The sequence below is a fragment of the Gymnoscopelus braueri genome, assembly GCF_963280865.1.
Source record: "Gymnoscopelus braueri genome assembly, chromosome: 8".
Taxonomy (NCBI): Eukaryota; Metazoa; Chordata; class Actinopteri; order Myctophiformes; family Myctophidae; genus Gymnoscopelus; species Gymnoscopelus braueri.
The window spans coordinates 17611006-17667771 of NC_137609.1; the positions used below are offsets into that span (position 1 = coordinate 17611006).

Genomic DNA, 56766 nt, shown 5'->3' on the forward strand with positions numbered 1-56766 from the left:
AAAGAAAAAAAAAAGCAGGCTGAATGAAGGCCTCGTGCGCACACATCTGGCTTTGATTAGACCGAGGGAGACGGTGATGTTGAGAGAAGCAGGCTGAGAGGGGAGACAGAGGAGCTTTTATTTTTGGCACTTGGGGGATATACAGTGATTGCCCTATTTTTTCCCCTCCGTCTTCTCTGATATTTTTTTTTATTGGGACTCAGTTTCCCCTCACATTCCTCTTTGGATGCACCTATGTTCCCCTTACATTTTCTGGCTGCTCTTTCTCTTTGTTCTCACAGTTTCCCAGTCAACCACTGTCCACTTCTCATAGTCTATTGGAGTACGTATGGCATAGAGAGCACAGGACATAAAGTACACTTCTGATGCTGTCTGTGTCCATACATCAGTCAATGTGTCCACATAGCACAAACTTTCAAAATATTATCGTTTGCATATTTCCAGGACTGTCTGCTTAAAGATTGCTCTAAAAAAAGCGATTCTCCAGCTGAATAGTGTAATTTGATGACTTTATCAACCAATCCTTGAATAATATGAAATATTCAGAAAGGATAGATATAAATATCCAGTTAACACTAAGGTAATTTCCTAGCTCATTCATTTCTAAGAAACATTAGCAACGAATTATTCAGAAGAGTTCAACAAGCGTTCATGGTTATATTCCAGACAAGACAGCACAATATTATTTACGAGGATAGCTGTCGTCATCTTCTCATCTTGATTGATAGCTTGGGAATATTATGGCCTGTTGCAATTACATTTCTTCTCAGTAGTTGCTCATACTGACTAGCATTATCTTGCTAATGTAACAGCCAAATCAATAAACTAATAATACCACCACGTACATCTATTAACTGCTTTGCGAGTTTGATTATGATCTTAAGTATTTGTAGTAAGTAAAAATGAAAGATGACTCATTTCAAGTTGAAAACATTTCTCAAAGCGTATTATTAAAGCGGTTACTTTAAATCAATAGTAACAATATTTGCAAAAAAGGAAGGAGACCAAGGCACTCTTGTAGAAAAATAATAATAATCATAGTTTTAAATACCTTGCTTTAGTGGCATAAACAATATTTCCACCTTTAAACCTTAACTCAAGAACAGGCACAAAACTGTCAGCAACATAGGTCTATCCATTCATCATGAAAAACAGAACAAATTATTGTGAAAAATATGATTAATGGAAACCTGTGGAGGAACAATGAAAAAGGCTTCTATGAGTCTGATGTCTGAATAGTGGAACAGATGCCAGTGTCATGCAGTAATGCTGAAAGACAGACAAACAGACATCAGAGGACACAGAGGGAGAGCCTGGGAGGCTCACCATGGTTCGCCAGTCCCTGGGAAACATCACCCGCTCCCTGACAGCTGCCCACGTTGAGGGCCTTTACAGAATCATGAAATTAAAGGAGTAGTTCACCCACAAAATGACTTATTTTCTATCAATTACAGACCCCATGAAACCTTAAATTCGTGGAGTTTTTTGTTTGTTTTTGTCGCATTCCTAATTTGATGACCGGCAGAGACTCGAGTCTAGTAGGATCCTAGTAGGAGTCTAGTCTAGACCGATGACCCGGTCATCAAATTATTGGCTCAGGAATGTGACAAAAAAACAAAAATAAATCTCTATGAATTCAAGGCTTCATGGGGTGTGTAATTGATGGAAAATAAGTAATGTTTATGGGTGAACTACTCCTTTGAGCTGCACTTACTATGTTGTAGGCATCATTCAAATTAATTAACTAATCTATAACTAATTCATTGATCAACAACCAGAAAGCTTAAAGAATGCCAAAAAAAAGGCCAAATAAAGTGTGCCATGCCATGCCATATGAAGCCAAACTCCTTCCACAGGAGTTGAGTGGTGCTGTGTTTGATCATTGTGCTCCCTGGAGGACGTGGACTGTAATTACAAGTAACCTGATATGCCATGTCTGTGTTAGTTTATAGCTACATCGTTTAAGGCCTCAGTGGAATTAATAGCCATGGACTTGTTAGACATGTCAAGCCATCAATCACCACAAACAAGAGAAGTGAGCCAAGTCAATAGTCCGAAAAGTGTTCCAGTTTCATGGACGATTACAGTGTTGAATATCACAAGGCTTCTCTGTCACCAATTAATGCCTACACTGGTAATTTTTTAAAGCTTATTTTGCAAGTGAATACATATTATTTGCATTCATGTTGAAGCGGTACTAGAGCACCCCAGACAGCCAATATTATGCTTGAAGTTCCTGCTCAAAATATGCCTTCTGTTGCTTTTGTCTTGTTTGCACGTGGCCTGAATCCTATAGTATTATGTGCAAGGCAGGAATTTCAGGGAGGCCACGAAGGTCATGGCCATCGTTGCCCCTCAGTTTGGCCTTATGTGCCCCTCAAAAAAATGGCATGCCCTGAGGCCACAGTGGCTTTAATGGCCCAGCTGACTGTACCACTTTCTCCTCTGTCTCTTTCTTGTTAATATGTAGACACCAGTGTCTCTTTCTTGTCAATATGTAGACACCAGTGTCTCTTTCTTGTAATGTAGACACCAGTGTCTTTTGTTGAGATTCTGAATTCTTAACTCCCCCGAGTCCCCATCTTTAAACCAATCCAGTGACTTTGATTGGTGCAGGTCTGAGCATGGATCAGATTGTAAATACCATAATTTATTTATTTCACTGCAGATAGTCTACATATTACATTTCTGTAATCATCCGTAACCCTTAAATTCAATCAATTATTTCAATGAACTAAAATCTTGTTTTATTTGATGGCCTTCCTGCCCTGGCATTCGGCCTTTGTGCCCTAAAAAAATGGTGAACACCAAAGGCCAAGTGGCCTTGGCCCTAAAATGACAAAATTCCATGCCTGGTGCAGAGAGTCTATTTGTCTTTGTCAGGTGTGTATGAAAATGATACCACCTATATATTTGCTATATATTTGCTAAGATATAAGTCAGCTAGTGGAAACGTCTAGCGGCAAGACCTAATCCATCTGTGTATTTCATATCTCGCTGTCATAATAATGACTCATGATGTTGTTTAATGAAAGGAAGACATCTGTGTATGAGCTACTCAGGAAGTGAGGCAGTCAAAAAACAAGGGATAAGCAAGGAGATGAAGCAGAGTGCAGTGGAAATAATTATAGCTTTATTCTATAAGAAGAGCATAACTCATCCAATCTGACTGAATTTCACCATTGAAATAATAATTTTAGATTTTAAACAAGGTATCAAGTTTTGCCAGAACACGAGGCTGATAACTTTAATTTACATTTGACATAGATTGGTCTAGCTCTTATTATTCTACATATCAAAATGCTGATGCTTTTAAGTATGCTTGAAATTATTGCTGTCACATAAAAAATTATAAATATAATCTGTGGAGAAATAATTGTTCATTGAATTTATGCTTTTTGAGAGGACCACAAATGTTCTTTTCCCCGCCAAAGGCATGCATATCATCCTATTTTTAGTGCTTCAAACAACTGTGCTCCCACAGACAGTTTTAAAATGGCTGCAGGCACCAATCAACATTGATGTTCACTGTAAACAGTCCCATGGCATACAATATCACATCATATATACAAAGTGTCCTCCTAACTAATTATTCATTGCCTTTGTCTTATAGCAAACCACAACTATAACGTCTCTCTCTGTGGTAATGGAGAGGCTCTAGTCTCAGTAAAGCCCGGTAACATTGTGACCTTCTTGTTCCATGACACAGATGGGACTAGCATTTTGCTAATAGCCATAACAGATATTTTGGGCCCGGGCCAGACTGAGATGCTCCTGTTTAGTAAACGGGGCCTGATTCTCGTTCATCAATGTTCATTTGCTAAGGGGCAACAAGTGCGTCATAAAGGAAAGAATTCACGGTGGGAAGTCTTGTGCATCTCTTGCTAGTTTCCATGTTAGCCGTACATCTGTACTTTGAGAACTATGGGTCGTATCGCCACATTGTATTTCCTTTTTTACAAACAGCCCCATAAAGATAAGACAGCTCTTTTCTTTAAAGAAAAGAAAATAACGATTTGTTAGACTTTCTGAAGGGACATTTGATCATTATTTTCCTATGCAAACCTCAGGTTTCTTTACGCTCTCTGCCATGTCTTTGGCATAGTCAGATGTGAAAGGATTAAGCCTGATTTACACTTAGTTGCACGCTGGTGTTGCATGCCGTAAATAGCAGATATACAAGGGCGTGGCACGTTGTGAGCTTGTAGATCTGCTATTTGCTGAGCACGACACCGGCACGCAGCTAAGTATAACTCAGGCTTTTACAGAGATACTGTCCCATGCTGTGTTTCTCCCGGCTCAGCTCTTCCAGGGTGGGAAAGCTTCCACAGACGTTGGAGAAGCGGGCGGTGTCAGCCGTACGAATGCCAGCTGTTTCTGTGCTGGTCCCAGAGAACCCTTCCTGACACTGGAGCTGGAGAAAAGACATGGGGAGCCTGTTGGGATGCCAGCGCCACATACAGTACACACTGCATACAGTACATACTCAGCCAGTATGGACAACGTAACGCTCCAACGTAACTGTCGAGCATAGCTCTCTGAATAATGTATGTTCATATTGAAGTATTAGGCCTACTCACTATAGCAGCGTACATCACCTGACTCAAACAGTACCGGTTTGCTATGGCATGTTACTTTAAAATGTATTTGTTGAGTATTGCAAATGCAGACTGTAGCTTTTTTTTTTATAATGAATGAATGAATGTCTTTTTCATGGACCCATGGTCTATAGAAACACATACAATTGCAAACCAACGTTGACCAAACCAAAAGCCGTTCCCCTCGGGATAAAAATGTTAAAGGAGTTGTTCACTCAAAATATTACTCATTTTCTATCAATTACACACCCCATGAAGCCTTGAATTCATGGAGATGTTTTAGTCTTTGCCGCATTCCTAAGCCAACAATTTGATAACCGGTGGAGACTCAAAGAGTCTCCTACTGACCGATGACCCAGTAATGATTGGCTTAGTAATGCGACAAAAACTAAAAAAGCTCAAGGCTTCGTGGGGTGTGTAATTGATAGAAAATAAGTAATTTTTTGGGTGAACTACTCCTTTAATGTTATCTGAGCCCCTAAAATAATAGTATGCATTCAAATTGTAAACATGCACTCTAAATTGGACGAAGAAGCCATTTACTGCCCCGTCAGGGCCTATCAATGTAAAGAATATGCCTTGGCTGCAAAGTTAAACCCAACCGTTCCCTTGGTTATTATCTGCTGTTTGCCCGATAGCTCACTCAGGACGTGGATATGAGCCTTGTGTCATTTGAATCATCACATTTGAATTTGACATTTAGAGGAGCGGGACAGCCAGCTCTATGAAACATTGGTTCTTTAAGTGGGGTCCAGGGACCATCTGGGTTCTTTGAGGGGTTTCCAAATGGACCCTTACAGGTCTGTAACTCTGAGAGCGCACAAATTGTTCCATTTGTGCGCTCTCAGAGCTATGGTTGGTCCTTGAAATTAAAAAAGATTCAGAACCACTGCCCTAAAAGCGAACAGTTGCTGTTTGCCAAATCTTAGGTTCATGGGTCTACATTATATCAAAATCCGACTCTGTGGCCCTTGCATACATGAACACTCATGATTTTGCAATGAGGTTCTTACCTTTGATCCCCTCCCGCCTCGCCCTGCTGTTCCCTCCCCAAAGAGTCTTGTGTCTGGTCCGAGGACCTCTCAGCCCCATCGTCATGTCCCATGTGGCACTGGGGCCACCGCGGGTCCTCGCCCTCTTTCTGTTCGGTCGGCTCCAGCACAATAGAGGGCAGCCGGTCCCTGTGGTACAGTATCTCGTCACTGAAGGGGCTACCAGAGTCCTTCTCCGTTGGGGTTTCGGGGAAGAGCTGGATCGGTGAGGGGGAAGGAGAGAGAGAGGTGATTAATGGATGATGATGTGATGTGAAATGACAGTGAGCGCAGAAGTAGCATTGTTGCACTGACAGGGGGATGCATCCACAGACCAAACGTCAGACGGAGTTAAGCCACAATGTGCGTGTGAGCCCATCACGCATGCATCTCAGTGGGACAGAGTGTTGTGATGTGCAATGTTTGTGCAAAATGGACGTGTTCGTTAATAATGCACCTGGAGGACTCTGCTCCCTCTTCTTGGATTCTCTTCCATGGCTGAGTCGGCTGGGTTCAGAGCTGTGATCACACTGCAAGGACAAATGAAATGTGTCACGTGTCACATGTTCCTCGATGACAATGCTGTAACCGATTACAAGCACATGCTGTAATGTGCTTACAGATGGTACAACCTTGCCAGCTTCACAGATGTAAGAGAAAGGCTTGTAAACAACGTGCCTAGAGATCAGAGAGAGACCTCTCAGAGGGATTACGAACTCAAACCAAACCTATAAAGAAATGCAGCAAAAGTGTGCCTTAAGTCAGGCCAAGACTATGGAAAGTAGCGGTGTCGGTGTATGCATTTATGTGTGTGAAAATTACCACCTAGAGTATAGTAGGCTCTGAACTGGATATGAGTACTGAACAGTGAATAAAAACCAGGCTTTCCGCAGATACTGCGGAAGGCCATCTGCGGAAGGCCGTGAGATTAAGCCAAGACGTGTTCAAGCACATGTTGTCGCAAAAGGTGTTCAACTTAGGGAAGGGAGCAGGCCAGGGCAACAGGTTCAACAATGCACTAATCTGCAAGTAAGAACTTAATGAGATAACAGACTTGAGGAACTAGTGACTCTTCAACTTGGAGACGGACAGGAATGGAGGAGGGAGGGAGGAGAAAGAGGGTATACGATGATGAGGCAGAATATCGTGCATAAAAATAAACAATTTTCCAACATTGGCTTAATTTTTTTATTTCACATTTGCTTACATTTTCTCTAAAAACATTAGAATTTTGTTTGGATATAAATATTTTCTCCACAGACTTTTTACCTGTACTTCTCAAATTAATCCCCGTTTTAAAATGCACAAACATACTATGATAACATAACTTGGTCAAAGAATAACTGCACAATGATATTTTGCGAGTTGGATTACCTATCTCGATGAAGTTTCATGATAACATAACTTGGTCAAAGAATAACTGCACAAGAGTTGGATTACCTATCTTGATTAAGTTTCAAGTCTCAAGGCTATCTGAGTTTCATACCATACATGAAATGAATGGAATCTAATGGCTTCCTTCAAAATCAAACAAACCATGGAAAATTGGTAAATGTTGGGCTGTAATATCAAGTATACCATGAGTCATAGTCAATGGGCCAGGCCACTGGTATGCGGAGAACATGGATGGACCTGTCATGGGTCTTCAGAAAGGCTTTAAGGCCACTGGGTTTTGCATTCATAACCCAGTCACTGTGTAAATTAAACTTGGAGTATATACCAAAGTTCTCATATTGGGGCTAGTACTGACAACAATATGTATCCCTTCAATGTAGGAGAAGGTCTCAATGTGTAAAGTTATTTCCATTTTGAGGCTTAAATTATGTTCACTTTCATGTATGGAAACATCTTGAAACCTTAAGACATAGTGGATCTTCGTTATAATACAGAAGAATTCATAATCCTCAGTAGGCTATCCTCATAATAGCATTCACCGTTATCATCCATCATTATGCATTATAGTAGAACAGAGTAACATCCATCCGTTTTCATCCGCAGGGGTAACATTCCCAGCAAAGAAGCCCAGACTTCCCTTTCCCGGGCCACATTAGCTACCTCATACAGTCAGTGTAACATATGGTATACAGTTTTAACATATGGTATACATTTCACTTAGAGGCCTTACCTGTGTGATGCAGTACAACTCATCTTCACTGGGCCTAATAACAAAGACCCACTTGACTGAAATAGGGAGACAGCGGTCCACTCCTGTATGTAAGAAATGACTTTCCTTCAAAAACCAATGCAAGGTGCTCTATCAGGTCTCATTCTTCCTTTCTTCCTCTCTTTCTGTGGTCCTTTCTCCTCCCTCTGTTCCAGCAATGTCTCATTTGGTGACGCACATGAGTGCACGTACTGTACTGATGGACACGCAAGCCAGCTTTACCAACCAACAGGCTTAGTGTCAGATCCAATTATTAACCAAGTGGTGGATTCACTGAGTGTACAACAACGCAGGGCACACAGATTATGTTAAACTCTCAGAGGGATGGACTGATGTTATATTTTACAGATTATTTTACATCGTAACCAAGCCACAGGCTCTTGGTAAGTTTCCTATCAACACTCAAATTCCTCCAGTTTCCAGTTTAACAATGAGAAAGACGGAGGTTATTTGGTCCACCAACCTGGGACCTTTATCATCAGATCTGCACACTCTGCATATTTTATTTGGACCTACATTTTGACAAACAAATCAACCCCTTTGTGGGTGGTAGCCACTTAGAACCATTGCAGAATTAAAATATTTCCTTTCATCTAAGGATTTGGAGACAATTCCTCCTATATTGATTAATGTCCTTCACATGGAAGTCAGTCAATCATCTCTGGGCTGCAGTTATAGGCCAGAATGCAGCTGCTAGGCTCCTGAGTCCTGACTGGCACTAGGAAGAGGGACCACATCTCTCCTATACTGGCCTCTCTTCACTGGCTGCCTGTCAAAATACAGAATCCAGTTTAAGGTTTATTATTTGTTTTTGGCACAAAAATACACACATCCAGCCAGGCCTGCTAGATCCTCCACTCCTATCTGTTCCTCTGTCCCATTTTCCCGTGCCTTATGCTGCCCCGAAGCTTTGAAATAGTTTACCAGTTTTTTTGTTTGTGTGCATGCGTGTGTGTATTGTCATACCTTAATCTTTTGGTTAGTTACTTAGTCATTACTTACTTAATTATTTACTTAGTAATTATCATTGCGATAAGTGATTAATAATTTTACAGCACTTTAGTCAACTTTTGTTGTTTTTAAATGTTCTTTACTTGATTTGAACACGTGATGTGAGTTGTGGTGAGTGATGCCAAGGCACTTTGACCCATCACAATCTATCTACTCTAGATGCAGTCATAACCTTTTCATTGCCTTCCTACACTGAAAGTGAATAGAATTGTTCTGCTAATGCTGGGAGTGCTTGTTAGGGAGCAGTAAGGTGTGACAAGTAATTTTCTGTCCCAACCACAAGGAGGCACTAACACATTTGGGGCACTATTGGATTTTAGAACTATGATATTCTGCAATGGATAGGACACATATTAATTATTAACACGATGACTGATGTGTGTATAACTCACAAATCACAACCGTGACATTGTTTGGAAGCTTAAATCCTCTTTGATTAACACAAAACTAATTATAATAGATGTTAGATAGTTTGTGTGTTGTGTGTTGTGTGTTGTGTGTGTGTGTGTGTGTGTGTGTGTGTGTGTGTTTCATCCCTATCGATTGATCAATAAATCATGTTTCCTTGAAAGCAATGTCCATTTCCATTTAACCAAACCTGCAGTTATTTGTTTGAAAAGAGAAACACCTACATATAGTGAACTCGTGAGGTGCTGCTCCCTAACTTTTTTTTTTTTTTTTACAGTAAGTAAGTAAGCCTTGCCAAGCCATGAGGCCCATAGGGCATGCACGAGCCTATCTCCTGTTTCTGTAGCGTGAGGCAGCTTGATGTACTGTACAAGTACACCCCCTGGACATGATGTAGAAGTACACCCCCTGGACATGATGTAGAAGTAGCTGGACATGATGTACAAGTACACCCCCTGGACATGATGTACAAGTACACCCCCTGGACATGATGTAGAAGTACACCCCCTGGACATGATGTACAAGTACACCCCCTGGACATGACGCTAGTACTGTGTGTCGCAGGGATTTACCCCCAATCCAACCCTTGATGCTGAGTGCCAAGCAGGGAGGCACTGGGTCCCCTTTTTGAGTCTTGGGTTCGAACCCAGACCTCCCAGGTTCAGGGTGGACACTCTAACCACAAGGCCACTGAGCTGGGATCCGAAACAAGTACACAAGAACTGCAGAAGAACTAAGTCAAGTATCTTCCAAGACTGAGATTCAAATGGCGTACATGCAAATCATTCACACTTCCATTTGAATAGGATCCGGTATAATTTCACTTATAAAATGTCCTTTTCATTACACAGGTTATTAAGTCGTCTAACATTTTAATAACATAACTGCCCTTTCAACTGGTTGTGAATAGATTACAATAATATTGTTCTGGTAATATGATACTACTCCCCATGGCAAAATAAAACAAACGACATAATTCAAGCTCAAATGCAGACACAAAACACACGTGATGCTTATGTTTCCATGTGAGTGTACCCTCCCCTCTTCCACAGGCTTGGCAAAACACAATAATACAAGCACATATACATAAGTGCCTTGTAACACAAGTTCAGCCAAAGGGAAAAGGCACAATGCATTCAACAACAAAGCAAAAAACCTAATTAACCATTTAAACCCTAGCATCCCTATTGTGGGGAAAGCTTTTCGATTAAAATAGCCGATCGACAAGCTCACTTGTCGATTAGTTAGTGAGCTTGTCGATCGGCTATTTTCAGCGAAAAGCTTTCCCAAAATAACAGAAAACAGAAAAGACACTATAGAGCCGTGAGGGACTCCGCTCCGCTCAACAATATGGGTTTAAAGTGGTTAATTAATTAATTTACAGCAATGAAAACGGAATAGCTGACAAAAGCAATATTGGAGCTGAGTCTGCACTGTGACCGTTGTGGCATATCTGAACAGAGAGGAGGAGAGGAAGGAGGCAGGTCGTCCAAAAAAGTCAAAACAGAAAAGTTGGGAGGAGGGAGAGAGAGAGAGAGAGAGAGGGTGGGAGGGAGAGGGACAGAGTGAGCAAGAGAGACAGTTTAGAACTTTAGACAGACACACACTGAACCACCACAGGGGAAGAGGAGAGGGACAGCCACAATGAACGGATGAAGGGACACTGAAGTGGAGGATTTTCAAAACCAGTGAACTGGGGGGAGAGAGAGAACACTGCTGCATCAAAAGAGTGAGTGTGTGAGGGAGAGAGAGAGAGAGAGAGGGGGGGGAAAGAAATACAGAGAGAGATGTACGCTGCAGTGGAGGAAGGCCGAGGTTGACACACACACACACACACAAGTGAGAGAAAAGAAGAGAAAGGGGTGAGATGCTGCCGGGGCCACACAAAAATTGAGACACCAACAAAGAGTTTGGATAGTTGACAAAATAAGAGCGTTGCACTCCTCCAAACACACAGAGGGTAAAAGAGCTCCCAGTGATCCAGGTCAGTGGTTCCCGTTTTCTCTGCAAAAGGGGGAAGCTAGTCAATGAAGAACAACAAGACAAGGTAATGACGGCAAATCATTAACGAGTGAGCGACTGTGAGGAACTTCATAGATCACTTTAACGCGGTTGCACACGTTTGTTTGTTTGTCTGTCGGTTTATTGAGGTGCAAAGTTTTGGAGCACTTTGAATCGAGGGAGTGGGGGAACAGAGAGACAGAGAGAGTGAGAGAGAGAGAGTGAGAGAGAGAGAGAGAGAGAGAGAGAGTGTACACACCAAAAAAGGGCTGGAGCCAGGGCTGGAAAAAATTGCAGGCTTGACAGATGCTGCACAGCCATGGCGAGAGAAAAATAAGGAGGAGAGAGAGAGAGAGACAAAGGAGAGAGACATATAAAGACAAATAGGACAAGAGAACTAAAAAAGAAGAGAACAAAAGCAGCAAAGGGAACAAAGTGGTAGAAACAAGGGGAACACAAAATGTTGAAAGAGGATGTGTGTGTATAGGACACACACTTCCATAGAGAACACAGAGCGGCATAGATAGAAAGAACAGAGAGGTCAGGGGGATTGCCCAGAGAGAGAGAGAGAGAGAAGAAGTCCAAAAGGATAGTGACAGGGGGAGCTATTACTGTAAGTGTGAAGGGGCGAGAGAGAGAGAGAGAGAAGGACAGTGTGTGACTGATATCAAGCGCTGCAACTAGTGAGTCAAAGGTGCAGCATTAGCGCCAGTAGGCGTTGCAGAGACGTTCCACCCAGCTCCACACACACACACACACACCCAGGACTAATGGACGCCAGGGATTCCCAGCAGCACTAGAACCCACAGGCGGATCGAGGCCCTCACCCTTAGCTGGGCGTCATGTCGACAGGCCCCGGACGCGGGGCGCCAGGCCTCGTAGCGGAGGGCATGCAGCTGTCCACCGGACCGGTGGGGCTGCAGACCCTGCTGGACCTGCTGGTCGGGGTGTACCAGGAGTTCTGCTCCTCGCCCCTCTCCAGGGAGAAGTATGTGTCAGGCTTCCTGCAGTGGGGTGAGTGCTCCTGACTTCTAAAAAGCCACGATGTGTATGCTTTGGTCGTACGACGGTGTCGGGCGCCGGAAATAGCAGATGTACTAGAGGCGACGTATCGCTGAGCTTGTAAATTTTGCTATTTTTGGCACGTGACAACGGCGTACAGCAGAGTATGATAAAAAAAAAAAAGCATAACTTGATGCGAGTTTCTGTGTGTTTGTGTGTGTGTGTGTGTGTTAGAGGGAGAGAGCTACTGTTTTAAACTATTGACCCAAGTTTATATGAAAAAAAACTAAACAAGAAATGAAGGGCATTTAACACCGCAGAGACTTTTGTTATCCTTCAACTCTTTCAGTTCAAACGCACCTTTAACAAAGGTTAACGCATGAAATGTTGATATATAAATACCCTGCTTTTAGATGTCTTCATTTGTTTATCTCCTGACTAGTTGCAGTCTCTGGTGGGTCTGTAAGTGGTCAGTGTAGCCTAGGCGACAGTACATTTGTTGACATCTCCAACAGTGTGGCACATGTGGGTCATCAGTGAGTACTACTGTTCTGATGATCTGCCATATTCCATGCACTTAATTAGAATATGTTACATTATTCCCCTTTTTTATATTATATAATGATAACAATATATTGTTATATTATTACTGTAAACAGCTCATATTAATCTAAATTGTTTTAAGAATCCCAGGTGAACTTAACAGATGAGGTCAACATTGTACTGTACAGTCTTAGCTGTAAACAAATTGTTTACTAATGGGTACATAATGTTGACCCAGACGTTGGACAAGGCATAGATTATGTATTATACATCTAATGAAGGCAGCTCTCCTACCGGATAATACCGTCAGGAGAAGGCGTGCTCTACTCAAGGGGAGGTCTTGAGGAGTAGTCTCTTGGGATTAACTGGGTGCAGATTCTTGAGAATACATATACTGTAATAAAGGAACATCCGCACTCTCTTCAGTTATGTTCTTGGTTTATTCTTTAAAGATGAACAGCCGCAGCAGACATGTATATCTAGAGAAACGGACGCGTTTCGGCACGTCGGCCTTCCTCTGCGTTTCAAACTAGCTAGTTCATTAGATAACACTGGGAAAAAAACTGCACGATAAAACCAGTGGTGGAAAAGTTACTATTAACTTAAAGTATCAATAATGCAATGTAGAAATATTCTGTTACAAGTAGAAGTCCAGAAATGTACTTGAGTAAAAGTACGAAAGTATTGGTATCAAAATGTACTTACAGTAAAAGTAAAAATATGCAGAATGTCCCATTTCACAACTTTTAAAATGCATAGCAAAAATTTGAAAATAGCAGATCTACAAGCTCACAACGCAAAGCGACGTGTTGTGTAGATCGGCAATTTTCAAATAGCCAAAGTAAAGGGCAAAAATTTGAAAATAGCAGATCTACAAGCTCACAACGCAAAGCGACGTGTTGTGTAGATCGGCAATTTTCAAATAGCCAAAGTAAAGGGCTGAAGTGGTTAATGTATGTGTACTCTGGACGAAAACCCCTTACATACTGTATATATGGAGTCACATACAGCACAGTATACAAATAACATAACCAAACACAGTGTCCAAAGGGACATCCTGACAAACACATCATTTCTCACAAACATGCACATACAGTACACACACACACACACACACACACACACACACACACACACACACACACACACACACACACACACACACACACACACACACACACACACACACACACACACACACACACACACACACACACACACACACACACACACACACACACACACACACACACACACACACACACACACACACGTCCATGGCAGGCTTATACAGTATACTGGCTGGCTGCCATCACTCTGTTCCTCCGCTGTCACCTGTCACATCTCAACTGCCCCTATCCACCTCTGTGCTCTTAATCTCTCTCTATCCCTCTCTGTTTGTCTCCTCTCTCTCCTTCTCTCTTTGCTTGTCTCTCCCACCCTCTCTCTCTCTCTCACTCTTGCTCTCTCCAGCCTCACAATAGTTCTTCGTACATGTGACTGTGCATCTGCGTCCTCATGAATTGTCCAGTGACCAGGGGGGGGATCATATGTCCGTTGTGATGGGACTTTCCATTTTTAACTGCAGCATGTGTCTGGAGATGAGGCTCTGGTGTCACAGTTGGCTGGCTGACCCATGATGAGGCAGGTTGCTGTGGCTTCAGCCAGACACGAGGCCTGCAATCGCGAGTGAATTAGCTGCAAGAGCTCCCTTTCAGTCTGTCGGTATCTCCCCGTGTCTACGAGTCTGAGTTTATAGGGTCTGGTCACTGTCTGTTGGTATCTCCCTCCCATTATGAGTCTGCGACTGTTTCCCTCTATGAGTCGGTGCAGTGCTCATGCTACCTTTCAGTCTTTCGGTGTCTCCCTCCATCTATGAGTCTGGGTGTATACTGTACGGTACCTTTGAGTTAGTTGGTACCTCCTTCCATCTATGAGTCTGGGGTGTACAAGGTACCTTTCCATCAGTCGGTATCTCCCTGCCTCCAAGAGTCTGTGTGTGCACGGTCTGGTCACTCCCTACATGGCTTTCCAAACAGGACAAGCAGTCGATGGGGACAAGGCCAGAGTCAACATTCACAGGAACAAGCCGTGACTCTGGCTGTTTTTCCACTCTGCTGTGTTTTGACCACAAAGAAATGGTTAGTAAAAGCAAAGTGCTAATAGTGTTGACAGTTTATACGGGTGGTGTGTTCAGCGTGCTGGTAACATAATCTAATTTCGGCCTATAACTCAGAAGCGTATTTGGGGTGTGTGCATTAGACAGGCTTATTTGGAGTAGACCTGTGGTCTCTGGTATATTGTAGTAGCACTTTTATTACGTTGCCACAAAGATAAATGCAATTGATTTAGTCATTGAGGAAAAATTATGTCCAGAGGACCTCTTGTGCCTAAAGTGAATGGTCCCGGTAGCCAAGTTTGGACTAATAGAGTATTATATATCATATATATGTTTGATTTAACCTGATAGTGAGGTGTATTATCACTGGGTAAATGGGAATCGTCGATATTTATTGGTTGAACAGAGTGATGTGACCAGAACTGGTATTAACCCATTAAAACCGGGAAAGCAACAGTGTCATTTTAGATTTGAGCTATATACAGCAACATAGGTTTTTCAGAAACTCTTTCAGAAACCACTGTTCTTTATTTAGAACAGTGGTTTAGAACAGTAGTTCTCAAATATAGCAGATCTACAAGCTCACAGCGCGTCACTTCGAGCCGCGCTGCGAGCTTGTACACCTGCTATTTTTGATTTTCTTTGGAAAATCATGAAAGTGTTTGAATTATTTTTAATAATTTTGATTTTTTTTACACAAATCTTCTCGTCTGGGGGTCCTTGGCACAAAAAAGTTTGAGAACTACTGATTTAGAAGGCATTTGTAGAATCGGCCTCAGGTCTTATGCGTTAAACATGACGAAGGCACAATTTCATTGCTGTTGCGTCCTGCTCACATTAAGTCATCTCCCCGTTTGGGGAGCTGAGTGAGTGACAGCAGTTATCAAGAATGCAAGATTATTGCATATGTCATCAAAATCCTGCCAAAGTAAATATATGTGATGTGACATGGGTTTCCAAAATATCCCCGTCATTAAAAGACTTCTTTACTGCAGGGTAAAGCATCAGTGACACAGGGCGTATGGTACAGTAGTACAGTATATCCCATTCAATGCAGCAGTATAAATTAACTGAAAGAACTGTCAGAAAGTGTAAAAGGTATATGTGCAGACTTCCAAAAATCAACTCTTGTGCTTTCGTGTCAGAATTGAGATGTTATGTGATACCGCCATCCATTCGACATCATGTGAGCATCACTTTGGGCAGTATTCCCACAAACAACAACATGCACAATCAAAGCCAGCACTCTGAAGAGGCAGCAGAGACCAGCCTGAAAATCAATGTGAAGACAGAAGCTATTCGACTAAACAATAGGAACTCCCGATCCACCTACAGGGAGACAACATCAAAGAGTCGTAAAAGATGGGTCGGATCAGATGATGACGTCAAGATTAAGAACAGGATCAGCAAGAATCCACGGGGGAAGAGAAACGTGGGGATGCCAAAACAGATCAGGAGAAGAGGCAAAGAAGTCTGGCAGGTTGTGATTGTCAGCCCTATTCCTACAGGAATAGGTCAAGTCAATTAAGTCAAGCAACACTTTACAAATACAGGGACACTTACGTATTAGGGCTTTCACCAACTAGTCGACTAGTCGACTAGTATAACCACTAGTCGACCTTGTTGGTACTAGTCGAATAGTTGGGGGAAAAATAATAATAATAATTAATGCCATAGCAATGTCCCATCTTACTATTTTTATTATCCTCCTGACTTTATTCTTTATCAAAAGGGGGTCAAAGGTAGGCCCAATAAAAGCCTATTATTGGGCAATGGGGATCCTTGGAGACGCTGCTGTGGTGCTGTGCTGCTGTGCCAGAAGCGCTTCCCTTAAAACGCCATAAAAATAAGGGCAGGAGGATAATAATAATAGTAATATAGTAGTAGGATGGCATTAAAACAATGCCCCCCCCTAAAAAAAAAAAAAAAAAAAAAAAGAATGAATGTAAATTTCGACTAGTTGACTAGTCGACTAGTAAAAATCATTAGTTGTGAATGCCCTATTACGTATATCATCATTATAGTTTTGATTTTATATTTAACAGTGTAAAGGCTTCCAGAGAGAGCACTACAAATACAGCTGTTTTTGCTAGACATTTGCATAACGTTTAAAGTACAGTCAATAGCAACTTAATGCACTTGTGATGTCATTACTATGCAGTTTGAACTGTACGGTTACATTTTCCGATCTTCATCATTTCCATATCATTATGTCAAAAAAGCAAGATATTCTTGTATATATTCTGAAGAAGTCCCTTAACTGTTGCCCTGCCTTTAAAGCTATACAGTATGTGGTGGTGTATAGAGGCATTCTAGAATGCATGACCTGAGTGGTATTTTCGGCACACAACTTCAGAGACATGTTTTGGGGACCTCAGAGACCTAGATTAACTTGTTGAAAGGAGCATAAGTGACCTTGTAGCTGAGGGTACACGGCCTGCTCAGCATGGTCACTTTATATGCACTTATAACAAAGCCCCTGAAGACCTAGAAAGTGAAAGTATTGTTGCACTTTGGTTCCCAGATCTAGGTCATCCATTTCCATTTCCATTTCAGACAGAAGGAGCCAGTGACCATGAGCACACACGCACTTCTATCAGTACTTGTGGATGGATAAATGATGCAAGACTTATAACAGGGTTTCTCTATAACAATGAGAATGCCTGGCTTACAAGGTATTCTGTAGGTCTAAGAATAGCATGCCATCATTCATGAATTAAGGCAAGGCATGTTTATTTTCCTTCCTCCACCTCCTCTTGCCCAATGGAATGCGAGTGAGACAGAGGCGTATTGTAAACTGTTTTTAGAGGAGGAGACGGAGCAACTCCCAGCCTCATTTTGTCACCCAGACCTTAAAAGCTTCCCAAAGTGTAATACTGTGACTATAATCCTTTATAGCCTCTTATTATGGAGTCCCGTGGTGGGGCACCAGACCGTGACGGGTGCCGTCGTGTGGTCTTGTGTTTGTCTTAGATGTCTTTGACCATTAATGTTTCACAAAGCAAAACAGACATGATGGAGCTCCTTTTTGAGGCATTTTGAGGACAACCAAACCACAAGCATGTCAGCAATTGCAGCAATATCGGACTTTGTTCCAGTTATGTAACTTTCATTGTTTCCGCTGGATAAAACCTACCCATCTAAAACCTACCCATCTAAAACCCATTATCTTTGTTATATAAGAAGAAAGGGAAAAAAAACTCTCCCTGACACTAAAGATGTCCCTGTCAGCACACGTCTGAAGATTATTGATCCAGTTGTAACTGTGCGATCAATGCCTAATCGATCCCCCTTTTCAGTGCAAAGGATACGTTTGCATTGACTTGTTACTGTAGGTTTCAACTTGTGGAGGTATACCACGTGACATTTACCCCTCTTGTAGGTTGACCCCTTGATGGGCCACATGCAGGACAAACACTGAATGACGAGTGAAAAGTAGAGAGAGTGGGTAGGAAGGGGAGGAGGACAGGAAGAGATCCTGTCCCATGTCCTTCCTGCAGCTGTATCCTCCCAGCAAGCAAGGCCTTGGCCTGTGTGCATGTATACAGTATGTGCTGTGTTAGGTATATATAGAGGCTATCCTGCTCCTTGGCCTGTGTGCATGTACTGTATGTACTGTGTTTAGGTAGAGGCTATCCTGCTCTAATGCCTGTGTTTACTCAAGACCTTCACCGCTGGCAAACTGCCAACCTGCCCGTCAGCCTGCTAGCTTTAGGAATGGAAATGTCCCCCCCCCCCCCCACCACCAAGCAAAGAGATGACAGATACAGTGTGGTGTTTTAACCCGGTGATTATTAAGTGATTTACTAGTTTGTGTAGAAGAAGGAGGCCGACATTGTCTGCACATTTGAGGTATTCATGTTGTTTAACGAAGGTCCACAACATGAAAATGAGCTGATGCTCCCCATGCTCACTCCGGAACTCGTTGCCTCTACACAGCTGTCATCTGCCCCATCCCCATGTCATATTGTTGTGTTTTTTCGTAAACTAACGACCTACTTGATCTTACCACAGCGTAAAAAAAATGCATCAAAAGTAGCAGAACCACAAGCTTGTAACGCGGTGCGAAGCGACGCGTTTCGAGCCTGTAGATCTGCTATTTTTGCTATTTTTTTATTTGAATCCTGAAAAGTAACTGTTTTGGACATAATGTGGTTTCCACCCGACAAAGACAATATAAAATAACCCAACATTGCCTCTATACGGTTCTCAGAGATACTGAAAAGGGGCCAGGATTATTTAAATTATTTCCCACTTGATGTAGCAGGGGGAGAGGCAGTCTGAATCTGAATGGCTTGTTGACATGTTTTATTACCTAGGCTAGGCAGTCCATTAGAAACTGACTGGTTTGTCTTATTTCCAGGCAAATCAGCGACCCAAATGTATGTGCCTAAGTACTGAAAGAGTTTTTAATAATATGGGGCCTTTGGACTTATTATTATGCCCAATCATCTGCCTAATAAAGGATAGACCGAGGTATTTGGGGGAAAAAAAATCTTTTCTGTCAGTCACAGTCTCTCTCATCTCCCCTCCGATCACAGCGGAGCCCCTGGTGAGGCAGGTGAAGAAGACTCGCATCAAACGGGATGACTTTCATATCTTGAAGGTGATTGGCCGAGGAACTTTCAGTGAGGTGAGAAAAGTTTGGGAATAGATGAATGAAACTCTTCACTCTGTTTTAAGAAAAAGAAAATACAATTCCATCCCCTGAACTAGTTGCCATTTTCAAACAGTGTCTCACGCACTGTGCTGCATAATGTGTGTGCCTATGCCAAACATGTTACATTTATCTCTAGTTATTCATGGCGAGCGAGCGACAAAGTATAAATTTGGCTATATTCTTCTGGTCAAATCATGAAAGGGGTATTTCACTTTCAAACATGTTTGGTGTCATTTTAACATCTACTCTGGCTTTTGTGAACGCCCCAGACAGTTTTTGAGTTGCTTGATTCATGCCCCCCTTATTCCTATACAAACCCATTGTAACTTCACACTCCATTTTAACCATGTTAGATTCATTGAAAACACCTGTCCTTGGTTCTGGTGATTGATATTGTCCTTCTAAGCGTGAGGAGACCGTGTTTTTTTTCAATTACGGTACTTTAAAAAAAAAGTTTTTTCCCCACAAAATTACAAAAACATGAATGAAAAAAGTTAAAAAAAATACGGTCTCCTCACGGTTTAGAAGGCTAACACCAGTCACCAGAACCAAGGACAGGTGTTTTCAATGAATCTAACATGGAGTTTGAAGTTACAGTGGGTTTGTATAGGAAAGGGCGTGTCTGTTCAAATGAATATCAAATATCTAAATACTGAATCAAGCAACTGTCTGGGGTGTTCACAAAAGCCAGATTAGACATTAAAATGACCCCCAACATGTTTCAAAGTGAAATATCCCTTTAATTACTAGACACATTTGTAGATTTTATGTTGTCACCATGGGTCGGATCATTCTGTTGCCTCTCTTGCAGGTTGTTGTGGCAAGGATGCGCAGTACCCAACAAGTATATGCCCTCAAGATTATGAATAAGTGGGATATGCTGAGGAGAGGAGAGGTAAAGACCCACAGTGGAGTGACACACATTCACAGCAATTCCTTTATGTCCTCATTCAATTCATTCAATTCAAAAGGCTTCATGGGGTGTGTAATTGATAGAAAATTAAAGTATTTTGGGTGAACTACTCCTTTAAGTAGTGACATGGTTATGTTATCTGTGCATGTTTATCTGTGCAACCGGTGTCTGTTTTGTCTTGTGGTTGTTTTGGTTCAATGCGTTGGTTGGTGTCATGTGCAGACCGCCTGCTATCAGGAGGAGAGGGAGGTTTTGCTGAGGGGCGATCGCCGTTGGATCACAGAGTTGCACTACGCCTTCCAGGACGACAACTACCTGGTAATATACATCAACAACATGCAGTGTCACTAGGCCTGTCACAATTATGACATAATCATCTAATCGCAATTACATAGCATAATCTGCATTATTGTTTGCATAATTGTATGAAACATTTTCCTATATTTCCAAAAAATAGTAGAAATAGCAGATCTACAAGTTTCACGACTTGCAGATCGGCTATTTACACTATTTTAAATACATTTTGAAAGAATAAAATTTGACTATTAAATATAGCCTATTTTGGCCATAGTACATTATTTATTTAGATTTTTGGTACCGGTCATTGTCAGTAATTTCTTTGTACGTATATTGAAGTTATTTTTCTTATCTGGAATAGAGTCCAGAGGGAAGCACGCACAATCCCAACAAAAACGTTTTCAGGTGCTGAACAACAATACGTACTTAGGAGGAAGGGAAGGGAAGTCGCACACTGTAGCTCCCAGTAGAACAGTTTAATTAGTGTAACGTTTCGACCACTGTGGGTCTTCATCAGGTCTGATACATTACATGAAGAGGGCGTGTTACATACACAACAAGAGAGGAACGTCACAATCTAGGCAGTTGTAGTGGTGATTAACCACCGTCACACCCACCAGATCTACAAGCTCAGGCCGAGTAGTGTAGTGCCATGCTGAGCTTATAGATCTGGGAAAGAAAAAGGGGCGATAAAGCCAACTGTCAAAAAGAGAGAACAATTATCAAATTAAAGAGAAATTACAGGGTGGGTGGCCAACAGTATAGTTCATATGCAATACATTACCATTTACAGCTAAATGGACACATGAAAATAAATAAAACATATTTTAAAACGCCCAAATATGAAACGACCATTACAAAGAATATACATGCAGCAGATGCAATGCAGAAGAAAATAATAATAAAGAGGACAAAAAAGACAAAATCAAATGCAAAAAGACAGATATACACAGATTAAAAATAGAATCACAGAAATGGCTTTAACATCAAACTCTTTGTTGACCCCACAAGTATTGAGTGTATAAATATAAAAAGCTTCACGTTGGAGGAGTAAACGGTTATGGTCACCACCACGGGTCTGTCTACCTTTTCTATCCCCCAATAGCGCAATGAAGTGATGCTGTGTCCAAACTTTTTAAAATGTTCTGCAACAGGGTTGCGCTCATCACCGCATCCGATATTACTCCGGTGTTCACTGATTCGAGTGCGGAGGGCTCTGCACTAGTCTTACCTATGTAAGCTAGTCCAGTTCTTATCTGCCCGTACAATTTTAGTTTAAAAGGCCTAAAAGGCAAATGCAAACGTAATTTTTGTTTATAGGTTCCAATGTCCAACGAGAAAAACACAATTAAATCATTAATCGCAATTATTTGTACTAGACCATACCCGGTGAAGGGCGCAGGCGAAAGTAGTTGCAAACGTGGGGTTATTGTTTTCATAGACCTTGCTGCTTGTTTCTCGTGCGAAACCTGGCAACGTTAGCTCCCATTGTTTGACACATAAACGCTAATAATACGCTGAGATTTGATGAAATTGAGAAACGGGCTTCGCAGTTAAGTTCAGATGGTAATGGTCAATGGCTCTGTGCAAATTCAGAGCAATTGCTCCAGTCACTGAGGAGAACCGGGCAGCTTTCCATGACACCACGCACTACAGACAGACAGAGGTTTGTAGAATTATAGGCAGGGGCGGCCTTTCCTATGTTTCACCCGTTTCAATTGAAACGGGCCCGAACCTCAGGGGGCCCCCGAATTTTCTTGAAAAAAAAAAAAAAAAAAAAAGTTTAGATTTTTTTTTTAATTTTGGGGGGTGGGGGGGGGTGCATAGGGGGCCACATATTAGCTCTTGAAACAGGCCCCCAGATCACTAAGGCCGCCCCTGATTATAGGAGGATGACAATTAATCGGCAAGTAAAATGTCATGATCGTGTCACATGACTGCCGATTGTTCATCTGTTCATTCACAGAACATCTGCTGTCTGCATAATCAAAAACAACATGTCCATCTACGGCCCCTGCAGCCGCTCTTCCGTAAACCTCACGGCAAATGCCTTCTTTTCCAGTACTTGGTGATGGACTACTATGTGGGCGGTGACCTGCTGACGTTGCTCAGCAAGTTCGGAGACCGGATCCCTGAGGACATGGCTCAGTTCTACTTGGCGGAGATGGTCATGGCCATTGACTCGGTCCACAAGCTGGGTTACGTGCACAGGTAACAGCAATCCAATCCAATCCACTTTATTTATAGAGCACATTTAAAACAACAACGTTGAAACAAAGTGCTGTACACTCAGTAAACAACTATAAAATACTAAGAGTAAAACAATAAACAGAGGAAAAAACACATAGACACATTGCCTAACGGAAACAGCAACTCTCAGTCTGAATCATTGAAAGCCAAGGAGTACAAGTGAGTTTTCAAACGTGATTTAAACACAGGCCAGGTTTGAGACGCTAACATGGAGGTGGAAGATCGTTCCACAGTTTGGGCGCCATACAGCGGAAAATGATCCGTCTCCCCTGGTCTTCAGCCTCATTTGTGGGACCAGAGAAAAAAAAAGAAGGGAGAAGAAATGAATGGTCAGTAGACCTCAAGACCCTTGCAGGGTTATTGGGAGGTAGAAGCACAGGTGATGCGTCGCATCATACTTTTTCAGTTGAAAATCGGTTTTCTTCAACGAGCGTCATACGACGAAGTATGAAGCAGCCAGTAGAGTAGACCATCAGGCCAACATCAGAAAACAAGTCTAAGAATCTCCTAGCGGCTGTGCTGCACCTTACACCCACACCGGATCATTGGTTTTCAAACGATGACATTGGCATCCTTAGGGCAAGGGTTCCCAAACTTTTCAGGCAGTGAACTGGGGACCCCCCCACCCTGACGAGCACTTGGAATTGTATGCATTACATTTAGCTTGACTCGGTTTCTCAGATAAATAGTGAAAATAGCCGAAAATAGCCTACTTTCACAATGTTTGCCTCTTTCTTACGTAATATTTGACAACTTGGCCAATCTTATATTTAAAAAGGTCTTAAAAGTCATTAAATAAATTGTAACTTCAGAAATGTGTAGATAACCTGTATACACCTATACTGTATGTTTGTTTGTTTACTGTTGAGTGAGAAAACTATGTTGCACATTAAGTTAATCACCTGGGGACCCCCAAAATGGGGGGGGGGGTTACTCAGAAAGGCCATGGAGTCACCAAAATCAGTAGGGTTCATCCTGCAATCTGCCAATTAAACTGAGATATGCAAAGTTGACATTTTGGCCTGAAGGTGGCAACAGCATGTCATGGGGTCCCTCAGGTAAGTGCTGCTCATCCAGCATGCTTGGCAAATGCACTCAGCAGGTTTCACACCAGTCTTTCAATTCTGAGATACCTTGTGTGCATTGTGAGCTAGCGAAAAGGCCAAGGCCATGCATGGGGCCAGCTTAATCAATAGGGGTTACTCTTCAGGGAGCATGGAAATGCATGGCAAATTCCATGGCAATCCAAGCCAGTCGTTTTTCACATTACTGTATGTTGTTTGGGACCAAAATAATGGACCGACCCAACAGACCGAAATAACTATCCTTAGAGCCCCTCCGTTAGCTTGGCTAAAAATAGTGTCGACTACGCATTCTTGCAATTATAGGGCTTGTATCGTGATAGCAAAAGCGTATGCACCCGTGCTGCTATGAAGTGAGCTAGATAAAAATCGCCCTCCATCAATTCTTATCAACCAAGTGAAATCTATATACTATATGCTCCTAATTCAAATTGACCTGAGATTAATGTCCCCCACAGAGACATTAAACCTGACAACATCCTGCTGACAGCAGATGGACACATCAGACTGGGGGACTTTGGCTCCTGTCTCAGGCTTCTTGAGGATGGAATGGTAAGCGGACACTTAGGAATCTCACTACATGTGGCTACTGACAACAAATATATATCCAGCAACCAGGGGCGCCATAAGGGGGGTAAAGCACTGAATGATTCAGGGCCGAGACCCAGACATGGACCCTGGAACACCCAGACACACTAGGCTAAAAATGCATGGCTGATAACCCCTTGTTTTTTCTTTTTTCCTCTTCTTGTTCTTTTTAGAGTATTTGATGGTACTGTTTGATGCCATTTTGTTGCTTGTTGCCAGTAAATTCAAAGAGCTGTGTTTACAAGTGACAATAGTCCCATAACCCGAAGGGACAGCTGCATGTTTCTAAGCAACATTGATCCCATAACTATTTAGGAGGGATGGGGCAGCTGTTTACATACCATAACCTAGAGTTACGGGTGCATTGACTTTTGGTCATTAAACAACCGCATACGTAATTATAGCCCGGCATGGCCGGACTAATATCACTGCGTAGATATTAGTCTGGAATCTCTGTGTGGAACCTGCATTTCCGAGGGGCAAATTAAAAAAATGCCTCTGGTGATAAACCTGCTCCATATTTGCATACTGGGCAAAATCCCCCCAAAACTACTGAGAAATCCAATCTCTATTGAGAGGGGCCAGATTTTTTAAAATGGCAGATTCGTCTGGAACCAGGCTAATGTTATTATTGAGCCCGGGAGCCCAGGATGTGTATCCACACCCCTGCCTAATGCCAACTATCACTTCCACAAAGGGCTACATTTATTGTCCACTGTAAGTGGTGGGTATACCAATCAGTATCTATAGGCTGTCACGATTACAATATTTAAGTTGACGATTGTCATACAAATAATTGCGATTAATGATTGAATTGTGTTTTTGGCATTTAACATTGGAACATATGAATACAAATGTAATTTCTGTTTGCATTTTAGGCTTCGTAATCAAAAATTGCACAGGCCAAATATATTACTATTAAATTACTGACAGTTATCCTTTCCAAAAAATGCGGAAATAGCTGATCTACAAGCTGATCTTATGAGTTGTGACGCATTGTAAAGCTTACAACGTGTCCCGAAGTCACGCGTTGTAAGCTTGTAGATCTGCTATTTCTTTAAATTTGGAAAAAATAATTGCGATTATCTCAAATAATTGCAAGTAGGCGATTATGTGATAATTGTGACAGGCCTAAATAAAGACACCAAATGCATGATCTGTGTGTGTGTGTGTGTGTGTGTGTGTGTGTGTGTGTGTGTGTGTGTGTGTGTGTGTGTGTGTGTGTGTGTGTGTGTGTGTGTGTGTGTGTGTGTGTGTGTTTTTGCAGGTGCACTCGTGCCTGGCAGTGGGAACTCCTGACTATCTGTCTCCAGAGATTCTGAGGGCGGTAGAGGGAGCGGGAGGGTATGGCTCTGAATGTGACTGGTGGGCCCTGGGTATCTGTGCCTACGAGATGCTGCTGGGGACCACACCCTTCTACGCAGAGTCCATCTCTCAAACATATGCCAAGATTATACACTTTCAGGTTCGTTGGCCACTTGGCTACAGATGTATGGGTTCAGTTCCACTGTTATATGTGAAGACACTTTCAAACATGTTTGGGGTTATTTTAACGTCTACTCAGGCTTTTGGGAGCACCCCAGACAGTTTTAAGTTGCTTGATTCAGTATTTAGATATTTGATATTCATTTTATCAGACACGCCCCCTTCCTATACAAACCCATTGTAACTTCAAACTCCATTTTAACCATGATAGATTCATTGAAAACACCCGTCCTTGGTTCTGGTGACTCATACTGCCCTCCTAATACGCGAGGGGCCATGTTTTTTCAATTAATTTTTTCATTATCGTTTCTTTTTTGTATAATTGTATACTTTTTCATTTCAATTTGTTTTTAATAAAAAATAAACAAAAAATGTAATTGAAAAAACAGACCCCTCATGCATTAGAAGGACAAAATCAGTCACCAGAACCAAGGACGGGAGTTTGAAGTTACAGTGGGTTTGTATAGGAAGGGGCCGTGTCTGATACAATGAATATCAAATATCTAAATACTGAATCAAGCAACAACAAAAAACTGTCTGGGGTGCTTAAAGCCTAAGTAGATGTTAAAATGACCCCAAACATGTTTGAAAGTGAAATATCCCTTTAAGTATTCTTGCATGATTTTAATTGCAATTAATGGGGTTAATTGCGTATGGCGAGGGAAGAATTACCATTATTTCCTACACTAGGAAGTCCATGCGAGTACAATTTGAACCACATTATCCACATTACGCTCATTTGTTTATCCTGTAACATGATTCCATTCAGATGTATCCAAGGGGCCTAATACATATCAGCTTGGATGACAAACCCTTTAAAATTAGTTTAGACCTATTTTAAGTGAGTATTATTCTAAGAAACACACTATTTTTAACATGGAGATTGAGTAACATAACAAATGTTGAATGGATATTTGCCAGTGACACTCACAGGCAAGTTAATGTTAGCCAGCAAAAAATAGGGGGAAAAGTATTTACTTAAGGGCGAAGTCATGTCATCATTTGTAGGAAGAGACTCGAGAGGGAAACCATTAAAGCACCATTCATTCCACTCTCACTTACTGTAACTAACCCAGCTGACCTCTGATGCAAGTTGCTAAAAGAGACTTTGGTGAAGTTGGTTCTCCACTATCTGCATGTTTACAATTTAATGTCTTTTTTGTTTGTTTTACTGTTTGGAAAGAGGATGTGTGTTTCACCTATTCCAGTAACAGTCAGGGATGAGGGATGACACCACCACGGGAATCACTGCTGTACAACATCATGTATGATAATAATGAAAATTTGGATGAACATTACCCATGATGTTCATCCAAATGTTCATCTTCGCCACCATGACGTTCAATGGGCTACTTTTGGATTTGAATGCGATTTATTCTTGTGTACTATGGCCTTGATGTTCTCTCTCTCTCAGGATTAGAATTGTGACATGTTCGTCCCTCTTTGGGTTAGCAGGGCTATCCCTGCTTTGCTAGGAATGCACATCATACATGATGTTGTACAGCAGTGATTCACGTGGTGGTGTCATCCCTCATCCCTGACTGTTACTGGAATAGGTGAAACGCACATCCTCTTTCCAACTCCCAGAAACTGACCTTCTCTCCTAGGCTGATAGCGGAACAATATGTGAAAAACTGGAAGAAATGGACCACTTACTGTATATTGGAAAACATGATTCATTGCTTGAATGTTTGGGGGGGGGGGGAAGAGAAAAAAATCAGTAATATGTTAATCCTTGTCATTTAAAGGAGAATTCCGGACAAATTAAGTGTTATCTTTCATGTCTCGTTACTCACCTAGCGACGTAAAAAGTGGCGTTCTTTTTTTCCATATATTCCCCTGTCGTCATTTTTTAAACACCCTCCGTTGTTAACACGAGTTGCCAGGTTCTGGAAAGAAACAAGCATCCAGTGTTAAATCGTTCGCCATTAACGGCAGGCTCGCAGGAATTTTCAGCGCATGTTTGACTATCATGAGACTCTACAATGAATCGTAGTAGAGAAAAAAATAACATTGCGTCGGTTATAATAGACGAACTTCACATAACCCACGCGCTCCCATTATAACAACGGAGGGTGTTTAAAAAATGACGACAGGGGAATATATGGAAAAAAAGAACGCCACTTTTTACGTCGCTAGGTGAGTAACGAGACATGAAAGATAACACTTAATTTGTCCGGAATTCTCCTTTAACGCCCACCCCAACACAATTTTTATGTTCTTTTTGTTTGTCTTTGCTTTACTTTTTCTTTTTCCTTTCTGTGTATGTGTCAATCTTGTGTTTGTTCTTTTGTTTAATGAATTTTCTACCTGGAAATGTATTTAAAAAAATAAGTAAAACAAAACTCCCAGATATTTCCCTGAAATAAAATTCCCTTCTCATTGCACAGGACTGCTTTGAGATTCCACCATCTGGCCCAGAGATTTCGGAGGAGGCTCGATCGTTCATCACGGGGCTGATCTGTGAGAGGGATGTGCGTCTGGGAAGCACGGGTTTCAGCGACTTCAGGAGCCACGCCTTCTTCCAAGGTCTAGACTGGGGCTCCCTGCATAAACTACCTGCACCTTTCCGGCCTGAAGTGTCCAATTCAACCGACACCTCCAACTTTGACGTCCTGGACGACTGTCTGAGTGACATGGTATCGTTTCCACACGATATAATCCTACATGCCATACAGTCAGAGCCTGTGCTCGCAATAGTGGCAACAAAGTAACAGGTCATTTTCAATGGAAGCCATGTGACCAGTGGTGGAAAAAGTACTCACATTTCTTACTTAAATAAAAGTATCAATACTGCAATGTAGAAATACTACAGGAACCCATGTCCTTCCTGCAGCTGTATCCTCCCAGCGAGCAAGGCCTTGGCCTGTGTGCAGCAGTGGTGGAAAATGTATATATTTTTTACTTAAGTAAAAGTATCAACACTGCAATGTAGAAATACTCTGTTACAAGTCAAAGTCCGGAATTCAAAATGTAAAAGTACAAAAGTATTTGCATCAAAATGTACTTGTGTACCAAAAGTAGAATGTAGTCATTATGCAGAATGTTAATCGGCTAATGTATATAGCTTTTGTTGCCACTAGTGTGAACACATTAAACCTCTTTTTTGTATTGAATTCTTATTAACACATTTGAAAACAGTATGGAGGTACAGTAACAAAAGAATGACACAAAAAGCCCCATTGTGGCGTCCCTATTTTGGTATGTCATCATCATAGGTGAAAAATGATTTCACATTTTGAATTCTTAAATTTGAAATGCAGTTTGTCGCCTACAGGAGACGCTGTCGGATGTTATGGACAGGGCTCCGATTGGGGTACACTTGGCTTTTGTGGGCTACTCCTACACGGCCACCAGGTGCTCTTAAATTTATAAACATTGACATGTATCACACACCAATGAGGTAGACATGTTTCGTCTTTATGCTGCATGGCGTTCCTGTGGGTTTCGGGGTCACAGCTGAACTGGGCTTTCCTTCTTTTAGCTTGACAGGTGCTGTCGACCGCAGTCGAGACATCATGATGCAGATTGACCACAGGAGGCTTAGGGAGTGTGAGAGCACGTACTCCCCAGAGAAGCAGGTGAGAAGGCCGCTGTCAGAATGACGTGGGTGTACGCTACAGTAATTCCTTTTGTTGAAAAAAAAAGGTCACACCAGCTGACCTCAGTCGAAATGTGGCGATCAGCTGTTTCGAAGCAGCAAGCTACTTCCTGAACAGATGCTGTCTTGAATTTGACAGGTGTAGCCTACAGTAGGCCTATGTCTGGCAGACTGGTATGCTGGTATGATTACGGCTCAATTTCCCTTGTCTTGTTGTGCCTTTGATTGAACAGTTTGCAAATTGTACAAAATAGGTACGGTTCACGATGTTTGTTAAAAAGATAACATAAAAAGCCCTAGGGGCTTGTTTCCATTGTGGTCCTGACACACTGTGTGTGTGTGTGTGTGTGTGTGTGTGTGTGTGTGTGTGTGTGTGTGTGTGTGTGTGTGTGTGTGTGTGTGTGTGTGTGTGTGTGTGTGTGTGTGTGTGTGTGTGTGTGTGTGTGTTGTGAGCTTCAGAATCAAATCTGGCAGCTTAGAGAAAATGTGCGGTTAAATCTGCCTGCCCTGCTGGAGCTCCCCCTAACACTGGAGCAAGGTACTGCACCCTCTGCTCACTCTCCCGCAGCGGAGGAGGAGGAAGAGGAGGAAGAGGAGACTGAACAAATATCAGGACTTGATGAAGACTTGCACAGGTGATACTACATTATGCAAACAGACACCATGATATTACTAATGAAGGCAATTCCCAAAGCAATTTGCATGCATGATACATTAGGAAGCAAGACAGGTGTAAGTTTCAAAATTTTGTCTTTCTAAATTTTGGCCCTTTAGTTTAGCCTAGTTGGGTCTATTGTAATTGTTTTGTTGCCTATGCTGTTTTTATGCCTTGATTTTAATTGTCGCACTCTGAGATTCGTGAGAATGTAAAGTGCGTTATAAATAAAATGTATTATTATTATTATAAGTCCCCGTAACACATAAACAGTGGTGGTAAAAGTACTAAAATGTTTTACTTAAATAAGTATCAATACTGCAATGTAGAAATACTCTGTTACAAGTAAAACTCCAGAATGCATGCATTAGGCCACTGACCCCCAATAACTCTGAGAGTGTAAAAACAACAAATGGAAACAAAAACGTTATACTCTTGAGTTACATACAGCAATGGGTCCATTTGGTTCCCCCACTATCAATCATTGGGGACCCCAGACCCCACTTTGAGAACCACCGCTCTAGGTTACCTTGACACGAAAAAATCACCCTTTTGAGGGCCCCTTCCAATCTGAAAGCCCCCCATACCCCCCACACTCTGCATACCCCTAATACCCCCCCCCCCCCCACCACCACCACCATATTCCCATCCCCTTCCTATTTGAAAGCATTACCCATCTGTCCTTAATTCCCCAGACGGTTACAAGAGGCAGAGAGGAGATACTGTGAGCTGGAGAAGGAGATGGAGAGCCTGAAGGGAGCCATGCAGGACCGGAGGACCCCCAAGGAGACAGGCAAGGAACTAACATCCATCCACGCTTCCTCATGGCATCATCCTCACACCTACTGTGGTCTGTCTGTCTGTATCCATAACCATCATTTTCTATCACCCTATCACGACACTGACAGAATCATTGACAATGTAGTGCTGTGATCAAATCAACCATTATTACAACATAGCAGAGAAGGGTATCAGAAGTTCACACCACAGAAAATAATAATTAAGAAATGATTAAAAACTATTAAACCACTAAAACCCTATACTTAATTGACCGAGGTCCTCCAGGGGTCTATACTTGGCCCCCTCATTTTCTCCCTCTACACCAAATCTCCTCACCAAAAATAGATTTACAAGCTCACAATGTGTTGTGTTGTAGATCAGCTGTTTATGGCAAATGTTCGACTATTTTCACTGAATGTTCGCCTATGACATGCCTAGAATAGAGACGCTCGGGTCCATGTGGTTAATCCACAATGTTAACAGCACTGATCACTTTTCCACATGTATTCGTGGAAAATCTGTGAAACTGCAAACATTTTAAGCCGAGGCCATTTATAGGTAATGTTTGTATCTGTACAACTCATTCAAACACTTCTGAGAGACTCTTGGTCTATTTTCAGAATCCCAGGTATTTGTGTGATATTACCTAATCACACAGATATCCATACAACTTGAGGACTACTTTACAGCCCCCACAGTACCTAAGAACAACATAACTGTGAGATGGAAGGAGTTCCATACAATATGAGCCACTCTGAGTAAACAGAGAGCACGCAGTGCCCCGGCAGCATCTGCTTATGTTGGAGACCTCAGCTAGAACAGGGGGGGATAAATATCTCCTCTAAGAATAGCCTTGGTATGCAGGACCTTGTGTGCCCAATTCCATAAATCAATACAGTGTCATGAGCTTTTTAAAGATGCAATGTTTAAACGTCTCGTCTGAAGCCCAGGCCCATTAACCGACGGATGGCATTTATTATGCGTTCTTGCCACAACTCCGATCGATAACAGCATGCGGAGAAAGCATAATAAGCCCCTATAGCTCCACGTTTTATTCGAGAACATGTGTGAGGCGATGGCCTCCCCCCACCCCCCCCCATCACCCTTTCCCTGTGTCTGACAGTCTGTCCTCCCCACCTTTCACACACCCGCTCACTCACTGCAAATCGATTGCAAACCTTTCATCACCGCAAACCGCGTTGTTGTGGTTCTGTCTCTCTCTTTGTTGTGTGTGTTTACGAATTTTTGGCTGGCCAGATGCGCGCCCAAGGCAGAATGCCTGTGACAGCGCCGCCACACGTCACTGGCTCTGATGCACCTCTCTCTCCTCCACCTCACACAGAGCTGAGTATCTGCCCAGCATCTCTTGCTCTGCCTGCCCACTGTGTGGACTCCTCAGGGGATGTAAGCCTCTTTCACTACCACTTTTCGTCATCTTCTTCTGTGAAATGTTTTTTTTAAAAGAAGGCATGTAAACCTGTTTGGCTGTCTAATTCGTTGTCAAGACACCTCTGTTGTTGTTGTGCTTATAAGATCTGCTGCCGGGTTCGCTAAGCGGCGAACACGGAGGTCATATTTATCATGGAAATAGACAGGAAAATAGAGGTGCATTAATGAAGGGCAAGACCCTTTGTCTTGAGTGATGTGCCTCTATTTATATTCTCGCAGAAAGGCTGTTGTCCGTTCACCTGCCTGACTTAACTGTGTTGCAGAAGCAGAGAGTGCCCCCTGCCTGCCATTACCCACTGGTGACTGCTCTCCACCGCCACCTGCTCCTGTTCAACAGGGTATGGATGGACATGATGTGTAATAGCTATCTGATGTTGGGGCCAAGAGGGATAATCCTCCTGACTGCCTCGTTCCTTCACTAAGCAATTTTTTGTTGTTTTGTTTGTTTGAGAATATAGCCCCGCGAGCATCCATTTCTACACGTTTGAACTCAAGTTAACCCATCAAGACCTGAGGCTGATTCTACCAATGCCTTCTAAATCAGTAGATCTCAAACATTTGCGTGCCAAAATGATGTGTATTTGAACCCCCCCCCCCCACCTTTCTGAAAATGTTTTGTGCCACGGACCCCCGCCGCCCCAAAGAGAAGATTTGTGTAAAATTAATCAAACATTTTTTTTCAAAAATGTTCAAACATAACAGATGTACAAGCTCGCAGCGCTGCACAAAGTGACACACTGTGATCTTGTATATCTGCTATTTTTTATAGCTAACATATAAAATATGGACTTTGAGAACCACTGTTTTAAATCCTAATCCAGTTTTCAAAAAAACTTATGTTGCTATATAGCTAAAAATCCAAGGACTTTTACCATGTACCTCTCAGCTATCTTCTTAACGTCTCACTGCCCTTGCAGGTGCACCTGCCACAGGTGAGGAGTGAGTCGTACCTGCTGGTGTGTGCAGTGGGTGGAGAGCTCCAAGCCTGGGAGAGACACCGTTACACTGAGCTCTCCTGAGAGCCCCCCCCCCCCCGCCCTCCAGGGCCTCTCCATCAACACCCTCTCCAATTAGAACAATACTATTGCACTCACTGTCCCTGGAACCCAAAGGCCTCCAAAGCTCTCAAGACTAGAAGGCCGCAAAGTGGGGAGAAGGATGGGGAGACCATGAGAAGAAAAGAAGGCTTCAGGGACATCGAAAGCGACTGTGTATATCAAATATTACAGTTGTGAATGTTACGGATATGAAAGTTCAAATGAGAACTGACCGTCATATTATTCACAATTCAGCCCTTGAATGTGGCGATGTGTCGTGAACGCTATAATAGGGAAATGGGATTGAACAGCCAGGAGCTGTGGAATGAATGGTAAGGCTGACATGGATAAACAGGGAAGAAGAAATCACAAAGGAAAGCTCTCATAGTGACACCTGCTGGTCGCATGGGAGAGCAACGCCTCAAAGGTTCAGTTGGCATACCTGGCAACAATAAACATGCAGGGTATGATGAGAGACGTACAGTTGAGATGGGCCTGTGAGGTCATCAGCTGTGCATCTATCACCGGCCAAGTTTTGATTTTACTGGTGCATTTAGTTGTTACAGAGAATATGATTTCTCTTTTGTATCCTCCTGTATCTGCACCTGGGGGTTGGTTTGTACTGTATGTACTTGGTGTGTTGCACTACTATAGGCATGTTTTTGTTGTGCCTGTTTTGAGTATTCCAAGAGATTATTAGTAGCTCTTGGTATTTTAACAGTATCTGCATATCAATTAAAGCCGTATGTTCATGGCTTTCAGGGTTAAAGGTGTGCACCGTGATTAAAAGAACACTGGTTTCAAAATCTCAAATAGAGCATGGCTAGATAATTCATTTTCATAAAAAAAAAAAGGTTGATGTCATGATCCTTTCTGCATGCACTATTCACAGGGCTCATTGTTACCACCTAAGATCAGGCAAAAAACTATAGGATGAAACAAATATTTAGAATATGTATTTACAGTATCAATGGAGGTAATAGATATACCCCTACACATACTGGAAAGATTTTGTATATAGTGCACTAAAGGAAACCTATCACTCACAATGGAGGATAAATTAATTATACTTATGTATTAAGTACATATTATTATAAACATTTTGAGTATTTGGCAGGATTCTTGGTCATAAGTGGTAACAAAAGCTGTTTTAACTAATAGCCTCCATCATTTCTTGAGACACATGATATATTGCATAACATTTTAGGCTATTAATTAGAAGCCCTAAAATGTAATTGAACATTGTCTATGTTCCTATTAAACAGGGAGAGCAAAGTGTACTGTAAGAATCGATCAAGCTTTGGCAAAGGGTTAAAGCAGTTTGTTTTTTAATTATTAAATTGTAGAACCACCCGTATTCAATGCCTTTGTTTTTCAGAGAAATATCTTGAAGCAGTGACTGAAATTATTTTGAAGTAGAGTGACTGGGAAATATCATCCCGATTTAGCTAAAACTTGCTACCTAGACTTTTAAACTGTTATGTATGGCAAGCATCTTTGTACAGTACAATATGTCATATTGTGTGGCACACCCACAAACACGTAAGGGCCAAGCAAGGGCCAAGCAAGATTTCTGTAGCATGGTATGTGTTTTCTACAAATCTTTTTCCTATTCCCCATACATTAACTGTGTCCCCTTTTTCTGTGTCTCTGTCCTGTTTCATAACTGCTGTATTGCAACTGAACTTCCGCCGTAGGATCAATAAAGGTCTATTTATCCAAGGTCCAGGGAAAGGGATCAGCTATGTTCACTCAGCTTGGGGTCGGGGTTAGGCAGTAGTGGAAAAAGTACTCAGGTTTTTTACTTAAGTAGAAGTATCAATGCTGCAGCCTGCAACATAGAAACACTCTGTTAAAAGTTAAAGTCTGGTAATCAAAATTTACTTGAGTAAACGTACAAAAGTATTGTGAGTATTGAGTAGTTGTGAGCTTGTAGATCGGCTATTTTCAAATAGCAAAATTATATATATATGTAGGGTTGAAATGGTTAATGTATGTTTTGTAATACTAAAATATTTGTCTCCGAGATGTAGTAGGAGTAGAAGTAAAAGGACATTGGGTATACTCCAGTAAATTAAAAATACCTCAACATTGTACTTGAGTAAATGTACTTAGTTACTTTCCACCACTGGGTTGGGGTTAGGGTTGAACATACTAGACTGTACTGTAGTGCTGAGGTAGTATGCAAGGGGATTACCTACCAAAGCCAATGAAGTCACAATATTTGGTAAGCGGTCCTTTGCACATACTTGAATGTATATTAAAATCTTTGGCTGTACTGTATATCATAAACAGATCTTTTCCCCATTAATGGTCACTGATGGCTAAACATCATTGCGCCGTTAATAAGTCATGTTTGAATTTAGCTCATAAATCAACCACCATACCAAGCTATTATTTGACAGTTTTTATATCACTTTTAATATCTATGTCTGACTTTTCAAGTCACTGAAATGCCCTTTTGTCCATCACATTATATTTTACACAAGCCATTATTTGCTATTGAAATGTATTGTTTATTGTTCTGCAATGATCTCATTGAGCTCACTTTTTATCTCCGCCAGGCCAAAAGGTAACGGGTGGGATTTCGTCTCACCCGTCTGTTTGTTGTCTGTCCTGTTTGACTGTCGGTGCTTAATCTCGCAAACCGCTGGACCAATCAGCACCAATTTCTTGTAGGCCAAGGAAGTACCTCTATGCATTTTTCCCACATAACGTATATTGTTTTTGTAAATTACATTTTATAATGGAAGGGAATGGTCATGCATAGATACATCATAGACGACTGACGTCATAGATTGGACACACGCCTGGTGGAGATAAAATGCGCTCCGCCTCTCTAGTTTGTGAATAAATTCCAGTGATAGATTTATATCTGGGAGGTTATCCATCATACCATAACGACCCAAACAACTGATTGATTCTGATGGACACAGAAAATGAAGATGACAGAAATAATTGGGTCCTTATGGAAAGTATGTGAATATACTGTACACATCACCAATATGTAAGGATGAAAATAAATAAATGTCCCTGATTACAAGTTCTTTACTTTAAGGGGTGTCCTATTTACAACTTAGCAGCAACATCTAAAATAAAGACAGCAATGTAACATACCCTATAACAACATCATTAATTAATAAAATACTAATACAGGCTAAAAAGAAAAATGCCAAATGCAAATGTAAAAGGGACATAACAAAGTGCAGTAAACATGAGAGAACTCACATTCATCTAATATTAGTATCAATCTCCTTAAACAACGTTAAATTCAGTCTCACATGAAGTATCCGGGTGTTGAGTAGAGCAAATAAGGGTTGAGTTTACGTTCAGCTGAACCAAAAGTGGCATTCTCGTGGGCCTGGCGTCGGTAATAACGCCTCAAGGCAGGGCTTCCTGGGTGACACTGGCGCATGTGGAGGAAATACTCGTCGGGGCGATTAGAGGTAAAGCCGCAGTCCTCGCAGACAAAGATCTTGGAGCGTCGCTGGCGATAGGCGTACTGTTGCTGGACGCCATGAATCTTCCTCATATGTGACTCCAAAGAGCAGCGCTGTGTGAAGGCCTTATCGCACAGCTCACACCTGTATGGACGGATACCTGCAGAAGCAAAAAAGTGGTTTAGTCCAGTGCTTCTCAAACTTTTTTGTGTCTGTCAAGGACCCCCAAATTGATATATATTTGGCCGTGGACCCCCCATCTGAATTTTCTTTGTGCCTGGGACCTCCATTTGAGTTTAAAAAAAAAAAAACTTTAAAAATATGTATTTTTTGCTTTAAAAATATGTATTTTTTTTTCATATATTATGTATATTAACAAATTTTGCTGGGGGTCCCCGGGCCCTACTTTGAGAACCAATGGTTGAGTCAGTGTGTATGTGTGTCTAATGTCTATGCATTCTGCTTCTAGGAATAAGAGAGATACTTTGCATATCTGAAATCCAGGAGCAGGAACAAGCTTATGAATGATATGTAAACCACCTGGAAAACATTATTCACTAATACAGTATAGCTGTTGAGTATAATATTATACGATTCAACACTGACATTACATAATACATGAAAAAAAGAATAAAGGCACTGCCACTGGAGCAACTCGGACAGTTGGAGACTTTTTTTTCCCAGAGTGCAAGAAAAAGATGACACCGTTTCAATGTCATGTTGTTGTTCTTCGTCAGGTCAAGGCGTGACGAAGATGTATTGACATTGAAACTAATATAAAGAAAAGAAAATAAAGAAAGAAGAGGCTCCAACTGTCCGAGTTGCTTCATTGCCTTTTATTCTTTTTGCTATATGCACCGAACCAGCCTGAACTTGGCCTGGACCACTTTTGTTCATTACATAATACATGTGTAGTAGTAAATCCGGGTGTGTCCCTCACCTGTATGAGTACGCATATGCCTCTTAAGGTCGAACGTGTCGTTGAACCCCTTGCCACAGAACCTGCAAGGGTGTCTCTTGACCATGCTGTGGCACTTGAGGTGTCGTGTCAACATGCGCTGCAGGGGGAACACTTTATGGCACACCGAACACAGGAAGTCCCCGGAGCCAGGGGACGAGCGTGGGCGGGACTAGATGGGAAAGAGACAGTAGTGGGTGTTTTAAAAGTGCTCACTTAACCTATTAAAGGTCCTTACACACCGGGGCGATTTTTTTCATGCGAATAATACGTTTATTTTTAAAACCTTGTAAAGTCAATGCAAGCTTCCACACCAGTTTCGCGGAGCGAAAAAAGCGTCTTTTAATTATTCGGAACGAGTCCGAATTTTGCGTATATTCGCATATTCGCCGGTGTGTAACCGCCTTAAGACCTGAGGCCGATTCTACCAACAGTTTTCTGTTTTCTTTCCAGAAGCAAAGATTTGAGTTAAAAAAAATCGCTTTACAAATAAATATATTCAAAGGTTTGCACATTTTCACGATTTTTCAAAAATAGCAGATCTACAAGCTCATAGCGTGGCACGAAGTGACGCGCTATGAGCTTGTAGATCTGCGATTTTTGGATAACCATTTTTGAATGGTTAAAATCTAAAATGTCACTGATGCTTTCCCAGTCGTAATGGGTTAAAAGCAATGAAACACACTGTTATTATAGTAAAAAAAGGGAAAAAAAGCATTCAGAACTAGTGAAAAATCATAAAAGTACAAAATGAAAAGCTTCATTTAATGTATTTTTAAATTTGGAGCAACAGACATAGGTGGAGCATTTTATTTATCCATGTTTTAAAGAGCATTTTTATTTGTACATAAATGTTAGTCAGATTAGCTATTAACACATTTTTTGATCAGGTATACGTTTAGCAAGCAACTGATTTTCTTTTCTCTCCAGAAAAGCGAGAGCAGAAGTCAGCCCACACAAACAACATTTCACAAACATACCTTAGCTCGTGTTGCAAGTGCTAGTGCATTAGGGTGGTAAAAGTGGCCCTGAGGCAGCATGGTGGGCCAGTCCAGGCTCGTTTCTGCCACTGATCCTCCTGGTCCCGACGGTGGCTCTGGACCTTCAAGCCCCGGTGTCGCCACAGACTCTAAGGCAATCAATGGCTGAGTGAGAGAGGCAGGCTTCGGAGCACCAGTGTTGATGAGGATCTGCTCATTGGCTTTCCATGAAAAGAATAAAAGGAAACAACTTAAATGGTTTAATATATTGGAACATTTTTGGTTGATACTCTAAATAGCATGAATTTACTTTATTCAGAATCGCAAGGCATATGGTCCAAACTGGACATTGCTTCACTCTGATCATCTCACCTATTGTATTATCCTCTTTCCATTCAGTGTGCTCTGGCTCTTTCCACCGCCACGCTCCACAAGTTGCCTGCTTCTTTTTAACAAGGAACGACCGTGGCATCCTTCCTCCGAGTTACACTTCTTCCTTCCGATTATATCTCCTCTGATCTGATCGGAGTCACTGATGTGCTCGATTGCTCCACCACTTTTACTTTGCGATCAGCTTAAAAAAGGACCGGGGTCTAGATATTACCTTCCCTCGAGCTCAACCACATCCTAAGTTCAACTTGCAACCGACCTACAGGTAACCCAACAAAATCACTGTGCTCATTTACATAACACTCTCTGCGATGAGTGGCGAAGACATGGATTTCGGGGGAGGATGGTTGGTGTTTTGACTGGTGCACACCTGTGCTCACTGTGTGTGCATGTGCCTCTTTAACTGGTCCCCCACTGGTTTTGCATGTCAGGCATTGAGAATCCGGGGTCCTGCGCATTCAAGTGGCCCTCGGGCATGCAAATTCGGGCTCCGGGCCAAGCCCTGGTCTCAGACAAAGGGCACGGTCTGAGTAACAGGAGCATACACAGAGGAGCCACAATCTTAACTGCTAGGTAAATCAGCCATTTCGTTTTTTTTCACCTCCTGTTGTTTTAATTGTTTTGTGGGCTTAAGGAGCTTCAGAAAATGCAGACAAAAGCCATTCAAACGCATTGAAAAGATGTCAAGCGTATGCTTTTTACTCAGTTGACTGTGTTGTCTGAGTAATGGCATTCACCCTCCTCGTGGATTGTTACCACACACCCCATTCTGCTTCTAAGAGTACACAATCTAAATATTTCAGGTGCAATGGGTATGTACATATAACTGTCAAATGTCCAGCAGTGGTTAAAGGGTTTAACGTTTATCAGACTGTATCTCTTTTAAATATGAAATAAACTGATAAAGCCCTAATCCTTGTATTTGATAAAAGTATGCTCAATACATTGTCTGAAAACAAAAGAAAGGGGGAAAAATGCTGTTGAAGAATCAAACGTTAAAGCTGTCCACCTTGTCAGTTTGTCTAATGATCTGCGTGGCAAGTGAGAGAGCGTGCATGTGAGTGAGGGAAAAACATGCTGCATGTGTCTTATTTCACTGGATTCTGCATGGCAAATGCAGCTGCTACCGGCAACTAAACCCCATCATGCAAATACCAACAGAGGTCACTCCAAGAACGCCAACGCATCAGACGAATTATACACTACCATGCCCTGCCTTAATGCACCTATTGCACTTAGTGATTTATGTAATGTACGCAGCATTTGCTGAATGCCAATGATTTGTGTAATGTGTCCGCTGCCTTGTTTTTGAGATTATTGTACTGATTGTTTGCTGTTGCGTGTGTGTGTGTGTGTGTGTGTGTGTGTGTGTGTGTGTGTGTGTGTGTGTGTGTGTGTGTGTGTGTGTGTGTGTGTGTGTGTGTGTGTGTTATATAATGATGATTTAATGTTGAAATTGTATTGTATTGGTAATCGAGCCGTGCTAAAAAAAAAGATATATTGATACGCAATATATCATATTGTCATGCTTGCCGATAGGCGTATTAATAGTACAGCTACAGAGGCTACTGTATCGTGACGCAGTTTTGAAAATAATTAATATCACCACTGGTGCCACATAGTACAAATGTGTCTCATCTCTGAGACTCGACATGAGCTTGGTGCAGCATTATTGTTCGCAACAATTTTTTTAATAGGAACTCTGGGATTAGAAGCATACTATTTTATTTGACTTTAAAGATCTCTGTGGGCCTAAATTGTAAGTGTTTCAATTTGTGCAATACTCAAGGCTTTGCCTTTGCCGTTATACAGAATAATAAAGAGCTCTTGCAGTGAATTCTGTACGATCGTTCGGCAATATCCAGCCCAGTATTCCCAAAAATCTCCCAATAATTGATGTTAACATTGGCAGTGTAAGCATTGCTACTGACAGGAGACTGTTGACTGTACTGTGTCATGCTGCCGTCCGGAGCTGCGCTCTAACTGTATGCAAAGTTCCATCCCTCTGCTGCAGCAGCATGGAAATCAAATGGTAAAAAGGCAGATCCTCGTCAATTTGCACACAGATACAGAGAAGGACCAAATCAGCTCTTAGTACTCTGATCAAAAACAGCCAACAGAATGGCTCACTTATCCCACTGAGGATTTCTTAGGTCGTGCTTGCCGACACGCGTATCGATACAGACTACAGAGGTATCGATACGGAGATATTAATACAGAGGTATCGATGCAGAGGCTACTGTATCGATACAATTACTGGAAATTCTGTGTATGATGCAGTTTAAAAAATATAAAAAAACATCACCTATGGCACCACATAACATTTTCATTCTCAAACATTTTAATTTGAAGGCCCCCCAGTTTGGCATGCGTTAGGCCACGGACCCCCATTTGATACAAACATTCTTTTTTATCCTCAGTGCATTTAACTCAAGATAGTGTACAAATGGAACCAATTGTCCACTCTCGTTACAGAGCCATAAGGGTACATTTGGTTCCTAATAATCAACAATTTAGCTGGGGACCCCCTGGGTACTGGGGGTCCCTGGACCCAACTTTGACAACTACTGTCTTAAATGAACAAGGCTTCCTCCCAGTGTAACTTCTGGCAGCTAATTTAGTTTTACTCTTTTAGGCAAAAGAGTTTGTCACATTTTAGTCATTTCTCTCCATTTCTAACTCAAAAGGTTTTAGTCCAGTTCTTGTCATTAGTTTTAGTAAGAATAAAATAAAATAACTTTAAACCAATTCAATTAGGCCAATGTGGGTATTGTATTTAAGATATGACAGTATTGTCATATCACATTATGAATTTGAAGATTAAAATCATGGGATAACACAACTAGCCTATTATATAATTATACACATCATCATGTTACAACATTTTCACACAAAAAAACACTTGACTGGTACCCTGCACTTTTAGCCATGTGATCTTCCTAAGCAATGGCCAAAATTATAATGCACCTACTATACCATACTGTACTGTTTTGTTTTGGACACAACACAGATTTCCTTGTGATGTCACCGTCAATACGGAAGACAGACGTACTGCGCACCGCACACAATACAGTCACTGACCTACTCTTGGAGGAACAAACAGTATAGCAACCGTTTTTATATTGAGCAACAGGTCTGAAAAGCTACATTTACCCCATTTGTTTAACTCAAACATGGGTGTGAGAGAAAAAAAGAAAGAAAGAAAAAAAGAAATAAAGACTGAATGAATGAATAAATGGCCATGAGGAATAGGCCTATAGAGGAAGTGTTGCCACCAAGCCAGTCATGAACCAATATCAGCCACCCTGATCACAGATCACAACCTTCAACAACAGCCACAACATAGCAGACATACTGTGTATCCACATCAGTCTTCTATTCCAAATGAACATTTAGAATTGATGGCTGTTACGTCAAAGCCCAAAATCTCAAACTCACACATAGGATAATTGAAGTGACCATGAGCCACATACACACATACTGTTCCCTTTTACAATTCACTACCTTACACGGCAGACACAACGCAACATACAAACTGTAGCTGATGTGTGCTCATGTCAATTCCAGAGCCAGAAACAGTCACTGATCATGTTGGGCCATTGGGTCTCAAAATGACAGCAATGGTACACACATTTTAAACCCACAAGGCAAATCTTCGTACCATGGGCGACCGGGCTTTCTGCTCGGCCGCCCCCGAACTGTGGAACGCCCTCCCTGTCCACCTGAGAGCTCCACAGTCAGTTGATTGTTTTAAGAGAGGACTAAAGACCTACCTTTTTAGCAAAGCATTTTTTTTGCTGGTTTTACCTCTAGGCTTTATGCCCCCATGTTTTAATAGTTTTCTTCTAGTTTCCTAGTTATTGTTTTCTTTTATTGGTGTGATGTTTCTGTTTTTATGCAATTGCCTTCTGTAGCACTTTGAGATTTCTTGTAAATGTAAAGTGCGTTATAAATAAAATCCATTATTATTATTATTAGTAGTAGTAGTAGGCCTATACACACAGCATACAGCACAAGCAGCAGTGCAGCAGCACAAAAAAAAGGTTCCTACCTTGAGCAGTCTTCTACTTGACACCTCATCAGTTGTGTAAGTGATGGCCAGGGTCAAACTTTGGAACCCATGGATAGAGACATAGTTCATCCCCTTCAGTCACGTTGGTCCTCCATACATCTGGCTGCAGATCGCCAATACTTTCCTTCCCTGCCATTGACACTGGGAGCCCCCAGTGTCAATGGCAGTGATCGACCAGCCCCATTCTCCCGGCTGCCATCTTCTCACTCACCCTTGGTAGCCCCCCACACAGAGGCTTGTTGGTAACGTGTTCATCCTGGTTGATATTTCCACTGCACATAGCATTCTGATGTAGCACAGTGGCCAGGAACTTCTGTAGAGCAGGCTTCAGGGTCCAGCATTCACAGCTGTAGAGGAGAATGGACTTTACAGGACTGAGAAGAAGCTGAGCTTGATATGGTGGGGGGTTTGGACTTCCACACACTGGCCATGCCATTTAGAACGCTCCATGCAGAACACCCCTGCCAAGATGTCAAACTCCTCGCTGTTGCCATCTGGGGTCATCCCCATGGCTCTTGTACCTTCTTCTTCTTTCGTGTATCATCATCAGATGTCAAGCTCAATGTCATGCAGCCACGCCTTTGTCTCAGGTCCCACATCAAAGAGGCCGGCCTCTGATGGTGGTTTATACAGAGGACAGGTGGTGATTATGTGGTCAGCTGTCTGCTCAAGCTCCCCGCATAGGCCAGGCCTCACTTCTTCATAGATCATTGAAGCAGCCAACCCCAGTACGCAGTCGGTTCAACAGGGTCCATTGCCGGTATGGCAGGTCTTCTCCTTTGATGCCGTCTCCTGGGTCCCAGAGGTAGCGGTGACAACGTTTGAGCCCAGCTGACTCCCACTCCTCCTTGCAGGATGCCGCCATCAATGCCTTTGTAGACAGGTCCTTAGCGATAGAACTGAGCATCTATTATGCTGCCTTGTTGTATGGGTGGCGGGACTTGAGTCTGTTTGGAGGCAACGCTGTCGTAGAGGTTTCAAGCAGGATATGCCAGTCATGTTTCTTGGCTTTCCTTGCTAGTGCAAGGGTAGTAGCCTCTCGTCGGAGGCCGGCCGGGGCAATTCCTTTTGGGACTGGCAGGTAGAACACAAGGGTGGGCAACCCGTTATGATCTGGAGAGCGTTGTTAATGGCAGTATCAACCTTTTTGGCATATGGGCTTCTACACCAGGCCGGGGCACAGCAAAGATCAGGGCTTGCGTGGAGATTCGTAGTAATTGCTCAGCTCTTGTACCTGTGTACATGGTTCCTATGGTCCGGAGTAGGTTGGGAGGAACACCATAAGCCTTGAGTGTCTGAAAGAAAGAAAGACATTAAAGTGATCAAGAGTGAAAGACATTGAAGTGATCAAGAGTTACATACATATATAATATACACCGTCAACAACTCACTACCTTCAACAGTAGCCACAACACAACTAGTATACGTATGCTGTATGCTGTCACAACATAGAGAGTATTTCAGAGCCAGGTACAGTCACTGAACATGATTCATTGCCAGACAGTCAATGGGGCTGCAGTAAAGTTTGAATTATTTTTGGATAGTTGACAGATATTCAACCACAGAGCTTCATGGCCGTCAAGAAAGTACTCAACTTTATTTGTAATTTGTATTTTCAATTGCTTCTAAACCAAATGATATACTGACATTCAACAAGCTCTACATTGTGAAGGGGGGCGTATGTGCACACGCCCTTTAGATTTCTCATTAAATATTTTAAATATTTTACAAGAATATAGTATTTTTACATTTTATGTTTTTATCCTATATATAAAAATCTGATTAAGGGAGGACCAGCCGGAAGGCGGACGGACCTCTGACGTCACGCTGACAGTAGTTGTCAAACAAACAGTCAGCTCCATATATGGGCACAAAAGGGGTCATGCTGGGCATATACTGATGACATCAGGGATCTCATATGTACATAAAAGGGACAAGGACTGACAGATACAGAGATCTCCATATATGGGCATAAAAGGGACATGGACTGACGGATACAGAGCTCTCTATATATGGATGGGCATAGCAGCATGCCCATATATGGGCATACTGATGACATCATGCAGGGATATCCATATATGGTCATAAAAGGGACAATACTGACAGATAGTGATCTCCATGTATGGGCATAAAAGGGACAAGGACTGACAGATACAGAGATCTCCATATATCAGTCAGATTGGCAGTGCGACATAGGTGTGAGGGATGCGTAGCGGGCCAAACCTCTACGCCGCCGCCGCCAACCAATATGCCCATAAATCGGCATTCCAATATATGGGCATATACTGATCACATCAGGGATCTCCATATATGGGCATAAAAGGGACAAGGATGGACAGATACAGAGATCTCCATATATGGGCACAAAAGGGACACAGACAGAGGGGTACAACGGGTACTCTGACAACCCCCGACTCTATTGACTCAGACATATTGGTCTGATCTGTGGTGCGACGTAGGTAATTCATTCATTTTGAGGAGTGTTTGGGTTCTATTACTCTTCTTCCAGTGAAAAATTACATCAAATGACTATTAACTGAAAAGGTTACATGGTGAAACATCACTTCAACCCAGGTAGCATAGTCAACTTTCTTATTTCATTTTCATGGTTAGATTATTAGAATCCCACATTCCCCCCTTAGTGGAGTAGGCCTGACACAAGTATAGCAAAGTGTAATGCATGGTTTTAAATAATGCTCAAACATGCATTCTTCTTTTTAGAACATATTTGTTTCAATTTGTGAACAGTGAAACATATTCATTTACAAACTAAGATAAGGAACAGTGTCATTCACTTCTCTAATCAGTACAGGTCAAAGGTGATTTCTTTAGCTTGCATTGTATTTCAAGTTAACATAAACATACCATCTTACTCAGGGCCGGCCGGATTAACCCTTTGTGGTGCCCGGGGCAACAACCCTGTTCAGCCGTGCATTAAGCCAGGCCTGATCTTACTTGATAAAATAACTTTGTGCTTACGTTACAATGAAATTCGGAATGACATGTCTTAGTTCTACTGGATCTCTTCTCCACTAGTCCCTCCCTAAAGGCGGTTACACACCGGCGAATATGCGAATATACGCAAAATTCGGACTCGTTCCGAATAATTAAAAGACGCTTTTTTCGCTCCGCGAAACTGGTGTGGAAGCTTGCATTGACTTTATAAGGTTTTAAAAAAAACCGTAGTATTCGCATGAAAAAAATCGCCCCGGTGTGTAAGGACCTTTCCTCTCTGTACATTTGGGGCCCTATTCTGGACGCCGCCTTACCCAATTAGAGCCCGACCGATGCCAGATTTTTGGGTCCGATGCCGATACCGATTTTGAGAGTCCTGGACCACCGATTGCCGATGTTTTTGACCGATATTTTGTAATTAAATAAAATGATAAAAAATAATTTTCAAAAACGTATAAACTTCATTTTTTCATTAAAGTTAAGACTACAAGATTGAGAACATTTAAATAAAATGCAATCACATTATTACAAATAAACATGAATACAATTATTTGAAAACTTTAGTTACTAGTCACTTTGTAGATTTTAATTATTAATATTATTACTAAACATGCATTAACCACAAGTCTTCAGCCCTTTTTAAACTTCGGCTATTTGCAGTGGTGGAAAGTAACTAAGTACATTTACTAAATTACTGTACTTAGTACAATTTTGAGGTATTTGTACTTCACTTGAGTATTTCCAATTTCCAATACTTTTACTTCTACTCCACTACATCTCAGAGGCAAATATTATACTTTTACTCCACTACAAGTATTTGAAAACTTTAGTTATTAGTTACTTTGAATATTTTTATTATTATTACAAAACATACATTAACCACTTCAGCCCTATATAGGGCCATTTGAAATTAGCTGATCTGCAAGCTTGTAGATCTGCTATTTTCAAAAGATTTTTATACATTTGAGAACTTGAAATTGATTGAAATTTGATGCCAATACTTTTACTCAAGTACATTTTGAATTTCAGACTTTTACTCGTAACAGAGTATTTCTATATAGCAGTATTGATACTTTTACTTAAGTAAAAAATGTTAGTACTTTTTCCACCACTGGCTATTTGAAAATAGCAGATCTACAAGCTCACAAGTCACAACATGTTGCTATGCAGTGCTTTGTGAGCTTGTAGATCTACTATTTTCAAAACATTTTCATACATAATGATATAAAGGAGTGTAGTGCACTTCTAAATTTAGGATTTGGTTTTGGTCAATTGATTTAGTTTTCATATTACATTGACATGACGCTGTCACCGCATCCTGCAACAGACGTGCTCATGCAGAGCCCGTCCATCGATTGGTTGTGAAATCGCCCTGACAACCAACAACAACCAATAAAACCCACAACTGTCCCTTCGGACTATAGGATCCATTCTAAACTATGGGATTGTACAACTTGCGTCGAGTCACACAGGCTTGAGGCTTTGAGCACAACAAAACTGTGTCCTTGTATTTTAGTTATGAACAAAGTCTTGCTGAGAGCAAAATGAACGGCCCAAGGTAAGGGTAATGCTTTACAAAGTTGTAAGAGGAATCCTATAGGCTTCATCTGACTGACCATCTTGTCCGCGTCTGATGAAAAGTGAAAGTAAATGAAACTCGCCCCAAATCACGCTCACCCCCATTCTTTTTCGCGGACCGACGGTTCTTGCATTTGTTTGATGATAAGGTTAGAACATAGTTTTACTGTGGTTACGTTTAGAAATAAGGTTAGGTAGGTTTAGGCATAGTTTTCTGAAGTTACGTTTGTGAATACCGCGGGATTTTCCCCGGGGCGATTGTGTTTTAGGGCGACTGTGTTTTGGGGCGAGAGTTTTGGTATTCACCGTGCGTCTGCCAAGCCGCACTCCTCCGCTCAGAAACAGCGTGGAGATGTTAAATTAACGTCTCACTCAGACAGACGTTAATATATATTTCTTTAGCGATATACAAGTAGCTTAGAAGATTGTAGTAGCCTATGCCCAATTGCCCATAAAAATATATACCTAACAGTTGCATCATGATCCATAAATTAACGAGCCTCGCGTCGAGTCATTCATATCATTTATTAATTAATTGAGCTTGGTCTCTCTAGAAGGCATTGTAGTGGTAGATAAGTCGTAAAGCGCTTTGAGTAAGTTTGAGTACTTAGAAAAGCGCCATATAAATGCAATTCATTATTATTATCATTATTATTATTATCTCTCTCAGTATTATTGAGAGATTGTTGAGAAAAACGAGCAATCTTTGTGGATTTCACATAAATAAATATAAACACCTTTACCGCAGCTGCGCAGCAATTGCACAATCAGTGAAAATATTATTGACAAAAACATCGGAATGATTGTTGTAAGAATTTCTATTCTATTTTATTTTATTATTATATAAGATGATGTTTGGCAACATATGTGATGTCTATAGTTTGTTTTTTTGTTTTGTGTGTTTTGTTTTTGAAAACTTAATAAAATTTAAGTGAAAAAAAAAAAAAAAAAAAAAACATCGGAACATGGGGGGAAATAATGACCGATGTCCGATGTCAGCATCGGGGTCCAAAATGACCGATGTATCGGTTCCACCGATGTATCGGTCGGGCTCTATTACCCATTATCCCTAAACATCTTCGCCATTTTTTACTATTTTGAAAAACATTTTCAAATAGTTCAAAAGGCCAATCTACAAGCTCACAACATGTCGATGTAGATCGGCTAGTTGAACTATTTGAAAATGTTTTTAAAAATAGTAAAAAATGGCAAAGAAGTTTAGGGATAATGGGTAAGGCGGCGTCCAGAATAGGGCCCATAGTGTTTTATATTTGTGATGATGAGGGGATGTTTAACAAGCAACCATAGCCTTTTCTGTGACCAATATTTGGTGAAAATGGTAGATCTACAAGCTCACGACTTGTAATTCTCTGGCATTGCATTAAACTCATGTATTTCTCTTTTATTTCCAGTGTTTTAGACTATTGTTTCAGATTTGTTAAGCTGGTACAAACACAAATAAGAGTGTGAAAGTGGGAGGGTTGGGTGTGTGAGTGCATGTAGGCTTTTTTTTTAAATAAGATTTTCTGTAAAAGGGGGGGGATCACAATGGTCAGTGTAATCCAATACCTGTTCAGAGAGTCTGTGGTTGAATTCGATCTTTTGCCATGAATTTATACAGAAAGGTCTATATATCAGTGGTTCCCAAACTTTTTAGCTTGAGACCCAACAGAAAAAGTTGATGTCTCCCTGGGACCCAAACCAGTGAAGATAGTCGATCTACAATGGTTGTAGATCATCTATTTTTACTTTGTCTTTTTTTTTTATTTTTTTTTTTAACAATTTAGGAAATGATAAAATTTACTCACAACCCATACAAATGGGTCCTTACCCCACACTGCTGTGCGGTATACTGTATATTGCCTTATTTAGGCTGCGTCAACGGGTCTCCCTGGGTCCAAAACCAGTGTAGATAGCCGATCTACAATACCACGTGTCATATTGCGACAAGTTTTGAGGTTGTATTTTTTATTTATTTTTTTAGAATTTCTTTTATTTTTAATATATATATATATATATATATTTGTTTTTGGCTTTTCTGTCTTTCTGCCTTTATTGATAGTTAAGTGTAGATGGACAGGAAAGAGGGAGAGAGAAACGGGGAGAGAAACGCATCAAAGGTCGTCGGGAACGGGACTCGAACACGCTGTCAGGCTAAGGCTATTAGTGCCTAGGTGCCCGGACCGCTAGGCTTTATATATTTATTTAAGCATTTTTTTCGGGGGTCCTGACCCCACAATACTGTATACCGTATAATGCCTTATTTATGCTGCGTCGCACGACAGTGTCACACACCGGAAACAGTAGTGGTATTCAGGAGCTTCCCAAAATATTCTCTGCAGCGGTTCCACATTAAAATGCCAATGAGGGATAGAACCAACAAAGACAGCAGAACCACGGAAACTATAAGACCAACAGTGAGGGGCTGTAGTGGTTCTGCAACTTCCACTGTAGGACAACCATCAGTGTGGGGCTGTAGTCGATACACTGCCATGGTCCTCTTGTAGATTCTGTTGTTGACCTGCTCTATGGAGTCACAGGTGTACAAGCCAGCATCTGATTCTGAGGTGTGTAGAATGACGAGGTGCCCATTGTAGATGTTGTATTTGCTGTCGGAGTGAAGTGTTTGGTCCGACAAATGCCAGTGGACCTGCGCCAAGTTGGAGTCTGGCTGGCAAGGTAGAAGAATATTGTTCCCTGGAACCAGGGTGACGTCTTCAGCTACTACTACTGGCTCTTCTGGATGAGGACATTGTGAAATGTCCCCCTTCTTTAGACTCTGAATGGCAGTGTCAGAGGAAGACAAGCTGGAGACTTGGCGGCAGAGGTCAGATGTGGAGTCCCAGGCACAGTAAGGGTCTCTGGCCAGGACACAGTCCACACAGGACTCATAGCGACTGCAGTCACTGACTGGCATCTGAACAGCACCAAACTCTGATCCTGCATACAGCTGGCCCTTGCTGGAAGAGAGGCGCAGAGTCTGGACAGGATTAGGGTCCTCATACAGCTGAATCTCTTCAATAATGAACATCTCCCCAGCGTAGTTTACAGCCTTCTGAATGTAGCCGTTTTCTGTGCCGATGAACATAACTGGGTATCTCTCTCCATCTAGTGCCAACACAGTATCAACTACAATTCGAGTCATCAAGGGCCCCTTTTTCACCACCAGCGGACCCCCTGTGAGTGGCCGAACAGTCTCATCCAAGATGGGCTTTTCCTTGATGAACTGCTGGGATTTCACATTTTTAGGGTCCAATGAGCGTTTGGTGCAAGATCCTGGTCTGTTCGTGACATACTGATTTGGCACAGAAACCGGGTCCCTCACCCATCTTTCCTTCCCTGATGTTTCAAGCATGACAGGCTTCTTAAAATGTCCTTCATTGAACACCTTTTCAACGTCAGACACGCTGTATGCACATACTGCAGACATGTTTGACGAGCTCGGCTGAGGTGTAAAGACGGCATAGAAGACACTCTTTTCCCAGTTGTGGTGTTTAAGCAGGAACACATCCTGGACAAGGGAGGGCAGGCTGCTGGCCTCTACAGAGCAGTCGAGGGGAGCCTTCAGGAACGATGTCCATCTGTTCTGCAAGATCTGTTCTCCTCCCATATCCCCTTTGCAGACACGAGCCACTCTTGACACCATGAGTTTGCTGTCAAAGTCATATTCCACAGCATTCTCTGTGAAGAACAAGTAGACCTTATCATCATCACCTTCACCGTCACTACTGGCATCGCCTTCACTTTGGTCCATGTAGATGAATTTGGGATCATTGAGCCATGATTCCTTGACCTCAGTCTTCAACGCAGGTGTGCTGAACCTACTAAAACGGTATTCAGTGCCCAAGAAGTTGGTTGCTGTAGCAGAATACAGGACATTTCCAACCATGAGGGAGGAGGAACTATGGGTAGGATTGTAGGGACACTTCTCTTTACCCTCCTCCAGCTCTTTCTCCAGACTAAACTTTCCATCAGAATACGTTATGTAAGCACATTTGGGATTGAAAGCATTTGTCCCGCACACATACATTCTGGTGTCATCCAGTGTGTGCAGGATCCGAATGTAGTTACGGCATTCCACCTCACGATCTCGTCCCTTGCCCGCACACTCATTCCGTTTATCTTCGGTAACTGGCCAATATTCCGCAGCCTTCTTGTCAGTGATGTCGTCAATATTCAGGGCGTAGATTGCATCTCTGGCCCCAAGAAGCAGCAGACCCAAATCCTCTCTCATGAGCATGGTGGTGTAGTTCCAAACGCCATCCTCTCTGAACATCTTCAGCTCGTTGTGGTAGGCCACAGTCTTTCGTGGAATGCTGTCGCGACTGTTGAATCCGTTACAGGGCAGGGGGAGAAGAAATCCACAAAGAATGCACAAGGCATAGAGAATGCTGAAGGAAAACCGGAGAGACATGGCTTAGTGTAAAATTATAAGAAATGTATCTCTTCTTGTCTCTCGCTTTGGCTTGGTCCGTATCTGTGTATCAGTAGGTCTCTCTGTATCTCTCTTGGTCATCAATAATCAAATGTATTCAACCTACAAGCCCTTTTATACGTTTGTCTGACATCACACTCTGGTCTGGTCTGGTCTGACCTGACATCAGCAGACCTGGTCTGACAACACACACACACAACACAAACCGTTGCCATGCATGCCAAACAATGCCGATTTTCTCAGGCGCCATTGCAGTTCCCCAATGAATGTCAGTGTGCGTGTGGTGTGTGTGTATTGCTGTCCTTCGCGTATTTCGAGAACCATCTGACCGATCGACTTCAAACTCAGCATGCATATCGTCGAGGACCCGAGGGAGAGCGATGCCCGGCGTTTGTTGGTCGGCATGCGTTTGTCCATATATGCCCATGTATGGGCATATATGGAGATCCGGTTGTGCTATGACGTCATATCGATGATATCAGAGACATCCATATATGGGAATTAAAGGGGTAGATAGACAATACAAAAATCTCCCTCTATGGGCATAAAATGGACACAGGCAGACGGACAATTACAGTGATCTCCATATATGGGCATCCTATTAAAACTGGCTTAAGGGAGGGCCGGCGGGCGGCACGCTCATGTCACCATGACTCAGCCAATACCAAATAAGGAGTTCCCAATGCAGCTATGCCCAAATATGTTGTGTGTTGTCTAACCTCAATGTGTCGTCATGGCATCAGGTGCAAATAAATCAGTCAGCTCCAAAGGGGGCATGCCCATATATGGGCATTTACTGATTACATCAGGGATCTCCAAATATGGGCATAAAAGGGACAAAGACTGACAGATACAGAGATCTCCATATGGCCATATCAGCATGCCCATATATGGGCATATATTGATGACATCAGGGATCTCCGTATATGGGCATAAAAGGGACAAGGACTGACAGATACAGAGATGTCCATATATGGGCATAAAAGGGACAAGGACTGACAGATACAGAGATCTCCATATATGGGCATAAAAGGGACAAGGACTGACAGATACAGAGATCTCCATATATGGGCATATCAGCATGACCATATTGGCATATACTGATGACATCATGCAGGCATATCCATATATGGATATAAAAGGGACAAGGACAGACAGATACAGAGATCTCCATACAGTATATGGGCAGTCAGATTGCCGGCAGGGGCGGATTTAAGAAGTTAGGGGCTCTAAGCAAAGCTCTGGTTTGGGGCGTCGTGCGAAGTGCAAGGTGCGAAGTGCGCGCGCCCAAAAAATTATTTGGGGGCCCCCCCTGCCTCGGGGCTCCAAGCAAGTGCTTGGTATGCCTAGTGCAAATATACGCCCCTGATTGCCGGTGCGACGTAGGTGTGAGGGCCGCGGCTCTAGTTAGGTGTAAATTGTGTAATAATTACTGCCATAAAGTAGAACTGGCACTGCACTTACAAAAGAAAATGATAATGCCTAGATTGAGCAGAGTAGGCCTATTTATATGACAAGGATTGTAAAATCATGCTTCTTCCAGCTCAGAAACGCTGCTAAAAACTAGTCCTCCTTTATGTGCTCACTGAAGGAGAAGGATACTTGACAATAAATATGATACACGTTTTCTGCCAGAACTTTCAAATGGATATGAAACCAGAGGACACTAGCTGAGTCAGCTAAGCTAACTCCAAGTCGCAGCAATTCATTATTGGGTGAGTAGCCTACAAACAGAGCGCTACAACTTATAATGCTGCTGCGATGAGTCACAGACGCAGGATATAGGAGTGACTATGGCTGTGTATGAATACATGAAATGTATGTTTATCACAGCCATTCTAGGGCTAATATGACCCTAGCCCTGGTTCAGAGCGTTAGTGAGTTCCCTCTAACGCCCTGGAAGACCCCTCGCTCTGCACATGTACAAGGAATTCCACTGCTCTGCCAGCGCTCAAGAGTAGTGAAAATAAACTAAACCATTTCGCTACTCACCGAAGCAAAGGCTGTTTTGTGTTGTTGAAAGTCTATTCTCTGAATGCGCGGGCCTCTCAGCACCCCACCTACTCTGTAAAATACACTTTTTGGGCAGAAAATAAAATATGTCAGCGAGACGGAAATTATTTTTATTACTCCACAGTGCCCTCTACAGATCTGGAGGATTTGCTTACCATCAACCAAAATCTGTAGAGGGCACTGTGGAGTAATAAAAATAATTTCCGTCTCGCTGACATATTTTATTTTCTGCCCAAAAAGTGTATTTTACAGAGTAGGTGGGGTGCTGAGAGGCCCGCGCATTCAGAGAATAGACTTTCAACAACACAAAACAGCCTTTGCTTCGGTGAGTAGCGAAATGGTTTAGTTTATTTTCACTACTCTTGAGCGCTGGCAGGGCAGTGGAATTCCTTGTACATGCGCAGAGCGAGGGGTCTTCCAGGGCGTTAGAGGGAACTCACTAACGCTCTGAACCAGGGCTAATATGACCCATGCATACAGCTCCTTCAAGCACCTTAATGGTCAGTTAATTTCAGTTTCAAATGTCAAACAACGCACGCACGCACGCACGCACGCACACATACACACAAACACACACACACACACACACACACACATTAACTCACCTGGAGAATAAACACAGTTTGAAAGGGAACACCAATGCAGTTTGTCACTAACTGTCACAGAAAGTCACAGATGTGACTCGGCAGTTCACTCCCTGCCAACTCTACTGAACTTCCATGAGGTGTAACGTTTACATTACAAGTTGTTGTTTATTTCACTATTTTACCTCCAAATATAATGGAGCTTCAGCTTGTAATGGAGAGGACACTTCTCTGTGTGTTTACAGCAGGTGTGGGGGGAAGGGGGCGGGGCAACCGGAGGATTTTAAAGAGCCGCTTGAAGCCTGCTTTAGGGAGTGTCTATCAATAACCTGCATTCACAGAGTGTCTACTTTTTAGGGAGGATCTGACAATAAAATATTATTTAGTGTCTCAATTTACTCTTCTTTTTCTATTACTATTTTGTCCTTTTGGATGTTGCCCCCAGATGTTAAGCAAGCACACTATAGATTAACGAATAGCAACTAAGAGAAAGACTTTGTTTGAATTGTATAATGTTTGTTCAATTGTATTCTAAACAAAGAAAATACAGACAAAATAAGCCATCACACTATAGGCAAGTCAATGGACCTTATATAATGTTGTATATGTATGTATATGTATATATAGGAGGGTGTGGAGTGAAGGGCAGCAATTCGGGACTCCTGAGTTGGTGTTGGCTAGTCCGCACTCTTGTATTGCATCGAGGGGACTATGTGGTTGAACCTGACACGTGCTAACACTCTGCACCTTAATCTCATGTAGGCCTACAACACGCTAATATTTTATAATTCTTTCACCTTAATTCATATCTATATGTATCTATATGTGTATTGATTTTAGACGATCTCCACCAGCTCCTCAGAGTAGTGTCATAAATGGCCAGACAGTGGATTTGGTAACCACTTATAAATATCTCGGCTCCATTATTGACTATCGTCTGAAATTTGACTTTAATACTGAAATGGTGTGTAAGAAAGGTCAACAGCGCCTCTTCTGTTTAAGGAAGCTAGCCAAATTTCAGGTGGACAAGTCATTGATGATTTTATTCTACAAAGCTTTCATAGAGTCTGTTATTTCATTTGCTGCCATTTGTTGGTATGGAAACCTTGGCATTAAACAGAAAAATGCCCTTAACAGGGTTGTGAGGGGGGCTAGCAAGATTGTGGGGGTACAATTTAGTTGTCTGAGTCATATATATGACCAGCAGGTGCTTAAGAAAGCATCTTCTATTATGGCAGCCCCCTAAATCCTGAATATGAATTCTTGCCTTCCGGCCAAAGGTTAAAGACCCCTGCAGCTAAAAACAATAGGTACAAATTCTCATTTGTACCTACTTCCATTCGTGCCATCAATAATAGCAGCAGGAGGAGGTAGCTATGAGTAGCTATTATTATCTGGATCTTGTGATTATGTCTATGTCTATGTGTGTCTTGTGTATGTATGTTTACTGTGTGTTGGAGTTTCTTACTTTCTTACTATCTGCTGTAACATAAATTGCCCAATTTGGGACATGATAAACTTGAACTTGATATCATGTACAGTATATATCTGCTGCTATGCTCACGCATCTGTGTACATATGTAGATACTTTTTTTTTAAATGGGAATAAGAAATACAAAAACACCCACTGTTTTACACCTGTATGTGAGTGTGACTATTAAGTTGATTCTGTGTCTGAGGGGATGTT

At 41.9% G+C, this 56766-nt stretch overlaps 3 protein-coding genes across 6 annotated transcripts; 1 reads left to right on the forward strand and 2 right to left on the reverse strand.

The window, feature by feature from the left end:
• The first annotated feature begins 10838 nt into the window (after nt 1-10838).
• Nucleotides 10839-35038, forward strand: dmpk (DM1 protein kinase). Of its 4 annotated transcripts, none has more exons than XR_013933669.1 (15): nt 10839-12227; nt 19419-19510; nt 20349-20432; nt 20673-20768; nt 22810-22958; nt 24538-24631; nt 25935-26132; nt 28543-28791; nt 29430-29509; nt 29637-29733; nt 30213-30388; nt 31104-31201; nt 32531-32592; nt 32857-32975; nt 33555-33626. XR_013933669.1 is itself a non-coding variant. In XM_080436517.1 (15 exons), exons 1-15 carry the CDS (start codon nt 12056-12058, stop codon nt 33654-33656), a joined length of 1818 nt encoding a protein of 605 aa, XP_080292643.1. In that variant the 5' UTR covers nt 10839-12055; the 3' UTR covers nt 33657-35038. The 4 variants fall into 4 exon arrangements, 2 of the variants coding, with proteins under 2 accessions (XP_080292643.1, XP_080292642.1); XM_080436517.1 differs by having other exon boundaries at nt 32907-32975; nt 33555-35038; XM_080436516.1 differs by having other exon boundaries at nt 10840-12227; nt 32901-32975; nt 33555-35038.
• Nucleotides 35039-36885: 1847 nt separating this feature from the next.
• On the reverse strand, nt 36886-39606 carry LOC308090394 (putative transcription factor Ovo-like 1). Its single transcript, XM_080435551.1, has 4 exons — nt 39425-39606; nt 39053-39273; nt 38055-38244; nt 36886-37274 (listed from the first exon to the last, which is right to left on the reverse strand). Exons 1-4 carry the CDS (start codon nt 39522-39524, stop codon nt 36952-36954), a joined length of 834 nt encoding a protein of 277 aa, XP_080291677.1. The 5' UTR covers nt 39525-39606; the 3' UTR covers nt 36886-36951.
• Nucleotides 39607-44424: 4818 nt separating this feature from the next.
• Nucleotides 44425-52461, reverse strand: LOC308090704 (semaphorin-4E-like; the record flags this gene model as incomplete). Its single annotated transcript, XM_080435969.1, has 2 exons — nt 44425-44588; nt 50508-52461. 2 exons carry the CDS (start codon nt 52459-52461, stop codon nt 44425-44427), a joined length of 2118 nt encoding a protein of 705 aa, XP_080292095.1.
• Nucleotides 52462-56766: the final 4305 nt, after the last annotated feature.

Coding starts and splice junctions, on each gene's coding strand:
- dmpk (XM_080436516.1), top strand. CDS start 12,056: ATGTCGACAGGCCCCGGACGCGGGGCGCCAGGCCTCGTAGCGGAGGGC. Junction 28,792..29,429: donor ACGACTGTCTGAGTGACATG/GTATCGTTTCCA, acceptor TGTCGCCTACAG/GAGACGCTGTCGGATGTTAT. Junction 32,976..33,554: donor ACCTGCTCCTGTTCAACAGG/GTATGGATGGAC, acceptor CTGCCCTTGCAG/GTGCACCTGCCACAGGTGAG.
- LOC308090394 (XM_080435551.1), bottom strand. CDS start 39,524: ATGCCACGGTCGTTCCTTGTTAAAAAGAAGCAGGCAACTTGTGGAGCG. Junction 39,274..39,424: donor GAAAGAGGATAATACAATAG/GTGAGATGATCA, acceptor TTTCATGGAAAG/CCAATGAGCAGATCCTCATC. Junction 37,275..38,054: donor GCATATGCGTACTCATACAG/GTGAGGGACACA, acceptor TTGCTTCTGCAG/GTATCCGTCCATACAGGTGT.